This window comes from Solanum pennellii, chromosome 10 (assembly GCF_001406875.1).
Source record: "Solanum pennellii chromosome 10, SPENNV200".
Taxonomy (NCBI): domain Eukaryota; kingdom Viridiplantae; phylum Streptophyta; class Magnoliopsida; order Solanales; family Solanaceae; genus Solanum; species Solanum pennellii.
In genome coordinates this window covers 57,726,882-57,798,970 of record NC_028646.1, presented here as the reverse complement: position 1 = coordinate 57,798,970, position 72,089 = coordinate 57,726,882, and the positions used below count along the sequence as shown (strand labels likewise).

Here is a 72,089-nt window from a genome sequence, read left to right as displayed (position 1 = left end):
ATATTTGATTAGGAACTGACAAAGTTGGATTTGGTGGCCTGCAACTTCAGTTTTGCTGTCGTGAACAGTAGCTGCGAAATTGGTGATTTTGCTCCTTTAATTCTCTAGATTTGGTGCAATCTTATTTTGTTGTTGCTCGTTGTTTGGCACGTGTTTTGTCACCAATTTTGGATAACAATATTTTAATTCTTGGTGATTATAGTGGAGCTTTTGGTCCCGTGGTTTTTTACTCTTCACATAGAAGGGTTTTCCACGTAAATCTTGGTGTCTTGTGTGATTGGTTTATTATTGCCTTGTTATATTTGTTTGGTTGAATTACTTGCTGCCTTACTATCATATTGCTTGTGGTTGTTTGTCTTCTCTTGGTTCAAATCGAGAAGGGAAAGTATAGACTTGAGTATTCTTCCGCTGTTATCCTGTCAGGCATTCTTTGTTAGTGCCTTGTCTTTCCCAACAAAGTGGTATCAGAGCATTGGTTATTGTTGATTGTCGTTTTGAATGATGGAGGCAAATATGAGCAAAATGGTGTGTTTAAATGGTAGTAACTATCATATTTGGAAAGGCAAGATGAAAGATCTTCTATTTGTCAAGAAGATGCATTTACCTGTGTTTGCTTCTAATAAGCCTCAGTCTTTGAATGATGAAGAATGGGAATTTGAGCATCTGCAGGTTTGTGGCTATATTAGACAATGGGTTGAAGATAATGTTAGAAATCATATTGTGAATGAGACACATGCCAAAAGTTTGTGGGACAAGCTCGAGACACTTTATGCTTCGAAGACTGGCAACAACAAGTTGTTCCTATTGAAACAATTAATGAATATCAGGTATAAAGAGGGCACTCCTATTTCTGATCATATTAATGATTTTCAGGGTGTTCTTGACCAGCTGTCCGGAATGGGTGTAAAGTTTGATGATGAGATACAGGGACTTTGGCTTCTTAATACTCTGCCAGACTCTTGGGAAACTCTTCGAGTTTCTTTGACTAATTCTGCTCCCAGTGGTGTTGTAACCATGGAATATACTAAGAGTGGTGTCTTGAATGAAGAAATGAGAAGAAGATCTCAAGCCTCATCTTCTTCAGCTTCACACTCCGATGTTTTGGTTACTGAAGATAGGGGGAGAAACAAGTCCAGAGGTCAGAATGATAGAGGTAAAAGTAGAAGCAAGTCAAAGTCTAAATACAAGAATATTACATGTGACTATTGCCACAAGAATGGGCATATCATGAAATATTGTTACAAGCACAAGAGAGATATGAGACAACAAAAGAGAGAAGGCGATAATGAAAATCGTGTTGCTGTTGTTGCTAATGATGATCTTCTTGTTTCTTGTGATGCAAATGCCATTAATCTTGTTCGTGATGAGTCTAGCTGGTTTGTGGATTCTGGTGCTACTTCTCATGTCACGCCAAAGAAGGAATTATTTTCTTCTTATACTCCAGGTAATTTTGGAACGTTGAAAATGGGCAATAATCATGAAGTTGAAGTTATTGGCATTGGGACAGTTTGTTTGGAAAGTAACAATGGTTCCAAACTAGTTCTCAATAATGTCAAGCATGCTCCAGATGTTCGCTTGAATTTGATTTCTGTGGGATATCTTGATGATGAGGGTTATGTTAATACACTTGGTGTTGGCCAGTGGAAGCTTACTAGAGGTTTGATGGTTGTGGCCCGTGGTGACAAGTTGTCTAACTTGTATGTATTTCAGGGCTCCATGTCCAGAGACTCAGTAAATTTGGTGGAGAATGATACTTCATCAGAGTTATGGCATAGAAGGCTGAGTCATATGAGCGAGAAGGGGATTGATAGTTTGGCTAAGAAAAATTTGCTTTCTGGAGTGAAACAAGCAAAGTTGAAGAAATGTGTTCATTGCTTAGCCGGTAAACAGAAAAGAGTTTCTTTTCAGAGTCATCCGCCTTCAAGAAAGCTTGATTTGCTGGAGTTGGTACATTCTGATTTGTGTGGTCCTTTTAAGGTAAGATCTCATGGTGGTGCACTTTACTTTGTGACTTTTATTGATGATCATTCTCGCAAACTCTGGGTATTTCCTTTGAAGTCCAAGGATCAAGTACTTGATGTGTTCAAGAGTTTTCAGGCCTTGGTTGAAAGACAAACAGGGAAGACATTGAAATGCATCCGCTCAGATAATGGTGGTGAGTATATTGGTCCTTTTGATAGATATTGCAGAGAGCAGGGGATTAGGCATCAGAAAACTCCTCCAAAGACTCCTCAGTTAAATGGTTTAGCAGAGAGGATGAACAGAACTCTAGTTGAGAGGGTTAGATGTATGCTTTCAGATGCTAAGCTGTCAGATTCCTTTTGGGCAGAAGCACTTAATACTGCTGCTTATGTTATCAATTTATCTCCTGCTGTTGCTTTAGATGGTGATGTCCCTGACAGAGTTTGGACTGGTAAGAATGTTTCTTATGATCATCTTAGAGTCTTTGGGTGTAAAGCCTTTGTACATGTTCCTAAGGATGAAAGGTCAAAGTTGGATGTTAAAACTAGGCAGTGTATCTTCATTGGTTATGGTCAAGATGAATTTGGCTATCGTTTCTATGATCCTGTTGAGAAGAAACTTGTTAGAAGCCGTGATGTTGTGTTCTTTGAAGACCAAACAATTGAAGATTTTGACAAAGCTGACAAGGCTGATTTTCAGAGTAGTGAGAGCTTAGTTGATGTTGATCCAGTTCCTTTGACTATTGCACCGGAAGAAAATCTTCATAATGATGAAAATCAAGTTGATAATGAAGATGGTGATCATGTTCAGAATGACCGGCATGATGTTGTTGATGCTCCAGTGCAAGATGATGTGGTTGTCCAACAACCAATTATAGATGCTCCAGAGAGTTCTCTCAGACGATCTAGTAGAGAGAGAATTCCTTCATCTCGTTATTCTCCCAATGAGTATGTACTCTTGACTGACGGGGGAGAACCTGAGAGTCTTGATGAGGCCATGGAAAGTGAAGAAAAAGAAAGGTGGTTTGATGCTATGGAAGATGAGATTAAATCCTTGCATGATAATCATACCTTTGATTTGGTTAAGTTACCTAAAGACAGAAAAGCTTTGAAAAACAGGTGGGTTTTTCGGGTGAAACATGAAGATGGTAATCCAGTTCCACGGTACAAAGCTAGATTAGTTGTCAAGGGATTTAATCAGAAAAGGGGAGTTGATTTTGATGAGATATTCTCTCCAGTTGTGAAGATGTCATCCATTCGTGTGGTTCTAGGCTTGGCTGCAAGTCTAGATTTAGAGGTTGAGCAAATGGATGTTAAAACTGCTTTCCTCCATGGTGACTTAGATGAAGAAATTTATATGGAGCAACCGGAAGGTTTTGAAGTCAAGGGTAAAGAGAATTATGTTTGCAAATTGAAGAAGAGCTTGTATGGTTTGAAACAAGCTCCCAGGCAGTGGTACAGGAAGTTTGGTTCTTTTATGAGTCAGCAGGGCTTCAAGAAGACTTCTTCAGACCATTGTGTTTTTGTGCAAAAGTTCTCTGATGGTGACTTTATTATTGTGTTGCTTTATGTTGATGACATGCTTGTTGTTGGTCATAATACTTGCAGGATTCAGAAGTTGAAGCAAGAGTTGAGTAAGTCTTTTGCTATGAAAGACTTAGGACCAGCAAGGCAGATTCTTGGCATGCAGATTGTCCGTGATAGAAAGGCCAAGAAATTGGTATTATCACAAGAGAAGTACATTCAGAAAGTACTTCGCAGATTCAGCATGGACAAAGCTAAGGTTGTCAGTACACCTTTAGCTATGCACTTCAAATTGAGCACGAAACAGTGTCCTTCTAGTGATGATGAGAAGGAAGATATGAAGAAAGTTCCTTATGCTTCAGCTGTTGGTAGTTTGATGTATGCGATGGTTTGTACAAGACCGGATATTGCTCACGCTGTTGGAGTTGTTAGCCGTTTTCTTTCTAATCCGGGAAGAGAACATTGGAATGCTGTGAAGTGGGTTATGAGATATCTCTGTGGCACTTCTAGTCTGAGTTTGTGTTTTGGTACAGGGAAGCCTATTCTTTGTGGTTATACTGATTCAGACATGGCTGGTGATGTTGATACTCGCAAGTCTACTTCAGGGTACTTGGTTACTTTTGCAGGGGGAGCTGTGTCTTGGCAATCTAGGTTGCAAAAATGTGTTGCTCTATCTACTACAGAAGCTGAGCTTATTGCTGTCGTTGAAGCTTGTAAAGAATTGCTTTGGATGAAGAGATTCTTGGGGGAACTTGGTTGTGCTCAAGAGAGGTATGTGCTTTATTGTGACAGTCAAAGTGCTATACATCTTGGCAAGAATTCTACGTTCCATGGTCGGTCTAAACACATTGATGTGAGATACCATTGGATTCGAGATGTGTTGGATTCTAAGTTGCTTGAGCTTGAAAAGATTCATACAAATGACAATGGTTCCGATATGATGACTAAAGCTTTGCCAAGAGGGAAGTTTGAAGATTGTTGCATGGTCGCCGGGATGGCGGTCTCCTCCACATAGTCGTGAGGGGGAGAATTGTTGGGTTATGGGCCTTTTTCCCTTCCTATGTGGATAAATAAAAGCCCAATTTGGACCAACCCATTTTTTCCCATAGGCCCATTCTTATGAGGCAAATATAAGCCTATTTAGGTCTTATTTTCATATACACAGAGAGTTTTTTCAGCAGCCAAAAAGAGAGAAAGAGAGCAGTTTTCGCAGTCAAAATTCAGCCCTAACAGCCAACTTCAAATTGCGATTCCCGCTTCGTTTCTTGTCCGATTGAGCTGATTTTTGGACAGCATATTATATTCATCTCAATCTTTGATTAGGAACTGACAGAGTTGGATTTGGTGGCCTGCAGCTTCAGTTTTGCTGTCGTGAACAGTAGCTGCGAAATTGGTGATTTTGCTCCTTTAATTCTCTAGATTTGGTGCAATCTTATTTTGTTGTTGCTCGTTGTTTGGCACTTGTTTTGTGGCCAATTTTGGAGAACAATATTGTAACTCTTGGTGATTATAGTGGAGCTTTTGGTCCCGTGGTTTTTTACTCTTCACATCGAAGGGTTTTCCACGTAAATCTTGGTGTCTTGTGTGATTTGTTTATTGTTGCCTTGTTATATTTGTTTGGTTGAATTACTTGCTGCCTTACTATCATATTGCTTGTGGTTGTTTGTCTTCTCTTGGTTCAAATCGAAAAGGGAAAGTATAGACTTGGGTATTCTTCCGCTGTTATCCTGTCAGGCATTCTTTGTTAGTGCCTTGTCTTTCCCAACAAAGTGGTATCAGAGCATTGGTTATTGTTGATTGTCGTTTTGAATGATGGAGGCAAATATGAGCAAAATGGTGTGTTTAACTGGTAGTAACTATCATATTTGGAAAGGCAAGATGAAAGATCTTCTATTTGTCAAGAAGATGCATTTACCTGTGTTTGCTTCTAATAAGCCTCAGTCTTTGAATGATGAAGAATGGGAATTTGAGCATCTGCAGGTTTGTGGCTATATTAGACAATGGGTTGAAGATAATGTTAGAAATCATATTGTGAATGAGACACATGCCAAAAGTTTGTGGGACAAGCTCGAGACACTTTATGCTTCGAAGACTGGCAACAACAAGTTGTTCCTATTGAAACAATTAATGAATATCAGGTATAAAGAGGGCACTCCTATTTCTGATCATATTAATGATTTTCAGGGTGTTCTTGACCAGCTGTCCGGAATGGGTGTAAAGTTTGATGATGAGATACAGGGACTTTGGCTTCTTAATACTCTGTCAGACTCTTGGGAAACTCTTCGAGTTCCTTTGACTAATTCTGCTCCCAGTGGTGATGTAACCATGGAATATACTAAGAGTGGTGTCTTGAATGAAGAAATGAGAAGAAGATCTCAAGCCTCATCTTCTTTAGCTTCACACTCCGATATTTTGGTTACTGAAGATAGGGGAAGAAACAAGTCCAGAGGTCAGAATGATAGAGGTAAAAGTAGAAGCAAGTCAAAGTCTAAATACAAGAATATTGCATGTAACTTTTGCCACAAGAATGGGCATATCATGAAATATTGTTACAAGCACAAGAGAGATATGAGATAACAAATGAGAGAAGGCTATAATGAAAATCGTGTTGCTGTTGTTGCTAATGATGATCTTCTTGTTTCTTGTGATGCAAATGCCATTAATCTTGTTCGTGATGAGTCTAGCTGGTTTGTGGATTCTGGTGCTACTTCTCATGTCACGCCAAAGAAGGAATTATTTTCTTCTTATACTCCAGGTAATTTTGGAACGTTGAAAATGGCAATAATCATGAAGTTGAAGTTATTGGCATTGGGACAGTTTATTTGGAAAGTAACAATGGTTCCAAACTAGTTCTCAATAATGTCAAGTATGCTCCAGATGTTCGCTTGAATTTGATTTCTGTGGGATATCTTGATGATGAGGGTTATGTTAATACACTTGGTGTTGGCCAGTGGAAGCTTACTAGAGGTTTGATGGTTGTGGCCCGTGGTGACAAGTTGTCTAACTTGTATGTATTTCAGGGCTCCATGTCCAGAGACTCAGTAAATTTGGTGGAGAATGATACTTCATCAGAGTTATGGCATAGAAGGCTGAGTCATATGAGCGAGAAGGGGATTGATAGTTTGGCTAAGAAAAATTTGCTTTCTGGAGTGAAACAAGCAAAGTTGAAGAAATGTGTTCATTGCTTAGCCGGTAAACAGAAAAGAGTTTCTTTTCAGAGTCATCCGCCTTCAAGAAAGCTTGATTTGCTGGAGTTGGTACATTCTGATTTGTGTGGTCCTTTTAAGGTAAGATCTCATGGTGGTGCACTTTACTTTGTGACTTTTATTGATGATCATTCTCGCAAACTCTGGGTATTTCCTTTGAAGTCCAAGGATCAAGTACTTGATGTGTTCAAGAGTTTTCAGGCCTTGGTTGAAAGACAAACAGGGAAGACATTGAAATGCATCCGCTCAGATAATGGTGGTGAGTATATTGGTCCTTTTGATAGATATTGCAGAGAGCAGGGTATTAGGCATCAGAAAACTCCTCCAAAGACTCCTCAGTTAAATGGTTTAGCAGAGAGGATGAACAGAACTCTAGTTGAGAGGGTTAGATGTATGCTTTCAGATGCTAAGCTGTCAGATTCCTTTTGGGCAGAAGCACTTAATACTGCTGCTTATGTTATCAATTTATCTCCTGCTGTTGCTTTAGATGGTGATGTCCCTGACAGAGTTTGGACTGGTAAGAATGTTTCTTATGATCATCTTAGAGTCTTTGGGTGTAAAGCCTTTGTACATGTTCCTAAGGATGAAAAGTCAAAGTTGAATATTAAAACTAGGCAGTGTATCTTCATTGGTTATGGTCAAGATGAATTTGGCTATCGTTTCTATGATCCTGTTGAGAAGAAACTTGTTAGAAACCGTGATGTTGTGTTCTTTTAAGACAAAACAATTGAAGATTTTGACAAAGCTGACAAGGCTGATTTTCAGAGTAGTGAGAGCGTAGTTGATGTTGATCCAGTTCCTTTGACTATTGCACCGGAAGAAAATCTTCATAATGATGAAAATCAAGTTGATAATGAAGATGGTGATCATGTTCAGAATGACCGGCATGATGTTGTTGATGCTCCAGTGCAAGATGATGTGGTTGTCCAACAACCAATTATAGATGCTCCAGAGAGTTCTCTCAGACGATCTAGTAGAGAGAGAATTCCTTCATCTCGTTATTCTCCCAATGAGTATGTACTCTTGACTGACGGGGGAGAACCTGAGAGTCTTGATGAGGCCATGGAAAGTGAAGAAAAAGAAAGGTGGTTTGATGCTATGGAAGATGAGATTAAATCCTTGCATGATAATCATACCTTTGATTTGGTTAAGTTACCTAAAGACAGAAAAGCTTTGAAAAACAGGTGGGTTTTTCGGGTGAAACATGAAGATGGTAATCCAGTTCCACGGTACAAAGCTAGATTAGTTGTCAAGCGATTTAATCAGAAAAGGGGAGTTGATTTTGATGAGATATTCTCTCAAGTTGTGAAGAAGTCATCCATTCGTGTGGTTCTAGGCTTGGCTGCAAGTCTAGATTTAGAGGTTGAGCAAATGGGTGTTAAAACTTCTTTCCTCCATGGTGACTTAGATGAAGAAATTTACATGGAGCAACCGGAAGGTTTTGAAGTCAAGGGTAAAGAGAATTATGTTTGCAAATTGAAGAAGAGCTTGTATGGTTTGAAACAAGCTCCCAGGCAGTGGTACAGGAAGTTTGGTTCTTTTATGAGTCAGTAGGGCTTCAAGAAGACTTCTTCAGACCATTGTGTTTTTGTGCAAAAGTTGTCTAATGCTGACTTTATTATTGTGTTGCTTTATGTTGATGACATGCTTGTTGTTGGTCATAATACTTGCAGGATTCAGAAGTTGAAGCAAGAGTTGAGTAAGTCATTTGCTATGAAAGACTTAGGACCAACAAGGCAGATTCTTGGTATGCAGATTGTCCGTGATAGAAAGGCTAAGAAATTGGTATTATCATAAGAGAAGTACATTCAGAAAGTACTTCGCAGATTTAGCATGGACAAAGCTAAGGTTGTCAGTACACCTTTAGCTATGCACTTCAAATTGAGCACGAAACAGTGTCCTTCTAGTGATGATGAGAAGGAAGATATGAAGAAAGTTCCTTATGCTTCAGCTGTTGGTAGTTTGATGTATGCAATGGTTTGTACAAGACCGGATATTGCTCACGCTGTTGGAGTTGTTAGCCGTTTTCTTTCTAATCCGGGAAGAGAACATTGGAATGCTGTGAAGTGGGTTATGAGATATCTCTGTGGCACTTCTAGTCTTAGTTTGTGTTTTGGTACAGGGAAGCCTATTCTTTGTAGTTATACTGATTCAGACATGGCTGGTGATATTGATACTCGCAAGTCTACTTCATGGTACTTGGTTACTTTTGCAGGGGGAGCTTTGTCTTGGCAATCTAGGTTGCAAAAATGTGTTGCGCTATCTACTACAGAAGCTGAGCTTATTGCTGTCGTTGAAGCTTGTAAAGAATTTCTTTGGATGAAGAGATTCTTGGGGGATCTTGGTGTGCTCAAGAAAGGTATGTACTTTATTGTGACAGTCAAAGTGCTATACGTCTTGGCAAGAATTCTACGTTCCATGGTCGGTCTAAACACATTGATGTGAGATACCATTGGATTCGAGATGTGTTGGATTCTAAGTTGCTTGAGCTTCAAAAGATTCATACAAATGACAATGGTTCCGATATGATGACTAAAGCTTTGTCAAGAGGGAAGTTTGAAGATTGTTGCATGGTCGCCGGGATGGCGGTCTCCTCCACATAGTCGTGAGGGGGAGAATTGTTGGGTTATGGGCCTTTTTCCCTTCCTATGTGGATAAATAAAAACCCAATTTGGACCAACCCATTTTTTCCCATAGGCCCATTCTTATGAGGCAAATATAAGCCTATTTAGGTCTTATTTTCATATACATAGAGAGTTTTTTCAGCAGCCAAAAAGAGAGAAAGAGAGCAGTTTTCGCAGTCAAAATTCAGCCCTAACAGCCATCTTCAAATTGCGATTTCCGCTTCGTTTCTTGTCCAATTTAGATGATTTTTGGACAGCATATTATCTTCATCTCAATCTTTGATTAGGAACTGACAGAGTTGGATTTGGTGGCCTGCAGCTTTAGTTTTGCTGTCGTGAACAGTAGCTGCGAAATTAGTGATTTTGCTCCTTTAATTCTCTAGATTTGGTGCAATCTTATTTTGTTGTTGCTCGTTGTTTGGCACGTGTTTTGTGTCCAATTTTGGAGAACAATATTGTAAATCTTGGTGATTATAGTGGAGCTTTTGGTCCCGTGGTTTTTTACCTTTCACATAGAAGGGTTTTCCACGTAAATCATGGTGTCTTGTGTGATTGGTTTATTATTGCCTTGTTATATTTGTTTGGTTGAATTACTTGTTGCCTTACTATCATATTGCTTGTGGTTGTTTGTCTTCTCTTGGTTCAAATCGAGAAGGGAAAGTATAGACTTGGGTATTCTTCCGCTATTATCCTGACAGGCATTCTTTGTTAGTGCCTTGCCTTTCCCAACAAGATTAGACAATGCCCAAGTCTATGTCCAAACTGATGGGACTTGCATCTCACAATTGTTTTACCCCACATATTGCTCAGTGCGTTTTTACTATTTTCATGCTACGAGACTAATATTTTTATATCATAGCAACAACAAATTATATGACAAAAAATGCAAGAAAAACAATCACACTTGTGAGTAGAACTCCGTGTATCCCTTAATTCTTGTCTCTAATTTCTTTTCCTTGATTCTAGAAAAGTAAAAAAAAAAGTTCATAATGAAGAACTTCAAAAGGCAACTAAAAAAGGGAAATGAGGATACAAAAAATGAAAAATAGAATCAAACTTTTTCTTCTTCTTCAAACATTCCTTAGGTAACAAGGATTCATACATTGCAACTTCTCTTACTAGCAGATGAAACTCGCAACATCACATCATATAGAATACGATTGACAGACATTCAAATAAAATTGCATGTAATAACAAAAATTGAAGAACAATATAATAGGAAAGTGATAATAACAATAATTTTGATAAGAAAAGTTAGACGATGTATCCTAATATTTTAACCTAATCTTGGGCCATTATTTCTTCTATCCATGGCTATGTTCCCAGTTAACTAAATATATGTCATGTCTTGTCTAATCACACCTTCTTAATTCTTTTTTGGTCAACCTCTATCTCTCTTTAAAACCACCATGGCCAACCTCTTCTTAGGGGCATCTGTGTATCTTCCTCTTAACATGCAAGAATCATCTCAGTCACGCGTCCCTCATCTTGTCCACCTTGGAGGTTACTCCCATCTTGACCCTAATTTCTTTGTTCCTAATAATACCTTTTCTAATATTCTCACACATTCACTGTAACATCCTTATTTTCTCTCTTGACCAAACAACATATTGCCTTATACAATATAACTTATACAAGAATCACTTTATAAATTTTATATTTAAGTCTTGGTAGTGTATTTTTATCACACATGACATCAAATACAAGCCTCTTTTCATCTATCCCCGATCAATACAATGTATAACAGCACTATTAATCTCTCAATTTTCTTGCATTATTGATCTAAGATACTTTATTTTTTATCATAGTGATGACTTATGTATCGATCTTCACTTGCTTTGTTGCACGTCTTCTTCATAAGTCATATTACTAAAATTACACTATAAGTACTCTGTCAGACCTATCAACCTAAATCATTTAGACTCGAAGGTCTTATGTCCAAACTTGTAGACTAGTATTAAATTCATTGTGTCATCTGCAAATATCATTTATCATGACACCTTCTCCTAGATATTCTTCATCAATTCATCTATCACCAAGACAAATAAAATAAATTAAAAGATGATCCTTGGTGCAACTCCATGACAATTGGAAAGTGTTTAATCTCTCCTCATCGTTTCTATTTGATCTTGCTTTCATGGTGCATGCCGTTAATCACCCTATTGTTGCATGTACATCTTTAGTCCCCAAATATCTCCAAAGACCCCATGGACTTTATTATATATTTTTTAGGTCAATGAATACCATATATAAGTCCATCTTTCTCATATTGTACTTCTCTACCAATCTCCTTATATGAATGACTTCTAGTCACGATTCTAACCCGTGGTGAGTGGCATCTACACAACCCTCCGATGGGAGAACAAACTACCTACCCAAAACTTAAACCACCATTTAGGAAGCAATGTCATGATGAAACAATAAGAAACAATTTTTAAAAATTAAAATATTGAGTTCCATAAACTCAATCAGTCAATAAAACAAATGCGGAATAAACTTTGTACAACCTGAAAATCATAGTACTAAAACATTTGACAAATCTAGGATAAAGGGATGCAACCCCAACTAGAAAATATAAATTTGAAGTCTAAAGTGTGTATGTTCGATAAAGATGAACAAGGTAGGGAAGAATCTGTGTTAGCTCAGAAGAGGTAGCTCACCCTCTGATTCAAAGTCGCGCATCTCACAACTAAGTTCTCAAAGCAGCAGCCTGCATATGCCTTGTACTCAACAAAGAAAGAGCAAGCGTATCAGTACACAACCACAACGTATTTGTAGGATTACCAACTAGTTCTAGTATATAAAATATGCGTAGGCAACCACAACGTAATAATAAAATAATATACAGTCACAAACATAACTACAACATAGCCAGACTCATTTTCCTTACCTTGAACTAATTTACACAATCAGGGGTGTCAAATGGGCGGGTTGAGTTGAAATTGAGGATATTAAAATGGGTTAAATAGAAGTCGGTTTGGGTCTTGACCCGCCCAAGTTTACTTTGGGCTCAAATGGGTTAAAAAAAAGGGTTGGGTCTTGACCTGCCCATTTTGACTCAATTAATCTCAATAATTTAACATATTGATATTTAATTTTTATAATCACAATTTGAATTTCAGCTCAATTTTTTTTAAAAAAAGTAACAAATGGATATATAAACCCTAACAGATGTTAAATAGATAATAATTAATACCGTAAATATAGGAACATGTCTGAATAAAATGTTTTAAAATGGATTGCAATTGAAGATTGAATTGGGTTCAATTGAGGATTCTCTTCAAATGGATTATGCTTGAATGAGTTAAAATTGAACCCAATTCAAATTATCTTGAACCCAACCCTTAAAATTTTGGGCGAATTGAGCGGGTTACCTATGTTTGGGTTCATTTTGACACCCCCATACACAATAAACATGAACCACTACATCACAACAAGCTAGTTCTATTCTCTGATGGATCACTCACACATACAAACTGTTAGTGTACCAACATATTGATTTCATAGTTAGTGTACCAATTGGTACTCGTTCCCCTTGTAGTGACTTGACACCAGTTCTAGATGTTAATGTGATGATGTGGTATCAGTTCCAACAATAGTATGCGCCGACGTGGTATTCGATCCCAATCTTCAATGCATCTAATCAAAACGAAAATGAAGCACAATCACATATGTACATTCATGTAACTCATTCATTGCATGTGACTGACAACATCTATCAATTCACAACATATATTTCTAATTTCCCTAATCATATATCATGCATGTATTACTAATGACGCAGTTAACAAACACATGTAGCATAAACGGGAAAAACACACAACCACCATCTACCTCCAATCAAGTCTTGGAAACTCTAAAGAACTTGAGTTCTCCCCTTGTATGAATTACGGCTTGTTCGTGGTCTAAAACAATAAATAAACACAACAATCAATGAATAATGACCCAATAATACTTGAACTATAATCAAATCTTAAACCCCGTGCCATTGTCATGATCATCCCACCCAACAAGGGTCTTTTCCACCACGAATTCAAGCTATAACTCTTCCCCATGAATAACACCATAATTAGATTCTATGGCTTAAGAATCATACAAGTTGGAATAAACTACTTTTGAATAAACATAATTCATATTTACTTTACAACTTCTCTTGCTATGATTGATACATTTGGAATCAACTAGGCACTAATTTGGAGTTATACTTTTGCATGGGTGAAGATCATCTACATCTCCAAACTTTAGTATAAAAATCAAACTTCTTCTTCAACTTAGAGAAATAGTCACCTCCTCCCCCTCCCCCTCGCTCCCTCTTCTAACCTAATTGACTTTCTAAATATTTATTCTACCATTATATCATGAAACTTCTTGAATATCATCATATTATTGTCATTATGTCATTATAAGCTAATTAATGTCATTATGCAATGCAATAGATGAACAATTTTTTTTAAATTAGTTTTAACGGAATTTATAATGACGTGATAACCAAATATATATCTATGCAATTATACAAAACTAATTAATAAAAAATATATATTTTCATAATAATTTCTTAAAAGATTAGCTATTTATATTATACATAAAATTTCAATTATAGTTTTAAAGATATTTCATTAATGACATTCAAAATTCATTTATCTATGGAGATAATAGAGAATAGGGACATACATAATATATTAATGTGTTTTTTAACTTAAATTCAACTATCATTTGTGTCCTTCAGCTTTGAATGAGAACAAATAGACACTTAAATTTATATAAAATTAAATGAGTAGATACACATGTCCTACATGACAATTCTCCCCTTCAATTCCATCCACTCTTTCTCTATAAAAAAAAAACCCATGGAAAGACAGACGAAAAGCCAAGTCACTAATGTCATGGTGAAGATTAAACGCCATAGTGCTACGAAACTAATGTTTTGTATTTGTTAACTGCGGCCATATTTAAAAAACAAATAAAGAAAAATTTCAAAAAATATAGCAAATATAAATATACATTTAAAATAAATAACTACAGTTTACTCTTTTTTTATTTTATGGATATAATTAAATATTAAATAGCAAAGCTAATTATATACATGTAAAAATACAGTTTTTTAATACATATATAAATGAGTATTAAATGACAAAATTATCATCATATGACTAATCAATTATGGTTAGGCACATTTTACGATGATGTTTCCATGTTTACCATCTTAATACTTTTCATTACTTCCTCTTTCAAATATTACTATGTCAAAGATTATTTTTTCTTTTTTTCCAAAATCCTCCAATTTTACGACTCTTGTATGATTTTAGAAGTGATTTTTATGATTTTTTTATTAGGTAATTTGTAATACATCTTTTTCCTTTTTAAGACGATTATATTTATATATAAATATTTCTTTTTCTTTTCATAGAATTTTGTTTGAAAATTTTATTTTCTCCATTATAATGGTGGAAATTAGTACTTCAAGGAGAGTTATAAAAATATACATTTATTTGACGAATTTTTGGATGAACTACCTTCTTTCAATTTGTGTATCACTAAAAAGCAAGCCAAATTTTTAGGTTATATTGCTGCAATGGAGAATGAAAGAAAAACAAAGAATCGCAATGATTCTATATCTCCAATTGTATTGATATATTGATACAGAGAAATATTTATACACCTGAATACTTGTATTGTATTAAATTTCTTTGTTTTTTTTAAATATTTTTTGGATTGTTCATTTATATTGAAATATTATCACAAGTTGAAAGGATGATTGACTACACAAGTACATTTGGATACATAAATATATTAATTTTTTATTTTAAAAAAATAATACTTGAAGTAATATTGTATAACAACCTATTTGGTTGTTTTGAGTATTAGAGTTTTTATTTGATAAAATACTTTTCGATAGATTCTAAATGAGTGTTTTGAACTATTCATAATTATAATTATGAAATTAGTGGGATAGTTTTAATAATTTATTTAGTTAGTGGTTAGAGAAAATAACATTAGAATTAATAGTGGATCGCTTTTACTACTTTTATAATAAACCATATAATAATTAGGTTAGTAAATAATCTAAGGAAGAAAGGAAAAACAAAGAGGTTGCGCCCAACGCCATAGCTGCTCACAATTTTCAACTCTTAAAGCCTCATTGAGATAGTGCTTCAATCCTAAAAGCAGAGGATAATTTATGAATCAGAAGGAAGGCATAAAGTTGTGCATCTAAGTGAAGTTAGAAGCTTCGATTTCCTTGTCTTTCAGTCTTGTGCTTTTGTCCTTCACTTCTTTCCCTCCTCTGTGTGTATCATCCATTGCAATTCTTGGTGTTGTTACTTTCTGTTGCGCTGTATGATGGAAAACCAGTCACTTTACATGGAGGATGTATTGTTTGATTTTGATGACATTCCTTAGTTTACATCCCCCAAATGCACTATACGTTCTCTCAAGTCTTGACCATCGATGGTAAAATCAAGCTGATTGGACAGTATATATAATGGGACATGCCTTGTTTTTAAGGATAGTGATACACCTCTAGTGGTCCATGACAATCTGAAGCTAACATTTTCTAGGAAGGCTCACCTCAGATCCTAAGTAAACAAAGTCCAAACAAGTCAAGCCTGTAAAAGATACTTAAATTCAGGTTGTTGCAGAATAGTGAAGCTGAAGATGCGAGAGAGAAGACAAAAGAAGATTAGAAGAGAAAGTATTGAAGAAGTAGCTTGCTTGACTTCGATTATTCGCTGGAGGTAGGTTATGGTTTATGCTATTTGATAGTAAAATCTTAATAGTGATTTTGATATGCATTGAATGTTATTGTGAAGTTTTCTATGTACTTGATTGTGTGGTTGTCTGTTTTGTGATCGGTCTGAAATTCTGAGTCCATGGAATTTATATTTTTGAACTCTCTTTATCAAAGTGATGCTTTGAATAAAGAAGGTTGGATGAAATATCATCAATGAACTGAAAGTGTTGATAATAAATATAAATTAATGGTATAATTGGATCGTAGTGTCACGTTCCGACATTGTATAATTGAATCGGAGTGTCACATTCCAACACAGTATTCTTGGATCGGAGTTTCACGTTCCAACACGATATAATTGGATCGGAGTGTCACGTTCAGACACAGTAACATTAAAGGAAAAAGATATGGAATTAATGGAATGTAATCAATCTCAAAGAACTCAATGCCCCAAATGGTTTAGTTTGAGGCATGAGTCATCATGGATGATCTTGATATTGTTGGCTTTTTACATACTTACTTTAGTGCTGTTGACACTTGTTCATCTTGTTTGTTGCTTATCACCTGTTAAGTGCTATAGTTGAGTTCATACTATTATTCATTGTATATTAGTTTCTATTTTGGGTTGACATATGATATCTAGCCAGTCTCCAGCATATCAAGTTCCAAGGTGAGTTATTCATTCAAGAGCTTGTTGGATTCTCTTGGTCAAAGCATGATGTCCTTAGTTTTCGGACATAAACTATTTTATTCATTTGCTTAGGTGTCTTTGATACTCTTAGACTTAGTAATTGGAGATTAGATGCCCTTGTTGTGATGACTTTCAGGTTTTAGGAAATGATATTAATCAGATTTTGAGCTTCCGCATTATTCTTGTATAATATAATTTAAGGTTGAATTCGTTAGTTCACCCACCTAGATAGTTAAGTGTGGGTGTCACTCTCGACTCGAATTGGATCGTGACATATTGTTTGTCCTCTGTATCTAATTCATGTTTAAAAATAAGGTATTTATATGTATGTTATATAGTTGTATTGATAATTAAGGTAAATTGTATTTGAATTGTTTTGTTCATATGCTAAATTGCTTTAATTTGTTTTGTTTGATATATTGATACATTAGGTTTTATAAATACTTGTATATAATTGAAAACAAAGTATTCATATGCTAACTAGACACATAATATATTAACCGAGGATAGGAAATTAGATTCTTTAATTGAAGCCCCAGATATGTAGATATATATAAATTATAACACAGTTCATGATTTGAAGAGAGGAATACATCGTTGCAATTTAATAAATTTAAGAGTGCATGTTTTGGTGTATATACTTGTAAGATATGTAGAAGTCAAACCTTTGTAGATATGAAGACATCAAACCTTCAGATGCTTAACTGTATGTGAATTGAAGGATAGTTCATTAATAAATACAAGAAAGTGATAAATCAATTTAAGTGAATACTTTATGCTTGACTATCTTAATGGAGACAAGGGAAGAATTGAATATGACGTATCTCAATCTTTTTGTTGAACGATTAGAATCCAAGTGTATATGCATTGACTAGGTATTATTAGTCATTAATTTAAAATTCGAAAAGTTGAGAATTTTAGGGACGTAATTAAAGGGATTCAGTTATGGTTTATATCTTATTTAGTGCACTCTAATTATAATTGTATCATTGTATAATTTTAAAAAATTACATAAATACAGCTAGATATACATATAAACTATAATCATTTTTGATAAATAACATATTTATAGCTATTAAATTTCAATAATTCTATAAATGTAGTCATTTATGTAAGTTGCTCGAAAAATAATTAATGTATTACGTCTAAAAGATAAAGTGAACTTTAAACATGCATGCACATAATATATACATTCGTATATATGTACTTAATGCATGCAATACTAAAATAATAATCATAAAAAAAATATTAGATTTCACAACAAAATTTTTAAAGGACTATTCTACATATACTAATGTTTATGAACTTAAATAAGAATCAATAAATACATAATTTAAAAAATAAAAATATAATATATAATATAAAAAGATGTGACACATATTAATGGAGGATTAAATATTGACAAAGGTAAAATAAGCTTTGCATAATATTATTTTCTTTTAGTTTTGCATTAGGGTTACAAAATCGAATCAAACTGCAAATCGAAAAAATTTCGACTAGTGATTTGGTTTAGTTTGGTTGTAAAAAAAATTCAATTACATTTGGGTTGGTTTGGTTCAACAAAAAAACCAACCCGACATTACATATGTAATTTTAAAATTTTATTTTATACATAAAAATATTTGTTTTGATATCATTTTAAAATATTTATTATATTATTTCATAGTTTTTATCTTTTAATATATTATTGCAAGTTTAAAACTTAGAATTCGGAATGGTCTAATAAAGATTATAGTTCATATATAGATGTTGAACTTAAATCAATATCAAACTAATACTAGTGCAAAAAGAAATCAATTTAACACTAAGAATGACAATAATATTGAATATTTGTTCTTTAGTTTTACATTGATTTAGACAATTAAAATATATAATCTAATTTTAATTTTCCTTAAATATTTAGTAATGTAACTAATACTTGTTAAACATATTTTAGCACAATTTAGTACTTTTGAATTTTGATTATTTTCATTATGACTTTACAATTTTTATTTTATATTATGATTTCATTATTATTTTTTATTGAATATTTTTGTGTCATCAATACTTATCTCTTATTTTGTGTTATTTTTTAAGAACAACTTAGATAATTGTATTTTGATTGGACTAAAAAATATTTGGACCACAAGTTAATTATATGTTTGTATGCAAACTTTAACGAAAAAATTCAAAAAGCAGGAAAAATCTGAAGTTTATTAGTTTTGTTTGATTTATAAATTTAAAAATTCGACACAATAGTTTGGTTTGATATTTGAAAAACCCGAACCAAGAGAGATTGAGAAATCCAAAAAAATCCAAATTTTGTTAGTTTAATCTGATTTATAAATTTAAAAATTTTATACAAATAATTTGATTTGATATTTGAAATATCCAAACTAACCCAGTCATATATATCCCTACTTAGCATAATATAAAAGGAGGAGAATAATTATTTTTTAATGTTAAAGAGAAGAAATAACTTTTACACAAGAGTTGGAAGTGACGAAGTGTAAATGATTTTCGACCATATTTGTAAAGGTGTTTGACTTGTATGGTCAATAGAATTAAAGAACCTGGTAAACAAAAAAATCTCTTTGCTAAAAAATTAGAATGCACGAATTACAATCATATTATCATCCTTATATTTACAAAAAAAAAAAAAGGCAGTTCAAGGATGAATGTTGCAATCAATATTGTACTAATAGCACTGTCAGTTGTACTATAAACCTGGACCAATCTGATTGGTCATTCAATCACTTTTGCTTTTGTATAATCACGTGTATTGTGGTTTATTTCTTAGCAAACCACGTGCACATGCAAATTTTGTGTTTTTCTACTTCTAACTCGGTGATGTAGTAATTAATGAAGCGGATTAAGAATTATGAGGTCTTAAGTTTAAATTTTAATAAAGGATCAAAAAGTACTAGATTGTTACAAATCCCTTGAACCAATTAAGTGGATTGTCCATTGAATATTCATGAATTAATTGTATTCATGTATGTATATTTCCAAGGTGATATGATCCATTATGGATAAACATGTATCTACTAATTTGGTGACCTTTGGGAGTGATATCTCAACACTATAAATAGAGACATCACTCACCATTTGAAGTACACACTTGAATAAGATGAAAATGACTCTTCTTTTATCTACTTCTCTTGTCTTCTTCTCTTTATGATTATATTCTTATGAGCTTGATTTTATAACACGTTATCAGCACGAGTCTCTATCTAATTGAGAGTGAGTTCTTGTTTTTCTTTAGCTCATATTTTGATTGATCTCGTTATGAAGATCAAAGTATTATATGCATAAAATCAGGAACCGAAGACATATACTACTATTGGTTGAATATGACATGCTATACAAAACTTCTTAAATAGAAGAAGGTATAAAATTTTAATAGCATGAATTTGAATGTTATTTTGATTGTTTTGAAAGACTCAAAGGGTGAGTCATGTTGTACTTCGGTTTATTATACCGTTGGTTAAGGGTAAGACGATGGATTCAAGTTTCATCGCACCAAAAGGGTAAGACATCAGGTTAAAGTCCGGATGCACCATAATGAAAAATATTTGAGGATAAGACGATAGATTCAAGTTCTATCGCACCAAAAGGGTAAGACATCAATTTGAGTTTTGATGCACCGTGATTGGGTTCAAGTCCCATAGAATTATGGCGTAACACGCCTTATATGGGTAAGACATTGAGTTTGAGCCAATGCACCATAGCGATGATAAAATGATGACTAAGAAAAATAATATATTTTTGATGAAATGTCTTGAAATTCATCATATTGAATTTGCTCCATTCCTTGAAAAGAATGTGGTAGCAACATGTGGTAACTCTGAAATCCGCCTGTTGACTTGCTCCATTCAATCATATGAATGTGGTAGCAGTGAATGATTAGTCTGAAAGATGACAAATAATTAATGATATGAATAAGGGCGTGGAGGGACAGAATTATAATAGTCATCATTGTGGTAATGATAAAAGGAAGAACACTATGAGTTCTTCAAATAGTCCTTCAAAATGTGAAGGCAATTTTTATTATCAAAATGGTATGAAAGGTCATTAGACTTGTGAATGTTGTCAACCCAATAATTTGACAAGTTTATAAATCCTCTATCATGATACAAGAAGATAAAGTGATGGTACACTTGATCTTTCAAAGTGATGTTGAGGTGTGTCATGGAAATATGATGAATTTTAAAGCCATGACAATGTGCTTATAATGCAAATTTATGAAGTACATATAAATAATTAGTCCATTCCTTGAAGAGAATGTGACTTGTGATGAGTATCGTGAATGCTCGACCATTCTATAAGAGAATGGGTCCAGATGTGATAAAATCATTATGGGTTGGATATATGCCACAACTCACCTCTATGGAAGGTTTGAGAAAAAATGATATATGTCACTTCTCATCTCTACGGGAGATTTGAGAGGAAATAAATTTTATTTGGCAGAAATGGCTAATTGTATTGTACGTTTTATACGTCACTATGGTATGTTTATTGTGAACTACCGAAAGGGCAAAAGAAAGAAATAGTTCTTGCCTATAAGGGTTGTGGTCATTATTGTGTGGCAATACAAATTTGTCATTGGTTGTGTACCTATGGTACAACAAAAGTAAAGCAAGAAAGACGTCTTGCTCGTAATGATTTTGACCATGACAATAATAATATAATTTCCTCCTTGAAGGAGATGCTCACCATAGGGATGGTGTCATGCAATATGTGATAGTACACAAAATTAATTGCAAGCTCTAACGAGTTGTGCTATTATCAGAGGAATAATATTGGGGTTGTAGTAAGTCTCAAAAGAAACTTTTTAAGTTTCGGATGAATTGAAAATAAATATTGAGACTATAAATCACTACAACCGAAGAGGGTTATAAATGTTTATGTAAAAGATTACCCCACTTTTCCTCATGTTTGTTCCATACAAACATGTACATGCTGATGAAATCACATATAAAAGTAAATTATAAGTGTACTAAAATAAAGATCAGTTGGCATGACTGGTTGACCATTCCGATTAAATGTGATGCAAACGTGATTGAGAATTCAGGTGATTTATATGATGAAGAAATAAAGATTCTTCAAGAATTCTCTTGTGTTGCTTGTTCTCTTGATAAAATGATCATTGTACCAGCTAAGGTTGGGATTGTAATCCCCTAAAATTTTTGGAACATATAAAAGGGTGAATATGGGCCCGTTCACCTGTCATGTGGATCATTTGCAACTATATGATTGATGCATCTATGCGATGGTCACATGTATTTTGTTGTCAACTTACAAATTGGTTTTTGTAAGGTTGTTTGCTCGAATTGTTAAAATTAAGAGCACAGTTCCAAACTATGAAATTATATTGATAATGCTGGTTGATTTAGCAGAAATTGTATGCCTCCAATTATAGCTAAATCATGGTTATGAGAACAAAACTCCCAAATAAGATTTGGTATGAGATAATTTTATTTAACATGTAGCAACACATGTATGCATCAAACCAACAAGGTTTCCCCATTAAAATTGGTTCAGGGTCAGGAACCATATAATTTTCATCTAAAATGTTGAATGTGCGGTTATGATTTTAATTGCTCCACCACGCACAAAGATGAACTTCCAAATAAGGTTGGAATGAATGTTAGATTTTCTAACATTAGGGGGAGAGATGATTGACAGCTGAAAATTATGTGTGAGGTTAATTATGAATTATCTAGATCCTCGTTAAATAAATATGTGAACTTAAAGTTCAAGGGATAATTCAGTTGCATAATGTTGCAAATCAGTTGCCAGATGAATGCACTGACCCTATGATATAATTCAGCTGCAAATGCTCCAATGTGAAGTCCTTGAAGGACAGAGTCTATGATACGCCGGAAGCGTAATAGACCAATCGATTCCAAATATAAAATTCCTTGAAGAAGGAAGGAGCAAATGATCAATATGGTCATGATAATGAGGCAAGTGCTATAAAAGAGCACATTGACATAACACTTCATAAAATCTTGAAAAAGGTTCAGGTACCTGAAATAATGAAAAATGAAGAGATCTCGATAAGTTATGTCTTGTTGGAATCGATATCAAATAACCGTCGACGGTATCTTTGATATGAGGTAGCGCTCAATGATATAAATTGTGACGAGGATCTTGAATTCAAATCTGTCATATAGTGTGGACAGATAAATGGTTGGCCAAGTAAAATGCACAATTCAAGTATATTTTGTTTCACTTAGAAAAGTGACATTTTGGACTAGTAGTCCATAAATCAAGGTATAATGTCAGTGGGGTACAAATAAATTATTATGCGATAGTATAACCGTAAGATATCAAATACGGTTTGTGCCTTGGGGCATAAAGGTTTATCGCAAAAATCCTGACATTATTGGAGATGTTTTCTCCTTTGGTGGATGCAATAAGGTTTGTTTTGATCTGGCAACATATGAAAAACTTGAATGCATGTAATGAATAATTGTAATGTCTAGCTAGACAATGAAGGTTATATGAAAATCCTTGAAACAATCGAGGTGTCTGAAGCATATAAGAGTTTGAAAGAAACTTTTTCAATAAAGCTTCAAGAATCCTTATATGGATTGAAATAGTCAAGGAAGAAAAAGGGTACAAAAGAATGACCCTAATTGTCCTTGTATTTTTATGAAAAGGTCTTGGTAAGACAAAATTTTGTCTTGACCTACAGATTGATAATTTGACAAATGAAATATTTGTCTAACAGTGCACATACACTGAAAAGTTTTGATGCAATTTTATATGGATAAATCGCATTCATTGAGTACCCCAATGATTATGAGATCACTTGACATAAATGATGATTCAGTTTGATCTCAAAAGAAGGATGAAGAGTTTCTTGGTGATGAAACTCTATCTTGGTGCAATCAGGGCACTAGTGCATCTTACTAACAATATTTGACCAGATATTTGTTTTGCAGTAAATTTACTGGCAAGAGTCAGTTTCTCCCCGATAAAAGGACATTGAAATGGTGTTGAGCACATGATTGAATATCCTCGAAGGACCATAGTTATGGGTTTATTCTATTTCGAGGAATCCAAGACAAAATTGTTTGGTTACGCAGATGCAGAATATTTATCTGATCATCAAAAAGCTCTATCTCAAGCACGCTACGTGTTTGCATGTGGAGGCACAATAATATCCTGGCGATCAATGAAGCAAATGTTGCTATGCAGAAATAAAAGTCCTCCATGAAGCAAGTTGAAAGTGCGTCAGGTTGAGGTAAATAACACACCATATTCAGGAAATGTGTGGTTTTTCTTTGAAAAAGAATATGTCAACCACAATGTACGAAGATTGAAGACATCATCACAAGAAATTAAGTGATGTTTTGATCAGGGGGAGTATAATACGCGTTGCACTCTTTTTCCCTTGACCGAGGTTTTTTCCCACTGGGTTTTCCTGGCAAGGTTTTTAATGAGGCTACAAATAGTGCGTTCAAAAGATATGTGTACTCTTTTTCCTTCACTAGTATTTTTTCCCACAGGGTTTTTCCTAGTAAGGTTTTAACGAGGCACATTATCTATGGACATCCAAGGGGTAGTGTTACAAATCCCTTGAACCAATTAAGTGGATTGTCCATTGGATATTCATGAATTAATTGTATTCATGTATGTATATTTCCAAGGTGATATGATCCATTATGGATAAACATGTATCTACTAATTTGGTGACCTTTGGGAGTGATATCTCAACACTATAAATAGAGACATCACTCACCATTTGAAGTACACACTTGAATAAGATGAAAATGACTCTTCTTTTATCTACTTCTCTTGTCTTCTTCTCTTTATGATTATATTCTTATGAGCTTGATTTTATAACATAGATAATTTATTCTCATCGGTATTAAAAAAATGTCCACACAATTAAATACGGTGTTTGATTGCTTCTCTTTATTTATAAAAAAAAAGGCAATTACAAATTATAAAAGTTCAATAATAAAGAAAATGATTTAAAACCTCAAAAATATAAGTATCTCACATTTTGTATTGGAAAAACACGGATAGACACAAAAATATATATGGTAAAAGTAATAGAAATGAAATGGGAAAATAACAACATCAAGAATTTTACGTGGAAATCCTTCTGAATAAGGGAAAAAACCACGGGCCAAGAGGAGCAACTGATATTACTATAGTAAGGAATTTTACATTGTGTAGTCACGAATACAATACTCAAAGTGACTACTAAACACTCAAAAGGAACAATACTCTTTTGGTTTCCACCTTACTAAAATATCGCTCACACTCTATTTTTCTTCATGGACTATTTATCTTGTATAGTCTATGGAATACCTCACTTTGTTTTCAAAATGAATTTGTCTCTAACTTGGTGTGTTCTATAAATGAGCAAGAATACTCTATTTATAGAAGAAATTTACAACTAATGATGTCATCAATGACATTATGAAAATACTTAAGTTTCAAACTTTGCAACTTAAGTAGTTATCTTGGTAGATTCAGTTGGTATGTTGTTGTACCAAATTAAGACTTTGACAATTAATATGGGGCTGGAACCTCACAAATCTCCCCTTCTTTAAAGAGAGCTCATAACCACAAGTTCTTTGCATAACTCGAACTTGTCGTTCGGTATTGTCTTGGTTAGCATATCTGCAGGATTTTTACTTGTGTGGATCTTTTTGATGTGAAATGATTCACTCTCCACTTCCTTACGAATTCAATGATATCTGACGTCAATGTGTTTTGTTCTTACATAGTACATGGAGTTCTTACTCAAGTCTATTGCACTCTGTCTGTCACAATAGATAATATACTCCATCTGATTCAAATCAAGCTTTTGAAGAAATCACTTTAGCCATATCATCTCATTGCCGGCTTCAGTAGCCGCAATATACTCAACTTCAGTTGTAGATAGTGCAACACACTTTTGCAACTTCGACTGCTATGATATAGCCCCCCTGAAAAAGTTAAACAAATATCCAGTGGTGGATTTTCTGTTATCAAGGTCACCTGCCATATCAGCATCTGTATAGCCTTTCAAGATTGGACTTGATGCTCCAAAACACAAGCATTCATCTGAGCTTCCTCTAAGATACCTGAGTATCCACTTCACAGCTTCTCAATGCTCATTTTCCAAATTGTCGAGAAATATGCTGACAACACCAACTGTGTGAGAAATATCAGGTCTAATGCATACCATTGCATACATTAGACTTTCGATGACGGAGGAATATGGAACTTTGGCCATGTTCTCTTTTTCCTCCCTAGCTGTAGGACACATCTTCTTGCTCAACTTCATATGACCAGTAAGAAATGTACTAACAGGCTTAGCATTCTTCATATTGAAGCGCACTAGTACATGTTCAATGTACTTCTTCTGGGACATATAAATCTTCCTTTTATCTCTGAGACGAGTAATTCTCATGCCCGAAATTTGCTTGGCATGGCCCAAGTCTTTAATAGAAAAAACTTACACAACTCTTTCTTGAGCTCGTCAATCTTGGAAGTATTCTTGTCCACAATCAACATATCATCCACATACAGCAAAAGGATGATAAAATCATTGTCAGAAAATTTTTGTACAAATAGACAATGATCTGAAGAAGTCTTCTTATAGCCTTGCTCCTCCATAACAAATTCAAACTTCTTGTACCACTGTCTAGAAGCTTGCTTTAGGCCATATTGACTCTTTCTGAGTTTGCACACAAAATTTTCTTTACCATCTACTTTGAATCCCTCAGGTTGTTCCATATAAATCTCTTCTTCTAGATCACCGTGAAGGAAAGTTGTCTTCACATCCATCTGCTCAATCTCTAAATTAAGACTAGCAGCCAAACCTAGAACTGTGCAAATCGAGGACATTTTCACAACAAGAGAAAATATTTTGTCAAAGTCAATCCCCTTCCTTTGACCAAATCCCTTAACAATCAATCTAGATTTGTACCTAGGCTTCAAGTTGTGTTCTTCAACTTTAACTTTGAACACCCACTTGTTCTTCAAAGATCTCATGCCCTTAGGCAATTTTACCAACTCATCAGTGTGGTTTTCATGCAGAGACTTCATCTCATCTTGGATGGCTTCAATCCATTAATCCTTGTTCTCATCTTCCATGGTCTCCTCATAACATTCAGGTCCTCCCCCGTCAGTGAGTAACACATACTCATTGGGTGAATAACGGGAGGAAGGAAATTGTTGTGTTGTGGACCTCCAAAGCGAAATATTTGATTTGTCCACAATTTCATGAGCAATAGGATCATCAATAACAATATCATTGTTATTAGGGATAATGCCCAAGTACCCCCTCAACCTATGCTCAAAATCCCAGAGACACACTTATACTATACTAAGGTCCTATTAACCCCCTGAACTTATTTTATAAGTAGTTTTCTGCCCCTTTCCAGCCTACGTGGCACTAGTTTGAAAAAAAAGTCAACCATCATTGGACCCACAAGATAGTGCCACGTAGGCCGAAAAGGGGCAGAAAATTATTTTAAAAAAAAGTTCAGGGGGGTAATAGGACATTAGTATAGTATAAGTGTGTCTCTGAGATTTCGAGCATAGGTTGAGGGGGTACTTGTGCATTATCCCTTGTTATTATCAACATCAACATGTTGATTTGATACATGATTCTGGGCGTCAATATGATTATCAAGCCCAAAAACATCATACACACTTGTGTGAGGAACGCCATCATGATGAACTATACCATCAAAACTTGAAAATTTTATCTTCTCCGCTCTGTCAATATCTTCAATTGTTTGATTCTCGATGAAAATAATATCATGGCTTCTCACAAGTTTATTTTCAATTGGATCATATAGCATGTAACCAAATTCATCAAGGTCATATCCAATGAAGATGCACTTTCTTGTCTTGGCATCTAACTTTGACCTCTCATCTTTTGGCACGTGTACAAAAGCTTTGCAATCAAATACTCTCAAATGGTCATAGGAAACATCCTTTCCGTACCAACCACTATTTGGTACATCACTTTGCAAAGCAACAACCGGAGATAGTTAATAACATGTGCAGCGGTCAATAAATCCTCACCCGAAAATGAGTTCGGCAACTTTGCTTCAGAAAGCAAACATCTAACTCTTTCCATCAAGGTCCTGCTCATTCTCTCAGTCAAACCAGTAAGCTGAGGAGTCTTGGGAGGAGTCTTCTGGTGTCTAATACCTTGATGCTTGCAGTATTCCTCAAATGGTCCACAATATTCACCACCATTATCAGTACGAATACATTTCAGTTTCTTTCCAGTTTCACTTTCAACTGAAGCTTGAAATTGCTTGAAGACACCTAACACTTGGTCTTTAGTCTTCAAGACATAGACCCAAAGTTTTCTCGAGCAATTATCAATGAAAGTGACAAAGTAGAGTGCACCACCCAATATTTTTGTCTTCATTGGACCACATTAATCAGAGTGCACCAACTCAAGCAATTCTGTCTTTCTCGAAGGGGGGTAGGACTTAAAGAAAAATCTATTTTGTTTACCATCCAAGCAGTGCTCACACTTTTCTAATTTAGCACTTTTGAAATTTGACAAAAATTTCTTCTTGGCTAGAACATTAAGTCCTTTCTCGCTGATGTGGCTAAGTCTCTTGTGTTATAACGTTGAAGAGCTATCACTCTCAACCACATTCATTATAACGTTGAAGAGCTATCACTCTCAACCGCATTCACCATATCAACACAAGCAGAGGTCGTAGTCCAGTATAGACCACGACGTTTGTTACCACGAGCCACAACCAAGGAACCCTTAATGAGCTTTCATTTTCCATCATCGTTGGTACTAACATATCCTTCATCATCTAAAACACCAACAGAAATCAGGTGCAGACGAACATCAGGAGCATGTTTCACATTATTTAAAACTAGTTTAGTTCCAACACTAGTTTTCAAACAAATTGTACCAATACCAACCACCCTAGAAACAGTCTCATTACCCATACTCAAGGTTCCAAAATCTCCAGGAGTATAGGAAGAGAAAAAATTCTTCCTTGATGTCACATGAGATGCGGCACCAGTGTCCACAACCCAACCTGACTCATCAAGCAATATTTATTATGTCTGCATCAAGAACGATAACAAGATCTTTGATGATGACGGTGGCTAGGCAATTTTCATTGCCATCTTCTTTAGTTTCCTCTTTGTTTTTGTTCTCCCTCTTCAACTTCATGCAAAACTTCTTCGTGTGTCCTTTCATACCACAATGATAACACTCAATATCCTTAACTCTGCCTCTGGATTTGCTCATATTTTGTTCTCTATTTTGAGAATCATGAGTTTTGTTTCTCCCCTTGGGGCCAGTTATCAGGACACTCGACAAAGAAGAACCTAGAAATTTTCTTCTCATCTTTTCATTCAAGACACTACTCTTGGCGGAATCTATAGAGATCACATCATCCGTAGCAGAATTGGACAATGACGTTCTAAATGTTTTCCAAGAGTCTGGTAGGGAACCAAGTAGAAGCAAGCCTTGAATTTCTTCATCAAATTTGATGCCCATAGCAGATAATTGGTTCATAATCCCCTGAAAATTGTTCAGATGGTCTGTCATCGGAGAACCATCATGATACTTTAAACTCAACATCTGCTTTATTAAGAATATTTTGTTGTTGCCAGTCTTTCGAGCATAGAAACTTTCAAGATGCCCCCATAGGGTTCGAGCATGTGTCTCCCCAAAAATATGGTTCAACACATTATCGTCGACCCATTGCCTAATGAATCCACAAACCTGTCTGTACAAAAGATTCCACTCTTCATCTGTTTATTATCAGGCTTTACAGTGGTAAATACTGGTTTATAAAAATTGTTAGCATAAATCAGATCTTCCATTTTTCCCTTCCAAATGACATAATTAACACCATTCAAAATAACCATTCTACTTGTGTTGACTTCCATCATTTTTCTCCAAAAAATATTGTTATCGCAAATCAAAGTAAATCTTTTCTGATGTGGAAGTTCAGACTGTGCTGCAACCACAGAGCATACTCAGATAAAACCTTGGCTCTGATACCAGTTTGTTGGGAAAACACGGATAAACACAAAAATATATATGGTAAAAGTAATGAAAATAAAATGGAAAAACAACGACACCAAGAATTTTACGTGGAAACCCTTCTGAATAAGGGGAAAAACCACGGGCCAAGAGGAGCAACTGATATTACTATAGTAAGGAATTTTACATTGTGTAGTCACGAATACAGTACTTAAAGTGACTACTACACACTCAAAAAGAACAAGACTCTTTTGGTTTCCACCTTATTAAATATAAGACTCTTTTGGTTTCCACCTTATTAAATATCGCTCACACTCTATTTTTCTTCACGGACTATTTATCTTGTATAGTCTATGAAATACCTCACTTTGTTCTCAAAATGAATTTTCTTTCTAACTTCGTATGTTATACAAATGAGCAAGAATGCTCTATTTATAGAAGAAATTTACAACTAATGTTGTCACCAATGACATCATGAAAATATTTAAGTTTCAAACTTTACAACTTAAATAGTTATTTGATAGATTTAGTTGATATATTGTACCAAATTAAGACTTTGACAATTAATATAGGGCTGGAACCCCACAGTTTGAATGATAAAGTTCCTTGGTATAAAAAGAAACGGATAAGATTCAAGAACCATTAAGAAGAAAACTGTATAATTTTAGAGAGAAATTATGTAAAAGGCTAAAAATTAATGGAAGAAATCAATGGTAGGAAGAGGAAGAATACAAAATTTGTGTGTACAAGTAGTTTGCTAAGAAATATTAATATTATTTGGACAATTAACAATTGTAAAAGAGTACCAGTTCTACCATAGAAAAAATATAAACAAATAACTCTTGCATTATTATATTGTACTCCTTTCATTTTAATTTGTTTAGGTAATTTAAACTTGGAATAGAGTTTAAATAAGGTTTATCGAATTTTATAGTTATAAACTAAGATGTAAAATATGTAAATATTTTAATCTTGTAATATTAAATATTGTTATTAGTGATTAATTATAATACTTAGAAATATGTATAACGTAAATCTGGAAATGTACAGAGTCCGGTCTCACAGAAATTTAGGAGGATCATAAGTGATTAATAAAAGACCTATTCTAACTCAAAATAATGGACATCCATTTAGCTATATATCTTTATATATATATATATATATGTAAAAAAAAATGAAGAGGAGAATCCGTTTGGAAAAAAATGTGTTTGGTCAGCTCCTAAACTGAAAGCTTGTTGCTGGCAATGCATTCAACCAGCCACCCAAAACTGTGATTTTATGTACAATACAATCAGCATTCTTTCCACGCATCATATCATTTTTCACTACCATAATCCTACTGTACCCATTAATAAATTGCCTGTTTTAAGAGACTCTAACCACTTGGTTCATCTGCAACACCATCTGAATGATACGACGATATGTCCACAGGCGGAGAGATACAGCCAACGCTGCCTTTGGATTGGAAAGACTTCTTCTGCTGATCAAGATAGATCACTACCACTGATATATCATCGTGGAAATGACGCCTAATTCCCTTCTCTATTTTCTTTATGTCCTTGTACCTCATTTCCCTCTTCTTACCAGCTTCCTTAAGGGCTGCTCCCACCAGTCTCTTAGCTATTCCCTGCAAGTACACCAACCCAAAACTCAGTCCATCATACTACTAAGATCAAACAAACGAAATAGCAACAACAGCGAGAAACAGGTATCTAGTTTTGCTAAGATGACTTCAAAATGAATGTCATCAAAGCCATTATCAGTCCCCTTAAGATTAAGCAGACTTGCGTTCGGATGAAATAGTATACTTGGTTGTATACAGTCCGCACGCAAGCTGTTTAGCAGCTCAACAAAATGTACATATTTTTCCGTAACTTGTCAACAGAAAATAAGAACAAAAGAAAGGTCAACTTACAGCTCTTGGGTTTTTAAAGACTATTTCCACAGCAGCTTCATCACTTAGTTGTTCCCAGAGGCCATCAGAAGCAAATATCACAAATAAGTCATGCGTTCTAATTCTTCTCGTAACTATGGAAGGTTCTGCAGTCATTACAGCCCGCTTCAAAGGAACAGGATTTCCATATTTTTGAAAGATAGGATCTCTGTTTAACTCCGGTCTCTTAAGATAGGCATCTCCAATAGATCTTGAGACCTGCAAAGTGCGATGTATAAGTATCTATCTCCCAAAATCACATGAAAAAGTCTAGACTAAAGACCAAAGACAGAAAATAGGCTATAAATAAAAGGTAGCATGCATAAGTATCTTTCTCGCACATTCAGATGACAAAGTCTAGAGTAAAGAGCAGAGACGCATAAAGGCTACAAACAAAGTGCAGATATTCTCTCTTTACTTTCCCAGGATAATGTTCATACATTTACAAACACATAAAGAATAAAATCAAGATTATCAGAAGATATAGCAAAAAAAAGTTAAAAGGGAGAGGATATTAATATTCCCTGAAATCACAAATCTCCGCCTTATGAAATCCTCCTATCTCAAAAAACGAAGGTATAGTCAGCAAAATTAAAGGGAAAATCGGAAGCACCAACTCAACAATTTCTGTGATTCAACCGGGATTAAGCTGAGCTAGAAATTGAGAGGATCAAATAAGAAAAGATCGAACACAGAAATTGAGTTCATGGGCCAGATAAGGAAGCAGAAAGAACAAAATGTCAGTTCAATTCTACACACTAAAGAACTCTGTAGCTACTCTCAGGAAGATGAATGAAAATATTTTCAAGAAAATCCAACTAAACATGTTACGCCATAACAATGGCGAATCATTGACCATAAGGTAGACAACCATTAACGACAACAAACACAACATTTTGAGATTACAGCTATGACTTGCCAAGTGGGAATCTCATAAGCAAGCTCCCGTGAGTCGTGCTTTTTACTTTTCAAAAAGGAAACCAGGAAAACAGGAAAAGCTAGAGAACTCTAATGTGCAGTTCACTTACAATGAATGGATTATTCACAATCAACATTATTTAGAGCTATCACAACAACAGCGTTGAACCAAAAAATGCTTACGTCAACCATAAATAAAGGCGACAAATTTGGTTTAAAGTAAGCACCAAATAAGCAAGCTCACCTGAATTATGCCTTTTACTCTCCAAACTCCTCGACAGTGTACCACTATAGATGGATCATCAGGATGAAGTGATTCCACCTCTTTCCGCACCTCCTCACATGAAACATTATGATCAGTGGACAACCTTTCTGCAACCACTTTACTTTTCTCCCCGTCAAAACCTCTGCGTCCTAGCACTGCCCTAGAGTCTCCTGCATTAGCTACATACAATTCACTTCCCGAGATAGCACCAAACAAACAACATGATCCAACTGAAGCAATCTTCGGCATAGAAGGCAATGATTGCTTCACCAATCGAATAAAATCCTCTTCTGTTGCATTAAATGCTCTCTTTATCACCTCCGATGATAAACACCCTTGCTCTTTCTGAAACTCTACACCAAATTGAAAGCAAATAAAATTAGATAAACTGCACAATACTGATCTAGTGATTGATCAAAAGGCAAGCAGCCTAATTAATAGAACACGCTACTCATGTTAACCTAAAACACCAATGTTTGAACTCTCCAACCAGAAAACTAAAAAGTCAAACGGAAAAATAAATCCTAGGTACACAAAATCAGGCATCACTGATGAACAAAACATTTCCAGAATTAAACTAAAATCAGAATTCTGTCTCCCTAACCTCTTTTAAAGTAAGATCGTACACATAGATAATGGGAATAAGGAAGAGAAAGATATCGTACTGTTTAAATAAGGAAAGAGATGTCTATTAAGAAAACGCGCAGCTTCAGGACCTCCATGACCATCATAAACACCAACATAGGTAGCAGAAGGAGAAGTAAGTACTTGACTTTGATCTTCAAGAGATGAATTAGCCTGAACAACAGCCATAGAAAAATCACCAGATGCATGAGGCTTCAAATCTGTATGCCACAAAAGTCCATCACCACTCCGCCTTCCAAAACACCTCTCCAACGGCCGATAACACAATCTCATCATAACTTTTCCGTCCAATTACAATTTCTGAATCCCAAATTTTTGTGAGAGAGAAGAAGAAGAATAGGGAAGAAAAGAGAAATGGAACAAGAGAGGGATTTTAGTTGAGGAGAGAGTCAAGGGGGAAAAACCGCGTATTGAAAAAGACAAACACGGAATAATCACAGCCTACCCTTTACGCGTCTATCTCTTATTACAAAACCAGTCGCGCAATATAATACCAAAAGCCAAATAATGCTTTATCCGTTTTGTGCGATGTCATATCCTTCTAATTTTGACTACCCTCTCCTCTTTCTTAGATTATCTACTATAAATAATTTCAATTCAATTTTATTCCACGTATTTGATCCGAATATAAATTTTTTAAAATTATATGTAATTGTATCAAAAAGATAAGATATTCGCAAATCTTACATTTATCTTGATAGGAGGTAGATAAGTTGGTTTAATAAACCCTTAATTAAAAGGAAAATTTCTCCAACAAGGATCGTGATAAAGAAAATGACATTAAAATAGCATGATACAAAGTAAATGAAGTAATAGATAGTAATATAAGAATTATTATTATTATTAAGTACTTCTTACTTATGACCCAAGTTTACTTGTAACCCAAGTAATATCATAAATAGTATTTAATAAGGAATAGATTTCGTCCGTACATTGATTACTTGATGGACGTACCAGATTAAATCATAACCTCTATAAATTGGTCCTCCCTCCACCCATTAGAGTTAATCACATATTCTCTACAATAATTTCATTGCTGACGGTTGTGATACCATAAAGTTAGGGCAAGGAGGTAGAAACCAATTTATGACTAACGCTTCCGCTTTTCTCTGTGATGATGTCTTCCTCATCAGGTATGTGCTCCTAACATTTTCCATGTAATATTATCGTGTTTAAAATCTTGATATTATGTATTCAAGTATTTAATCTTACAAGTAATAATACTGAAAAATGAAATTACGCCACTATTAAATAATATTACTAATTAGGAGATCGAGGAGAGGACAAGGCTAGATATCCCCTACCTTTCCTAGTTGATGTGCATTAGCACTTCGCTATTTGTTAACTTTTTATCCTAATCTGCAACCTCTCCAAATATTCATATCTAATGATCATGTTCTCGGTAAATTGAAGTTGTATTATGTATTGTCTAGTCACTAAGTGTGTGCTACAGAGTTCACTTTAATATTGTCTCATATAACTTCATTCATAATAATATCTTCTCATATATACCCACACATCCATCTAAGCATCTCCGTTTGGTATCTTCATCTTTCCAGCATGGACGTTATGACTAAGTAGAATGCCTCGTACAATAATGTTGTTAGTATAACCATCACTTTTGTAGAACTATTTTTAAGCCTTAGCGACACATTTGTATCACATATTACCTCGGAGATAGGCCTCTATTTTATTCACTTAGTTCTAATACAATGTGTGATATCATCATCAATATTTCCATCTCTTTGAATTATTGACCCAAATTAAAGTACTTGAGATTTTCTCTTTTATGTATGAATTGTGCATCAATCTTCACTTTCCCCTTTGGCTCATGTGATATGTTACTGAACTTGCACTCTAGAGCTTGTATCCAAACTTTCAGCCTATTGTTGACTCCATCTTTGTCTCATCAATCAATGTTATGCCACCTGAGAGTAACGTAACATACATCACAATACCCCCTTGAATATTTCGTGTTAATTTGTCCATTACTATATATGGCGAATATAAATGTGTTAAGCATTGATTCCTTAAGCAATCCTGTCATGATTGGGAAGTGTTTTGAGTCACCTCTCACTATTTTAACCAAGTCTTGAATCTATTGTATGTATCCTTAATTGCTCAGGCCACAAGTACACCTCTACACTTCAAACATATTCAAAGGACCTCGATAAGGGTTTTATGGTGAACTTTTCTAGGTCAATGAACATTGTATGTAAATCTCTTTATGTCCTTATATTGTTGTAGCAATATTGTTAGGATCAAACGCTTACCATCATGCCAAAATTTATAGCTTATAACAAAGACGCAACTTTATTTTTTAACCAAGTGCACCAAGTAAGTGTCATGTTCAATCATGATTTCAATCCAAGACACCTAACCCCTCGTGGGCCTTGCCATTGGCAGGATGTTGAAATTACACAACATATGCCTCATGCAAAATGTGTTTTACAAACTGTGTTATCAAAACCAGAAAATAACTGATTGTAATAAATTGTTCAGAAATACGAAGTAACTGAAATTTATAGAACCAGTAAGCGAGATGAACAGAAATTTATTTCACAAAATACTTAAATATGTAAAAACGTACCAGAATCTGAAATAACCTTTTAATTGGAAGAAGATTAAGTCCACTGAACTCACAGTGTCCCCTTGAGGAAATTATTCCCCTCTAGTTCCGAGGTTTGATTTGGAATATAACCTCCCAGTGTAAAATGATCTTAATCAGCAGAGTAAAGATACCAAAAACTCTACTGTCAGCGAATCAATCCACAGCAAGAAAGTACACGAAGAAAAATGTGTTTAGAAGAAGAAGAGGAAGATTAGAAAATTCGCTAAGAAATATTCTGAAGAATGAGTGGTATTTATAGGCAAGAAGAATATGTTCTGAAAGGTTGCAACCCTTTTAGAATTGACACGACCATTAATGAAAGTTTGCAACCTTTCAAATGGTATTGACTGTTCCTGAAAGTTGCAACCTTCCAGAACAGTCTTGGCGGGAAATTTAAATAAAACGGAAAATAAAATGGGTCACGCGCGGATCCAAGTCGGGTCGAGTCAACTAAAAAGTTCTGTTATCAACTAATTAATTGAAAATATTTTTGGCCATTTAATTAATTAAAAAAATAATTAAAACAAAATTTGTCCAAAAAGAATCTCTCGATTGATCATTTGCCAAAGCCAAAGTAGAAGCCGAAGCGAGCGAGCGACAACGACCGGCGCGATGGGGTCCCTCTTTCCAACCTTTTTAACAATTAATAGGAGTTTTTATGTATTTAAAATCTCCTATTTTTATTTCCATCACCGATGGGGGACAAATGGCTTTTCATTAAAGCATAAGAGGACTTTTCAAGTTCCCAACTCTTCAAGTTCTCAACTTTTCAAATTCCTCTCCTTCCCTCTATTTTCCATCAATTCTTGCTACATACCCAACAATCCCCCACATTGATGTGGAATGGTTATAACATAGGAATGCACGGACAATTGTGTACTTACAAGTAAGGATTAATTGCATCTGGATAAGTAGGTTTCCCCTTGGACTTTCTGTAGTGAACATATGTCGGATATACTCGGTCAATCGGTAGATGTGATATCTTTGAACCGTCGATCTTTGGTGTATCACTAGACAACCATATGTCACACAATTAAGCCTTTACTGTTTATGATTCTTACGGCTGTGTTCGTTTCACCCATGAACACCTCCTGGCTTCATGAGTGTACAGAGAATAGGCTTTTGACATAAAATTCTCTTTGAAGCGGCTTCCACTTCACACTCACATAGGTGATTTCTAACCGTGTCCTCTCGTAGATACACTATTTGATCAAATCTACCAAACTTAGCAAATCATTAAAAACTTTAAGCTTTATTACCTCATTAACAAACCTTAAAGTCTTAACCTTGTTGCTGAACATTGTCTTCATCATGAGAATCGATTGAGTTAATTGACAATGTCGAACCGTCAGCCACAACTTTGTTTTTCTCCTTGAATCTAGCTCTTGGGATCTCCAGTCTTCCAGATAGAGTTACCGTCATGCTGACTTGTCCTAAGCCGTAAGCACATTCCCTTAGATGATCTTTTAACTGCCTCTCTCACTAGGCCTTTCGTTAGTGGATCTGACACATTATCTCTTGAATTTACATAGTCAATTGTGATAATTCCACTGGAGAGCAGTTGTCTTCCGGTGTTATGTCTCCGTCGTATATGACGAGACTTTCCTTTGTGCATAACGCTCCCTGCTCTACCTATTGTTGCTTGACTATCGCAATGTATGCAAATTGGTCCAACTGGTTTGGGCCAAAATAGAATATCCTCTTGGAAATTCCGGAGTCATTCCGCTTCTTTACCAGCCTTATCCAAAGCAATGAATTAAGATTCCATTGTGCGAGTAATACATGTCTGTTTGGACGATTTCCAATAGACTGCTCCTCCACCAAGTATGAACACATAACAACTCGTGGATTTTACATCATTTGACCCGGTGATCCAATTTGCATCACTATATCCTTCAATCACTGCAGGATATTTATTATAATGCAAAGCATAATGTTGTGTATATTTTAGATAACCCAACACACGTTTCATTTCCATCCAGTGAGTTTGATTCGGATTACTAGTGTACCAACTCAGTTTACTAATAGCACATGCTATATCTGGTAGCGTGCAATTCATAATATACATCAAACTTCCCAATACTCTGGCATATTCCAATTGAGAGTCACTTTGACCTTCATTCTTTTTAAATATACAATTTAAATCAATTGGAGTTTTGACAACATTGAAATTCAAGTATTTGAACTTATCTAATACTTTTTCAATATAATGAGATTGAGATAATGCTATTCCCTGGGGATTTTTGATAATCCTGACCCCTAAGATCAAATCAACAACTCCTAAGTCTTTCATATCGAACTTGCTGGACAACATGCGCTTAGTAGCATTTATATCGTCAATTTCTTTACTCATTATTAACATGTCATCAACATACAAACAAACAATGACTTCATGATTCATAACACTTATAATGTAAACACATTTCTCACATTTGTTAATCTTGAATTCATTTGCCAACATTGTTTGGTCAATTTAGCATGTCATTGTTTGGGTGCTTGCTTGAGTCCGTAAAGTGACTTCACAAGTCTGCACACTTTCTTTTCTTTACCAGGAACTATAAACCCTTCAGGTTGTTCCATGTAAATTTCTTCCTCCAACTCTCCATTTAAGAAGGTTATCTTTACATCCATTTGGTGGATTTTAAGATCATGCACTGCTGCTAGTGATATTAACATCCTAATTGATGTTATCCTTGTTACTGAAGAGTATGTGCCTAAGTAGTCCGGACCTTCCTTTTGTCTGTACCCTTTGACTACCAGTCTAGCCTTATATTTGTCAATAGTCCCATCAGGTTTCATTTTCCTTTTAAAGATCCACTTTGATCCTAAAGGTTTATTTTCTGGAGGAAGATCAACCAATTCCCAAGTGTGATTGCTTAAAATTGATTCAATCTCACTGTTGACTGTTTATTTCCAATATGTTGACTCTGACGAAGATATAGCTGCTTTAAATGTTTGAGGTTCATTTTCAAGCAATAGTGCTACAAAATCTGGTCCGAAAGAAGCAGATTTTCGTTGCCGAGTACTAGCCTAGGTTCCTCACTAGTTAGAATATTTTCCACTGATTCTTCTCGTGGTCGTTTAGGTCTTTCACTTGTTGACTCACTTTCAGTTTTATACGGATAAATATTTTCAAAAAACTCTGCATTATCTGATTCAGTTATCGTATTAACATTAATCTCAGGATTATCAGATTTGTGAATAAAAAATCGATAGGCTTTACTGTTCACAGCATACCCAATAAAGACACAATCTATTATTTTGGGTCCAATTTTAACCCTCTTCGGTAAAGAAACCTCTACTTTGGCTAAACACCCCCACACTTTGAAATATTTCAAGTTGGGTTTTCTTCCTTTCCACAACTCATATGGAATTGATTGTGTTTATAGATGGGGTACTCTATTGAGTATTTTATTAGCTGTAAGGATGGCTTCCCCCCAAAGGTTTCGCGTGAACCAGAATTGATCATTAAGGCATTCATCATTTCATTTAATGTTCTGTTCCTCCATCTGCCAAACTATTTGACTGTGGTGTATAAGGTGCAGTAGTTTGATGAATAATACCATATTTCAAACATATCTCTGCAAAAGAAGATTCATATTCTCCACCCCTATCACTCCGAATCATTTTTATTCAATTGGTTCTTCACTTCATTTTTGTATTGCTTAAATGCATCAATTGTTTCATCCTTACAATTAAGCAAATATACATAACAAAATCGAGTGTTGTCATTAATAAAAGTTATAAAATACTTTTTCCCACCACGAGATGGTGTTGACTTCGTATCGCATATATCTGTGTGAATTTAGTCTAAAGTTTTAGAATTTCTTTCAACAGACTTGTAAGGATGTTTAACAAACTTACTTTCCACACAAATTTCGCATTTCGACTTATCGCATTTAAAATCAAACAATACTTCTAGATTAAACAATTTTCGCGAGGCTTTGTAATTTACATGTCCCAAACGGGCATGCCATAAATCACTTAACTCCAATAAGTAAACAGAAGCAGAATTTTTATTAATACTGTCAACAACCATTACATTTTGTTTGAAAAGACCCTCATTGAGATAGCCCTTTCCTATGAACATTTCATTCTTACTTATTACAGCTTTATCACTAATTAGGACACACTTAAACCCGTTCTTAACGAGTAGTGCAGCAGAAACTAAATTCTTCCTAATAGTAGGGACATGCAGAACATTGTTCAAAGTCAACATCTTGCCGGATGTCATTTTCAACATTACTTTCCCAGTTTCTGCAATCCTTGTTGTTGCTGTGTTTCCCATGAATAAATCTTCATTGTACTCAGCAGGAGTGTACGTTGTAAAGGCTTCTGTTGCAGAGCAAATATGTCTAGTGGCACCTGAGTCGAGAAACCACTCCTTGGGATTTCCTACTAAGTTACACTCTGATATCATTGCACATAAGTCATCTGTATCTTCCATCATCTCCACGATGTTTGCTTGACTTTTGCCTTTGCCTTTGTTTTTGTCCTTTCTTGGAGCATGACAATCAGAAGACATATGACCAGCCTTGCCACAATTGTAACAGTTGCCTTTGAATTTCTTCTTGGCCTGTTCTGACTTCTACCCGTTGGACTTCTTTCTCTTTTTGTCTTTGGTAGGAGCTTCTTCAACAATATTAACTCCAATGATTGTTGAATTCTTACGCGACTTCTTTTCGGCGTTTTTGTTATCTTCCTCAATCTTGAGCCGTATCACAAAATCTTCAAGCTTCATTTCTTTACTCTTGTGCTTTAGATAATTCTTGAAATCGTTCCACGAAGGAGGCAACTTCTCGATCATTGCATCCACTTGAAAAGCTTCATTTACTACCATATCTCCAGCAATCAGATCATGGAGAATAAGTTGAAGTTCTTGCACTTGTGATCCAACAGTTTTACTATCTACCATTTTATTGTCTAAAAACTTTGCGACCACAAACTTTTTCAAGCATGCATCTTCTGTTTTATATTTCTTCTCAAGTGCATCCCACAACTCTTTTGAAGTTGTTATTGCACTATAGACATTATATAAGTCATCCTCTAAAGCACTCAAAATGTAGACTTTACATAGGAAGTATGACTGTTTTCATGCTTCAATAATCATGAATTTTTCCCTGTCTGGCATATCATCAGCAGGAACTGGAGTATCTTCACTTGTAAATCTCTGTAGACCAAGAGTGGTAAGCCAGAAAAATACTCGTTGCTGCCATCCTTTGAAATTCACACCTGTGAATTTACCCGGTTTCTCTGCTTGTGGTACAAGAGTTCGGGTTGGTGCAGCAACAGTCACTGTAACACCAGTGTTTGCCATTTCTGATAAACAAAATTGATACAATATAAGTAAGCAATAAACTATAATTGCAGACTTAAATGAGTATAACACCAGTGTTCAGAAAGGTTGCAACCCTTTCAGAATTGACACGACCATTAATGAAAGTTTGCAACCTTTTAGAACAGTCATGGCGAAAAATTTAAATAAAACGAAAAATAAAACGAGTCACTCGTGGATCCGAGTTGGGTCGGGTCAACTAAAAAGTTCTGTTATCAACTAATTAATTGAAAATATTTTTGGCCATTTAATTAATTAAAAAAATAATTAAAACAAACTTTGTCCAAAAAATAATCTCTCGATTGATCATTTGCCAAAGCCGAAGCCGAAGCGAGCGACGACGACGACGGCGCGAGGGGGTTCCCTCTTTCCAACCCTTTTAACAATTAATAGGAATGTTTATGTATTTAAACTCTCCTATTTCTATTTCCATCACCGATGAGGGACAAATGCATTTTCATTAAAGCATAAGAGGACTTTTCAAGTTCCCAACTCTTCAAGTTCTCAACTTTTCAAATTTCTCTCCTTCCCTCTATTTCCCATCAATTCTTGCTACATACCCAACAAAATGTTGCTCTTGGGAATCAAACTCACGATCTTGGCACTGATACCACTTATTAGGATCAAACTTTTACTATATATCATGCCAAAAGTTATAACTTATAGCAAAGGAACAACATTATTTCTTAACTAAGTCCACCAAATAAGCACCATGTCGATCATGGCTCTGACCCGAGCCACCTAGCTCCTCTTGGATCTTGTCATAGGAAGGATGTTGACGTTACTCAACAAATATCGTTATAAGATGAATGATGACGAAATAAGGTGGCCAGAAGTGATGAGCAATCACGTCGAAGCTTGGTCTCTGTGATATAGGATAGCAGTAAGCTTGGCTACAACGAAATACTTAATAAGTGTGCAGGAAATGGAGTTCGTCACTTAAGTCATAAGTGGGGGAGCTCGCACATGTAGTTCGGGAAGGGGGGAGCTAGTATAAGCTATCACAATAACGTATGTTTGAAGCTCAATATGAAATTCTATTTTCTTGCAAAATTCTTTCGGATAATTTGTATCTAATCACCCCAATATGAATTTTATTTAGTTCTCGTAGATAATTATAAACTATTGTAGTATGACTTAGTATCTTAATATCGCTATAGTTGTTGCAGTTCTGAATATTACTCATGTTCTTATACAATAGAACCATTGTATTAAAACTTATCTATACCGGGTATTTACCCCCAATTAACGCAATTTTAGTTATTATGTGATTTAATAGTAAAACACATGTTAATTAAAGTTAAGTAAAATGAATTATAAATTTAAACACATGACATGCATATATTTGATTGATATAAATACCCGGTGCGAATAAGTTTTACCCTTCATTATGATATTAAACAACTCAATATTTACTTCACCTATGTTCAAAAAATCTACCTCAATAGTTTGGCTCGGTTGGTTTTTCCCTTTTCCATTTTCCCTTTTCATCATAGCTTAGTTAGAGGGTTCAACTAAATTGAGAGCATATTCGAAGTATTTTTCATAAATACTTTTTTTAAAAAAATAAAAATAGAATACTTCTTTTTTTTAAAAAAAATTAAAATAAAATTTTAAAATTTGGAATATATTTCAAAAATAAATTGAAAATTTTATTTGAAGTTCTTTTTTAAAAAAAAATAAATTTTAACTTTTTAAATTTTTTGATTTGATGGGGGATGGGGGATTGGGCTGATCTAGAAAATGTTTTCCTTGCTTTTTAAGCAAATTGAGTTGATTTGGAAGAAAATATTTTTCTTCATATCAAATACCGCCTTAGTACTTAGTTACGGAAAAAGAAGATATCATATTTATTTTGTTTCTCAATTAAAAGTTGGAAATATACTAATATTTCTCAAATTTCAAATCCAAATTTTCCATATCGGTATTGTCTACTGAAACCCTCTAGGATTATCCTTTTAGGTTTCAGACTCGAAACTACAATCATAGAATCTATACCCTGTTCATTTCTATTTTTAGGTTCCAAAGTTATAATCATGAATTGTATAAGGCAAAGGGTGTATTTGATAGGAAGGAAAATGTTTTCACCAACTATTAAAGTTTTCTTAGAAAATATTTTTCGCTATAAAATTTTTCTTAGAAAATATTTTCTAATTTTTTTTCTTATATTTGACTGGTGAGACCAAAATAATTTCCGGAAAATATTTTTCTAGTGTATGATTAGTGAATAAAAAAAATACTTTTTAGAAAGTATTTTTTATTTTTGGCTAGATTAGAAAATAATTTCTGACTTATTTCCTTGAAAATAAGTTGGTTTTCAACCTATTTCTCTCATGTTTGGTTGATGATTGCAAAATAATATTCGGTAACTTTTTTTCTAGTGTATGATTAGTGAATGAAAAATACTTTTTAGAAAGTATCTTTTATTTTGGATAGAGAGTAGAAAATACTTTTAGGAAAATCGTTTTTGATATGAAAATCAACCCCTATAATCGACTTGACACTTGACCCCAACACTCGATTCAGAACCTAATCCCAATTACCAACACGAAACCTGACATTTGCACTGAAACCTAACCCTGAACATTACCCGAATCAGTACACTATCCCAAGACCTAACCCTCCTGAAGATTCGGCCTTGACCCGAAGACCTGACCTGGACACAAAACCCTACCCTGACCCCGACCCTAACTCGAGATCCGACCCCGACCTCGACCTTTACACATGATCTGAGACCCGACGCAGACCTCGACCCAAGATCTAAGACCCGTCCCTGACCCTTACACTTGACTCGGGACCCCTACCTAAGACCTGACTCCAACTCGAGACCCAAGCCTGGTCCCGACCATGAGACTTAACCCCGACCCCAGCACCTAATTCCGACCCCAACACCTGACCTTGACACCCAACTAGACTCGACCCATTCCTTGCGCCGAGACCTGACGTCGACCCAAGACTCGACCTTGACTCGAAACTCAAGCTCTAATTCTAACTTGAGTTTGGACCTCCACTCACTTTAAAATTCTGGAGATGGATCTCGAATCGAGGTTGAGAGTTGGATGTCGAATCAAGAATTCAGAGTCAGATCTAGGATTAGTATTGGGAATCAATATCTGAGACTTAAGTTAGGATGGAAAGTTGAGGAGTGAGGTTCAAAATGATTTTGAAAAATGTTTTCGTTACTTTGTAAAAGGGAGGTATTTTCCTTAAATTTGAGGAAAAGAAGTTGATTTGGAAAATATTTTTCAAAACATTTAAGCCAACCAAACATGAGAAAACTGGAAAAAAAAAAACAATTTCCTTCATATCAAACACACTTAACAAGTAAAAACTAACTCGCAAGTCGCATGTATACATCAAGACAATAACTAAATAAAACTATTAGGGGTCGTTTGATAGCGTGTAACAATTTATAAAATAGTGTTGAATACAATATATTCATTATATTGTTACTCCCTCTGTTTTATTATTAAAAATTGATGTTTTAATTTAATTGTCCATTTTCGCAAAATTAAGACTTCTTTTTCATGTTATCCTTAGTATTGAATGACCAAAAATAATAATTCCTCCGTCAATAATTGTTTGTCAGGGTAAGATCATGCATTCCCCTCAAGGAAAATTTAATATAAGGTGTAATTTGATTAATATAATCCTACTGTACCAAGAATATCAAAAGTCTACATAATTTTTCAATTAAACAAAATGGAGTAATTATTAAGGCCAGAATTGGGGAAAATGACTAATTATTTCTTGATTGTTTAAATTGAGGATTAATCTTGAAAATCTATTTTTAGTAAACCTGTTAAACAATTGTGGACGGTGAGAGTAGTAGTTCAATATAAAGTTTCAAAACATTATTAATGAAGTTAATTTAGTAAAATATATATGTTTGATTAAATTTTTTTTAAAAGGAGGGTGTCAAGTGAACTAGCTCTAATTAAAGTTTTTCTTTAAGGGGTATGTTAAAATTTTCTTTAGCTTGACCATGAAGGGACGAGGTTATAAACAAAGCAATATTGAAAACACACCGTATTCTAGAATTAGTATGGTGACAACCTTAATTATCCATGTTGATGATATGACAAAGAAGAGATTAAAGAAGTTGCAAAGATATTTAGCTACATATATAGTTCAAAATGAAGAACCTTGGAGGACTTGAGTATTGTTTAGGACAGACACTACAGTAAAAATAACTTTTAGTGATGATAAAAATACACATTAACAAAGCATGTTGAAGTCTTTATCGACACTAGTTAATTGTCATTGAATTCCATATCGTTATAGGCTTTAAGAACATTTACAAAGAGTGCTAACTACCGCTAAATTAAGTTATTACCATTAATTAAAGATCATTTCTGCGAGTGAGAGGTGATCCAATGTAGCAAAAGTATTTTCCTTTCCCATAGAAAAATGTTGTTGACTTATTGACAGAAACATGAATGGTCAATTGCAGAGTAAATGACACTACTATAGTCTAAAATCATGGACTAAAAGAGCATCTGCCAACAAACAAAGGGAGGTTTCAGTATAACAAGTTGTTGACAGAGTTTGTATTGATAAGTTATGTAGTGTTTCACATCAGATATAAGGTATTCAAAGACTTCACATAAATCTAATTGATCTCTTACTCCCATAGTGTCTGTCTCATTCTGTAAAAGCATATCTTTCCTAGCCTGAACTATGTAAATATAAATTCGTTCTGGTTAAAAAAAAAAGGCAGCCTGGTGCATAAAGGTCCCTAAGTGAAGGGTTAGATCTATTTTACGCAATCTTACCTTGCATTTCTACTGTCTCCACGATTGAGAGGTCCCATTACCTTTAGATCACAATGTTGCACCAAAGCTCCCCCGTCTGGTTTAAATGTACACAAAATAGGGAAGTATTCTTCTAATCCACTGTTGAAATTTCCTGTGAAGAAGTTTTGGAATCTTGTAGTGTCTTAGAGTGTCCGAGTAGGCTAAGAGATGCATCATCAGCAACAATCTGATCAAGTTCAGTAGGTGATGATCGGTCCTCAAGATCATTAGAAAGTCCCAATTGTTCACTTGTATTAAAATGACACCATTGTTTCTCCTTTGCATACATCACAGCAGGATACAAGAACAGTCCTACAATAATGATTGAGCCACTTACTATAAACGTCTTTAAAGAAGCCAGATACATGACAAAGAGAAGCAACAGAGAAGGTGGCAGGCAAAGCAGCATTGCTCCAACTGTTTGCAACGGGACCTTATAAGGTCTATGAAGATCTGGCTTCTTTATCCTTAAATTTATGAAGGCTGCAAACTCAAGAAGCATTCCTATTGAATAGAGGAAGTTAAGAAATTCCAAGATTTCTTGAAACGTCATCCATGACAGGAGGATTGTTCCGGTTGCAGAGCATAAGATGCTGATAGTTGGTGTCCCATATTTTGATCTGCAAGATTTGAAGTTATAACTTGTCTTGTGATAATAGACTAAGAAAGCCACCACGCTAAATTGTAAATTTGTTATTTCCCTTTAGTAACATTCATGATATTTAAATCCAGATATAAATCTATGAATGTGGAAACCTTAAATAACAAGTCTTTCATTTTTATTACTTTGTTTGCAACTTTCCTAAGATACTCCTAAGACTGGATTATTCTTCTTTAAATAATCCCTCCGACTCAATTTGTGTGGAAGAATTTAAAAGTTAAGTTGTTTCTAGTTATAAAATGATGACATTCTATTTGCGACAGACTAAAAGGAAAAGGGTGCTACGTCAATTGGGACAACGGGAGTTCATTGTTTGATGATCGTGATCTACCTTAATTAAACTAAGTCATACAAGGAAAAAATCACTAGTTTGCAATGTTCAAAGAATCAATTGAAAATGTGTCAAACCTTGAAGAAAATACAGAAGGAAGCATTCCGATTTCGCTCATCCCAAGAAGTTGGTAGGCATCACTACTCATTTCAGCTTCAAACAACCCCATATTAGACATTGCAGCAGCAGCCTGAATCCACCATTTTAACCATAAACCCCCAATAAGCATTCCAACTTCTGCAAAATAACCATCACTCCACTCACTAGAATCAGAATCCAACGCTCCTGTACCGGCAAGAAGTGGAATTATGTAAGACAAAACCACTAAAACCACAGCCCCGAGCAACGCCTTTGGAAACGTTCTACTAGGATCATCAACCTCCCCTGCTACAGTACTAGCCTTATCCCAGTAATTCAAATTCCAAAACAAGTTGTTAAAGTATCCCCTCCATTCAACTTTTTTAAAATCGACAACAAACCACTTTCTTGTCTTAATCCTAGGAATCGATAGAATCCCCATTACTAAAAAGGGTAAAAGCGAAAAGCTTGCAAGTAAAACAGAGGAAAAACCAACAATATGCAGTCCTCTATAATTCAAATAGGTTAATGAAACTGCAATTGCTAACAAAGCAGGGATTCTAGCAATTAAATGAGTAAATATGGGTAAAGAATGCTTCAAGTAATCAAGGAAGAGTAATGGATATAGAGCAGTATCCATAACACCACTAAACCATTTCCAAAACCCTTGTTGAAAACCCCAAAAAGGGCCAAAAGCTGATGATATCCATATGACATAACCACCATTTTGAGGGAAACTTGTGGATAATTCAGCTGTGATTAGAGCTTCAGGTATGCTCCAAAATAAAGGGAAAATCAAGAAACCAAGTAAAGATAATAAAGGGCCACCACCAGCTTTAACTGAATCTTCAATACCAAAAGGTCCACCTGAAACATCATAGAAAATGAGAGCAATAAGAGGTAATAAAGTTAATTTTGGGTTTTTCTTAATATCATTCACCATTCCCTATTCAAGGAGAGAAATACAAAGTCAAACCATCAACAACAAAATTGTAAATCTGGAGATCCGCATTTTATGGTAAGGATTTGGGTGCTCCTATATAAAATAATTTTTTCTTCAATTTTTTTCTTGGATTGAGAAATGAGAATTGGAAATAGTCAAACTCAGAATATGCTTACTGCACGTGTTTTATATCTTGTTTCTGGACTTGACTTGTACGCAGACGCATTAAACTTTTGTACTTAATTATATTTAAAGCCAAAATTTCCTTCCTGATTTTCAAATTTTTAGATATACTGTGACGCCCAAAACAGGAGCGGATTTAGCAAGGGCATGGGTGTCATGTGACACTGTTTTGTCACAAAGGGAAAAATAAATACGCCCTTCGTTTGAAAAAAATGATCATATTTCCTTTTTAGTCTTGTTTCAAATAGAATGATTCATTTCCTTTTTTGGCAATATTTTAACATTAACTTTCCATGTGACATGTTTAAGACCACAAAATTAAAAGGTATTTTAGTACATTTGACATAATTTTAGATTAGAACCACAAGATTAAAGAGTTTTTTTTCTTTTCTTAAAATTCGTTCCAACCAAACTAGGCTAATTTTTTTGAAACGGAGGGAGGGAGGAACTTATATACTATAAATGTGACACTCCTTTAATCAAAGTTGTGGTAGCAGAACCTTTTTTTGGCGTGAAATTTGCAAAGTGAAGTCGCGGGTTCAAACTTGTTTGGCCTCATTTTTTTATGTTCTTTTCATTTGCCTTCTTTCTCACATGGTATTATTTTGATTACATTTTATTAAAAAAGAAATTCATCGAATGTTTTTTTATATACAATATATTATGTTATATTGTTTATATATTTTTTTATTTTAAAAAGGTGATAATGCTTACTAAAATTTTTGTGTACGCCACTGACCTCAAAAGTTTTTAAGAAGGTTTCACGGGTCGGACTGTGGAATCATCTATCAACCAAACCCCCAAGACTCAAATAATTGTGTCTTTCACGTACACTTGTATGGTTCATGGATGGGTATACAACTCATAGAGGCATCTGTAGAAGAAGACCCTCAAGACTCAGATCTCCTCTACTTTCACGGACGCTGAAATTGTGTATTGTTTGTGGAAGGCGTTCGTAGACAACTCTGTCGATTTTAAGTCAGGACTAAGTGAGTATTTTTTTCACTCTTTTAAATTTCTATATTATGTCATTTTGACCTATTTTAAGTGGAATTAGGGAGATTTTATCAGTCTAAGACTCCCCATTCTCTCATAATTTCCTCTAATTCAATTTCTTCTCTCTCCAATCTCCTCTCAAGCAAGAACTAGGGTTCCAATCTTCAAGTCTTCATTTAAGAATCAAGCCAAAGATTTTACTCTAGGAATGTGCAATTTTCATCAAAGGCTATCCCTTTGCCCCTCTTAAGTCCCAAAGAAACCTTAGAATCTCAAGTTTATGATCATGCATTTCAAAACTAGAACAACATACGTAACACTACATAAATTGGAGAGCTGAAAATTTATGAAATACTTCTACAACTAATAATAACCGCTTCGATCGATCTAAGATTTAAAAATTTATAGTTTCAACTATGTTTCCTAGCCTCCTATGATGTTTTGCTTCCTCCAGTTCATGTTAGCAGATAAACCAACTGCAAAATAGTCTAGAAAAACAAAGCAATCGTAAATAAGCCACCAAATATAGATAAATATTGTTGCATTGGAAAAAAGTGGGGAGGAAATTGAATACCTCATCATCTTTTTTCTGCAAAGACGGACAACATTCTCCTGGTGTGGTCCTTTATATGCATGGATTTGAAAAGTTTCAATGGTTGTACGCAAAGTCAGGTTACTAACTTCCACAGTTCATGCAAAAATTCACCACATTCAGCCAAAATAAAATTGATTGTTTCAACATAGTTAACCTTGTACTTGTGAACCTGCAAGGCATAGAGAAAATATTGTATATACGTTTTGAGGGATATATATTATTCACAGAAAAAGCAAAGAGGAAGAGAGTCATACATTGGTTTCATTATTGTTGTAATCCTGAATAGCATGGTTAGCCAGTTCCATCAACAAGTCATTTTCTTTCTCAAAATCTAGATATGGTACATATGTTGCTGCCTTAGCATCACCAGGATAGATGTCAATGTCGAAACCCTGTCAAATAAGTCATATCCAAGTTGTAACAAACAAAAAGAGAGGTCTGATAGAGATTTTATATGATAGAAAGTAAGTTAAAGCAAGTGAAATTATAAGAAGAAGCTGATATTCAATATTCCGGTAAAGATTGTTCTATTAGAAGCTAATCAAGGAAGAATTGTTAGTGGCCTAGACAGACATGAGTTGGCTATTCAAATTGGTGTAGTTTGTACTGAATTAGCTGAAACAACCAAGGCACATCTATAACATCACATCGCGGAAGAGAAAGAGTATTATGAGCATTCGTTTCCGTAAAATTAGGTCTTGGACCTAATTCACACCTTTAACAGTTTAACAACAACTACAAATTCAGTGAAATCACACTATAGGAAGGATAGAATAAACGCAGGCTTTACCACTACCTCTGCAAGGTAGAGGAGCTATTTCCCACAATTTCATATGTTACAAATAACAATAATCAAGAGATAAAGATAAGAGAGCAAAACACAATAAAGGTATAGATTTAGATTATTATTATAAAGAAAACTCAGAATATTATAATAATAAGAAGAAGACAAGAAGTATAAGATAGAGGAGAGAAATTTTCTTATTCAAGTGTGTCTTCCAAATGGTGAGTGATTCTCTATTTATAGTGTTGAGATATCACTTCAAAAGTCATCTAATTAATAGATACATAGTTATCTTGGAAGTTCTTATCACCTTGGAAGCACCTATACATGAATCCATTTAATAGTGGATAAATCTAATGGATAATCCACATATACTATACAATGGATTTATAACACTCCCCCGTGGATATCCATAGATTATGTGCCTCATCAAAACCTTATTAGGAAAAACCCAGTGGGAAAAAAAGCCTAGTGGAGGAAAAAGAGTACACATATCTCATAATACGCTTTGAATGTTGCCTCGTTAAAAATCTTACCAGGAAAAGCCAACTTGGGATAAAACCATAGTTAAGAAAAAGATTACAACGCGTATTTCACTCCCCTTGATGAAAACTTTACTTGATATCTCGGAGACGGCGCATTTTAATCTTGTATCTCAACTTCTCAAACGTTGATGTTGGCAATGCCTTAGTGAATAAATCAACAAGATTATCACTTGAACGAATTTGTTGAACTTCTATCTCACCATTTTGTTGAAGATCATGCGTGAAAAATAACTTTGGTGAAATATGCTTTGTCCGGTCTCCTTTAATGTATCCTCCTTTCAATTGAGCTATACATGCAGCATTATCTTCGTACATTGTGGTTGGTATATTCTTTTTCAAAAAAAGACCACACATTTCCTGAATATGATGGGTCATTGATCTCAACTAGACGCACTCTCGACTTGCTTCTTGGATGGCTATTATTTCTGCATGATTTGAAGAAGTGGCTACCAACGTTTTCTTCATTGATCGCCAAGATATTGTCGTGTCTCCACATGTAAACAAATAGCCTGTTTGTGATCGAGCTTTATGCGGATTAGATAAATACCCTGCATCTGCGTAACCAATCAGTTCTGACTTGGATTCATTGGAATAGAATAAACCCATGTGCATGGTCCCCCGAAGATATCTAAGTACGTGTTTAACACCATTCCAAATGTCTTCTTGTTCGGGAGGAACTGAATCTTGCCAGTAGACTTACTGCAAAACTGATATCTGGTCAAGTATTGTTAGCAAGGTACATTAGTGCCCCGACTGCACTAAGGTAAGGAGTTTCATCACCAAGAAACTCTTCATCCTTCTCTTGAGGTCGAAATGGATCTGTATTGATGTCAAGCAATCTTACCACCATTGGAGTACTCAATAGATGTGAGTTATCCATGTAAAAACGCTTTAATATATTTTCTGTGTACGTTGATTGATGAACAAGTATTCCATTTGACAAATTCTCAATCTGTAGGCCAAGACAAAATTTTGTCTTGCCGAAATCTTTCATTTCAAATTCTCTTTTTAGACACTCAACAGATTCTAAAAGCTCTTTACGAGTGTTAATGATGTTCAAATCATCAATATACACAGCTATTATAACACATTCAGATTCCGAGCGTTTAGTAAAATTGCAGGGACAAATTTGGTCATTTTTTTACCCTTTCGTTAACAAACATTCACTCAGACGATTCTACCACATCCTCCTGACTATTTCAATCCATACAATGATTTCTGAAGCTTTATTGAACAAGTTTCTCTTGAATCTTTGTATGCTTCAGGTATTTTGAATGCTTCAGGAATTTTCATGAAAATAATGTGGTCCAATGAGCCATATAGATAGGCTGTGACAACGTCCATTAGACGTATTTCAAGTTTCTCATGAACTGCCAGATTTATGAGATATCTGAAGTTGATTGCATCTACCAAAGGAGAATATGTCTCCATATAATCAATGTCAGGTCTTTGAGAAAAATCTTGAGCAACTAGTCGGGCTTTATATCTCACGATTTCACCTTTCTCATTTTTTTTGTACAAAAACCCATTTGTACCCCACTGGCTTGATACCTTCAGGTGTTCGGATTATCGATCCGAAAATTTCACGTTTTTCTAGTGAAGCCGATTCTGCTTGAATTGCATCCTTCTATTTTGGCCAATTATTTTTGTCTACATTCGTGAACAGATTTTGGCTCAAAAATCTTCATTTTGTTGCATTATGTCAATAACAACATTATAGGCAAATACGTTGTCAATCAAAATATTATTTTGATTCCACAACTTTCTCGTCGAGACATAATTCATTGAAATTTCATTGTTTTCACAAGTTTGAACCTCCTCAGATATTTCATCATTTATTATGACTTGGTATCATCTTGAGAAATTTCTTTCAACCCATGATCATCTTAATCATTTGTTCCTTTTCTCTTACGGGGATTTTTATCCTTGGAACCAATTGGTCTACCACATTTCAAATGTGGTCTAGACTCATTTCCTTAACTATTTGTCCCGCCGGGACATCAACTCGAACTGGAGCATTAGCAGCTGGAATATGCAATTTAGTAATCCTTGGAAGATTAGTAAAAGATTCTAGCAGCTGATTCGCAATATTCTGTAAATAAATTATTCTTTGAACTTCTTGCTCACATTGATTTGTTCGATGATCTAGATGAGATAGATATGATAAATTCCAATCTATCTCTTTTTCCAACTGCTTATGTTCTCCCCATAATGTTGGGTATACTGATTCATCAAAATGACAATCAGCAAATCTTGCCTTAAATAAATCTCCAGTCATAGGCTCCAAATATTTTATGATTGAAAGAGATTCATACCCAACATATATCCCCAACCTTCTTTGAGGCCCTATCTTTGTGCGTTGTGGTGGAGCAATTGGAAAATACAGCTCACATCCAAAAATTTTAAGATGGGAAATGTTTGGCTCTTGACCAAAAGCCAAATGTAATGGGGAGAATTCATAATAATTAGTCAGCCTTATGCGCACAAGTGCTGCTGCATGCAAACTAGCATGCCCCCACATAGACACATATAACTTTGCTCTCATTAGTAATGGTCTAGCTATTGATTGCAGACGTTTCATCAATGATTTAATTATGCTAGACTGTTTTGAGTGTGAACATGCGCAACTGGATGTTCAACTGTTATACCCGTAGACACACAATAATCATTAAATGTCTAAGATGTAAACTCACCAGCATTATTTAGACGGATTGTCTTTATTGTACAGTTTGAAAATTATGCTTTCGATCTTATTATTTGAGCCAATAATCTCGCAAAATCCATGTTGTGAGTTGATAATAAACACACACCTGATCATCTTGTAAAAGCATCTATCAAGACCATATAATATTTAAAGGGTCCACATGCAGGTTTAATTGATCCACATATATCACCCTGTATACGTTCCAGAAACGCAGGGGATTCAATTCCAACCTTAACTGTTGATGGTTTAATGATCAACTTTTCTTGAGAACAAGCAGCACAAGAGAATTCCTTTGATTGAAGGATATTTGGGCTTTTTAAGGTGTGCACATGTGAATTATCAATGATTTTGCACATCATATTAAATCCGGGATGGCCCAACTAGTCATGCCAAATGATAAAATCATTAAAATTAGTAAACATTTTGTTTACTACGGCATGTGATTCAACTGTACTTATACTTGTATAGTACAACCCAAAAGAAAATGCAGGTAATTTTTCATGCACAATTTTCTTCTCTACATTAATTGTAGTAATGTAAAGGTATTCAACCTTTCCTTCATTAGTCGTCTCAACGTGATAGCCATTTTGGCGATTAACTTTGAAACTTAATAAGTTTTTTTGAGACTTACTACAATAAAATGCATTATCAATGTCCAATATTGTCCCTCCAGGTAGTAATAAGGTCTCTCTTCAAGAGCCCTCAATTAATTTTGTACTACCTGATATTGTGTTGACATATGTCATTTTCATAACGAAATTAGAAAAGTATTTCTTTTCTTTTAATATTGTATGTGTTGTAGCACTATCAAGAAGGCATACATCTCCATTACTCATCTTGAATCCAACTGACAACTAGGAATTTCTATTAATTTTCATTAAAATAAAAAATACATTAAAAGAAGTACAAAACAAAACTAACAACGGAAATTTAAACACTTCAACATGAAGAACATGATAACTAAAAGCAAATAAGTAAAATATTAACAGACTTCATTGCCCAGCTAAAAGATCAAACATCAGTTTCGATCTCCAAAGAAGTCATCAACTTCCATATGAGTAATGTCACCAGGCCATCAAAAACATCATCCTTTAAAGCCAAATTTGCTCCAATATCCTTATCATATTTATGAGATGTTCCTGGCTTATAATCATCTTTAAGATTCATATGTGACTTAGCTCGAGCATTGAAAGAGGAAGCACCACTTTTTTTTCCCTTCCTTTTAAAGAAATTTTTGTAGATCTTAACAAAATGCTCATGTGTGCGACATTCATTCTTTCAATGGCCTTTCATGCCACAACGATGATAATTACTTTTTGAGGGGTTATTTTGAGAGCTCATGTTGTTCTCCCTTTTATTATGACCACCACCTCGACGATTGGTGTATCGCCTCTTATCTTTGCCACGTTCCCGTGCATTATTGTAGCCCCGATGATCATCTCTTTTTACTTCAGATTGATCACGTGCTTTCACCACATTTGCCTCCGGTAATGGAGCAGCTCCAGTAGGACGAGCTTCATGATTTTTCATTAAAAGAGCATTATGGTTTTCAGCTACCAAAGACATGAGATTAATTCTGAATATTTCTGAAAACCCTTTTCACGATATTGCTGCTGCAATATCACATTTGAAGAATGGAAAGTAGTAAGTGTCTTTTTCAACATGTCCTCATCTTTTATAGTCTCCTCACACAATTTCAATTGGGAGGTTATCCTGAATACAACAAAGTTGTATTCAGTTACGGTCTTAAAATCTTGAAACCTTAAATGCATCCACTCATAACGAGCTCTTGGCAACACTATTGCCTTTAGGTGGTCATATCTCCCCTTTAAATCAGTCCACAATTCAAGTGGATCTTTTACCGTCAGATATTCAATCTTCAGGCCCTCATCAAGATGATGACGAATGAAAATCATAGCCTTCGCCTTATCTTGGCTCGATGCTTCATTTCCCTGAGTAATGGTGGCATCAAGACCTTTAGCAGCTAAGTGAATCTCAGCATCGAGTACCAATGAAAGATAATTTAATTCTTTTCGGAAATATCTAATGCTACAAACTCAAGTTTGGATAAATTCGACATAATGAGATTATATGAGAATATGTGAATTAAATAAAAATATTTATATAATACCTTTGCAAGTAGCAACTTCGTGCTGATAACATATTATAAAGAAAACTCAGAATATTATAATAATAAGAAGAAGACAAGAAGTATAAGATAGAGGGGAGAAAATTTCTTATTCAAGTGTGTCTTCCAAATGGTGAGTGATTCTCTATTTATAGTGTTGAGATATTACTCCAAAAGTCATCTAATTAATAGATAAATAGTTATCTTGGAAGTTTTTATCACCTTGGAAGCACCTATACATGAACCCATTTAATAGTGGATAAATCTAATGAATAATCCACATATACTATACAATGGATTTACAACAATTATGAAATATAATCCAAAGTGTAATCAGTCAATTTTATTTCCTATCGTATCATAATCACATATGTGAAAGTAAACATGAAATTCGAGAATTATATCCCATCTCAATTAGGACACCTTTTTTAAAAATAAATATATTTATTTTTATATTGATTTTAGTACACTATACATAATTTGCACATATACGAATATTGATGCTAATCATTAAAATTTATTTATTTGTTGTTTATATATGCCACGGTTTGTAGAAACTAGACCACATCTAACAAGATAGAGAAGAAGATGTTGGATCTCACCATCCGAATAAATTAATTAATTTATGTAATGATTATTTTAATTTTTAACCTAATATTAATTTATTTAACTTTTACAAGATGACATTATTTTTTCACGACATAACCTTTAAACAAAAAAAAGAGTGTACACATATCATTAGGAATCAGTCTTAAGTATATTTTTTTTATAAAATTGTTTATACGTATTCAATTTCTTATATGTATTCAACTGTGTATATGAAGTGTTTGTATTTGATGCGTTATATGTATTCAACTCATTTATATATGAACTGTTTGTATTTGAAGTGTTATATATATTCAATTGATTTTATATATGAATTTTTTGTATATGAAATGTTTGTCTCTGAAGTGTTATAACTTCTTATACACATACAATTTATGTATTATATAACTCTGTGTAAGATGTATTTTCCCTAAAAATTATTCGCTCTATAACGTAGCCAATGTAACAGTTTGCGTAATCCCATTTTCCAGAATGAATTACCAAAATATCAATGGAAGACATTCATATACATACAGAATTTAATTATGTATACATATACAAACAAGAATTCAAAAATATACAAACACACATTCAACACACAACTTTTCCTGTATACATATACAAAATATACAAGTCAACAAACAAATTATACAAATCCACAGATCAAATTTGTCAATTATACAACTACAAACGTAATTAATTAACTAATACAAACAACTTTTTCAAATAATTTACACTTAACAATCAATTATAGACATACAAACACTAATCTCATCAAGTCTAATTATGCACATTATACAAACAAAAACTTATATAATTCTACAAATAATGTAAAATTTTAGATATACAAAACATACAAATCTATAAACAATCATCGATGAATATATTTATACAATTACAAACGTATACAACATAAACTACATAATAGATTATACAATTGATTTAAGCTTTTATACATTTATGTACTCAAATTGTTGACATCAACTCATCTCTCTAAATCAATCCAAGTGCAATTGAAAACATATTCTTTTAACCAAAACTCCAATAATCAATAGAGTAATTTACAATCACGGATAAAAAATAGTTGATTTTTGATCTATTAGAATATAATTGCAAATAACTGTTCGAATGAAACTCCAATTATTAAAGGAGAATTTATACAATTACAAATATAAATCAATTCAACTGCTTTGTTTTTTCAAGTTCTTCATCTTAATGATTGCAAATCAAAAACAAGAATCAATACAAATCAAATCTATGTTTTCGCACGAAAATTCGACATACATACAAATGAGTGAAATCCAATACATGTATTACTTGCTTGCTTGTATAATGATGAAATTATTTGAATTTTTGTTTGAATTGCTTAGGGGTAATTATAACATGAAATCCGAGTGTTGTTCGTATGAATAAGTCCTATTCGGATCGGTAAAGAGATATAATCGTGTCAGTTAAGTGATTGTTTTCCTTTCCACAATCAAAATTACCACCCTTCCATTTAAAATATAGCTAATAGCTAGTAATTATCAAATTATAGCAATATAGCATGACTATTTTATTTTGAATGGCTATATAGTGAAAACCCTATTTTTATTGACATAAGAACAATACAAGTATAAATTGAATGCTGTGAATTGAGCTCTCTTCAATTTCCGTTTCTTTATCCCTTTGCAATTTTGAAAAGTATAATCATATCCACTTTACACAAGTACTTAATAACCTCTTCTTGAGTCAATTTTGCAATCCTTTAACAAAGATGTCCAGAATTGGGCAACCCAATTTTTACCAGCAGCCAGATAGTTCTAAACTCTAATTATATTTCCTTAGAGTTCAGACAGATATTACATTGTTCCTGTTCTCGCGAAATGGTGCATCCCTGAAGAAACTATTTTGCTTACGAAGCACAGAAATAAGAAGTTAATGTGCCAACATCTAGATAAAAACACCACGATCCAAATTAGTTTTCGCTAAACATCACAGGCATCAAAGAGAAGAACAAAGGATTAGTTCCCAAAAGTAGAAGAACCGTCTGCTTTGTTATCTGTAATATGTACACACTCCACTGCTCGTAAAGGTGGAGGCTCATTAAACTTCAGTACGTAGGCAGTGAAATGAACAGACCGCAACGGCATTATAACTTGAGCATCTAAATACGCATTGCAGGAGAAACACCATACTGATAGATCACTGCTCCAGAATTAAAAAAAAAAGGAAAACCATAAACACGTGTATCTTCAGCTCAAAGATGCGACAAATAAAATGATGAAAGATATTGACGTCTTGTATCACAAATGTTACCTAAAGCTGAGGGCTAAAGAGTGATCAGTCAGCTTGTGATGCTCGAGCATGTGCTTATTAACAAATCGACTGCAAAGAACCTCCTTGCAGCACAAACATAGCCAGTTCTCTGCTGGATGTTGGCACCTTCAAAAAGTTTTTTGCACAACGTCACCAAATTCTTTTCCTTCCAATAAGAAATATCATAACAATTTACAGCTAATTCTCACAGGTATGGTAGGTTTAATAACGAAGTCAAGGAAGTAAATTAAAACCAGTCCTTCCTAGTCTTGAATAACTAGAAACATCTATACATATGGGTGGAAGTGTATCAGATCGCTAAATGCCTATGTGATATCTGAAAACCAATCAATGAATGGACTATTAATTCCAACATACAGACTTAGAAACTGCGGAACTGAGAGTGGACATACAGTAATGCGTATGAAATAACGGGATGCGAAAAATACCATTAAGAACCAAAAGGATATTGCTGTACAAAGTTTACATTTTCTTCTTAAAAGATAATGAGAAAGAAGTACTTTAAATATGTTTATTCAACCTTGAAAATGAGTCCATTCTTCTACTCTTTTCATGTCTTTGAACTTCTCAAATTGAAACTTGCTAACTAAGTTGCTCGGGCTCACCAAAAATGTTGTTGCACCTGTGTCGGATCCTTCAAAAATGCATTACTTTTGAAGGATCCAACACACGCCCGATGACATTTTTGATGAGTCCGGGCAACATAGCTTCCTAAAACTTCTTACATTCTCTATTCCTTATATTTGGTGTAAATTAATAACATCACCACAAAAAGAGAACTGGGGTAAGGTCCTAGATGCAAAGGAGTGCTCAGTGCCTACTATGGGGTGCTTGATAGGGGAAAAAAACACCATAATTGTTAAACATGATTGTTAATCCGTGATACTTTAATCTAGAAACAAGTTTTGAATAGCTAAACATTGGAAGTCTAATAGAAATAAAAATGCTTATCAGACTACTTATTGCATAAAACAAGTAACACAAATTAATATCATTACAAGCACAAAAAAGAAGGAAATAAAATGAAACAAAGACAAATGTATCACTTAACAACTTAGTGCGATAAGAAGTGCAGTAATACCATACAATATAATATGATACGGGTCTTTAGGAGTTTGCGGAGGAGAAGAAAATATAGGGCCATAATGAGACGAACCTGTTGCAAGGAGTATCAGGAGTTGGAATATGGGTGAGATCAGAGGACAAAGAAGCCAGGTGATCACAGTGACTTTTGGCCTCAACCCAACCTGATTCGGACCCGTATAGCATCAGTATCTCATCTTCTTCTTCATCAGCAGGAAGTGAAGACGATGAAGAAGTTCCAGTTGCCATGGATCTGGATTGACGAATTACAATTATGTTAGCCACATTTGACAAATTTAAGTAAGGGATCTTACAAAGTCACAGCTTAGCTTTTCATAAGCTATAGTACACTTTGAAATGCTTTTTCGATGAAATCTGAACATGGAATACATGAGTTGGAAAAGAAGACACAGAAATTATCAATCAGTTGTTTGAATCTTTTTAGGGAAACATAGAATAAAGCATTGTAACACAGCAGCAGACCTCAGCAAAGTAAAGTTAAGCACTCTAAAACAAGTAAAGTGGAACAAGCAAGAAAAATATATGACACCAAAAGATATAAGAAAGATATGATATCGGTTCTGGTAAAATAGAAAGAGTAAATGCAACAAAAGTTGAACACAAGATAAAGAAACAAAAAGGTAAAGAAGAGATCAAGAATTTGAAAGGTATTTATAGATTTCAAACTCAAATACAAAAGCATTATGGCTCATTCAAGGTGTCTGAAACCCATTAAAGGGGCTACAACAACCTATTAGGTCAAGGATGTCCAAAAAAGTTATTTAATCACTTGATGTGTCATTTTTTTACAACGAAAACACCCTGACTTGCATGTGCCTCCGCGCCTGCAAGTAGACTTTTTCCGAAGGACCCTCAGCTTGAGAGTATTAACATATCAAAATAATGAAAAAACAAAGCAAGCAACTAACACGGAAACAGTAACAACTACAAAATAATGCAATAACCTAAAATAGTGTAATCAAAAGCAAGACACAATAAGGAAAAACATTACTTGCCATGATGCCAACAAACATGATAAGTAACGATACCAACTAGATATATGAAACAGGATCATCCATTTAAATTCTTCAATAGAAAGGTGAATTTCTCCAAATCAACAATTGGTTTGGGTTCTATCAGCTACAATCCACTATATACATACAGAATTTCAAGCTCAATTCACTCTGACACAAAACTACTACTTAACAAACAAATTAGCGAGGATACTTAAAAAGAATTTCGCAAAAACGATTTTGTTGAAAAGTAATTAGGGATTTCAATACCTGAAGGAATTACAGGGACGAAGTTGAAATGGGGATCCACTAATTACCGACTTCCACTCCCTTTAGTACTTCTTAACATCAATCAATGGAGTCATAGGGTAAATAATAGTAACTTTTAAACTCCCCCTATTTTTTTCCAAATAATAATTTTTTGATTAGTAAATCTTTATTTTACTTCCATTCTAATAACTTTATTTTTGATTTTTTTTTATTCATTATTTTAATGAAAATTTATGATATTTGTTACTATTATTTTATATGTATGACCTATGTTATTAATTAAAACGGTACACATAGTTGATTTATTTTAAATGTTAAATTGAGATTAAGAAGAGACAAAAGATTATTTCCTACTTATTTGTTAGTTGAAGTGGTTTTTAAAAGAAAAAAAGCAAAAATAGAGCTCTTTAAAAGTAATATTTTTAGTAGGAAAAAAATATATTAATATACTATTATGCAAAAGACATTTTTGACATATTAAGTAACAACAAGGGTATTTCCAGCTAAACAATTATCAATAGGGACAATTTTATTGATCAAATTATTAACGATAAAGATATTTTTGAATCAAATATTAATTAAGGATATTTTTATTCAATTTACGTAGTTTAATATTTTCTTTATTCTTTTCTTATTAAAGAAATAACAGAAAATCAAAATGATATATATCATTAATAAATATATGTGCGGAAACAATATGTTTGTCTTGTAATCTAAGAATAGTCTTAGCAGACAGCTCTAGATGTATGTCAGGATTCATATCGTAATAACCCTCATAGTCTTTTTTTACTTCATATTTTTATGGTTTCGCTCTTTTTTCACAACTTTATTATGACATATTTGGCTTGTATGGTACGATTCCTCATGTTATTAAACATAATTCAGATGAGTTTTTATTTTGGGAAGTTGGAATAATGACCAAAGTCATCATTTGTGGAAGATGAGCTCGAAATTGAATTCTAACAACTTAGCTAATTTTGAAATGCGATATTTTAGCAAGTTAGACCTTTAGTTTGGGTCCCAATGCATTTGGATGAGTTTTAAATCATTACACGAAAGTTTGAGGATTTCTATTTCTTTTCTAACTTGAATGTTGACCTCTATCAACATTTGGTCAAGATAACCTCATATAGGTTTTTTGATTATTTTAGTAGGTCCGGGATGCTGTTTATACTCTAATGGTATATTTAATTTGTGTTCAGAGGGATTTTAAACAAATCTTTAGCGTCCAATCAAAAGAATTTGAGAAGTTGGTTAAACTACAAGATTTTCTAATCTAGTGCAAGTTGATTCCTTCTTTACATTCGTGAATAAAGAGGGGATGGGGTGGTTCTTGGGTGATGGGTCATCGTGATTACGAAGGTAAGCTCATAATTTGAAGGGTTGAATGTTCAAGTTAGGTCCAGTTGAGTTTTGTTTCGCTTTTTTAAAGGGTTTTTGACATTCTGAATGACAGGCTGGGTTGGTAGGTCGCAACCATGAGGAGTCACAATTGTGAAGAACAATTATGAACTTAAATTCTATTTTGAACGATAACTCCATAACTCGATTTTGGGAGCTTGAAAACATATTTTCGGACATTTCAAAAGCAAAGTTCTGAGATTTCTTCATTGAATATGTTTTTAAATCATTATTTACACATTACTCAATACTTTATTGATGTTTCATCTTTAAATTCTTGATTTAAATCAGAAAAATTGAAAAATTAAGCGAAAGTTATGAAATCATATTTAAATAATTTGAAGGTCAATTTGAACTGTCAAAATATTATTTAAGTTTCTTACGTGATGGAAATTGAAAGCATGATTCTAAAATAAAATTCTCGTTTGTTTTGTCGAACTGATAAAAAACTTTCATTATCAAAATGTCTCAAACAAGTATGTCAAATTGACACTATTTTCGTTCTTGCTAATTCGAAAAGCCAAGCAATAATTGCAATGATATCACAAGATCTATCATCTTTTGTGACATTTTGTCAAACAGGTTTCTCAACAAATTCTTATTATTCAGGAGGACGAAAAAGTTTAGAGGCATGATATATGTCATCAATCAGAAGGTTAGTGAATCGTTGCCTCATGAATGAGAACGATATAATCTATTTGACGGATTGTATCAATCATATAAAGCCCAAAGAGCTTATTAAGCACAACTTTGTTTAAGGTTTGTGTCACGCCCCAAACTCGAGGGTAGCAACTGGTCCTGATGTCAAAACGTAGGCATGAGTTGACCTTGCTGAACTACTTACTAATAGCGCATGACAAGCACATGCAATACAAAAAATAAACAACTATACCTCTACTTAAAAATAAACTTTTGTATTAGGATTTTGCCCTGATTTTTCTACCTTTTTGAAGTTTATTTTTTCCTAAAAGAAAAGACAAAACATTAGCATAAATATTTTTTTGAATGAAAAATATTTTTTTTCTTCTATATTAAGTTTATTCTTTATTTTGAAGAAAAATTTAAAGATCTATAAATTGAAGATCATTATTCTCATAGCATAACATGATATCCACAATGTAGATATTTAGAGAGTTTTGTTTATGGGGGGTTTACCCCTCTACAATTTTTATGTTTTTTTATTAGCTTTAATTATGTAGTCAATTGGTCATTTTAATAATAATATTATGGCTTTTAGTATAGTTGTACGTGTCGTCTAATTTATCTGCATATGATTTGCAATTGTAAACTTGCTCATGATGCTCTAATCACTTTCGAACCCAATACCTTGACCGGTGAAACCCTAGTCAACAACTTTATAAAAGAAAATAGCTACTCCCAACCATTTATAAAAAATCACAAACAACTAGCACAAACTTATGTTTGGGCCTTAGAGGACATCATGGTAACTAAGAAAATATAAAGTATAGCTTACATAACTCCATTTTATAAAAAGTAAATTACATTTTATCTCTATTTTTTTAAAATTACAATAATCCCTTAAAATTTGTACCTTTTGAATACATTAAAGAGTATCTCATATACATTATAACAGAAATCGGATACATAATATGTAACTCGGATACATTAAAAACTAGTTCTGATACATCATAAAATAAATCGAATACATAATATGTAGCTCGAATATATTAAATACTAGCTCAAATACATTAAATACATTAGGAGAGAAATAAGGAATTTTAGAGTTTTTTAAAAATAGAAGGGGATATTGGAAATAAGAAAAAACATAAGACGTGTATTTTAGTAATTTTTTCTTATTTTTAAACAAATACAAAATTTTATACTGCCAAATATTTAGAAAAGAAATAATAGTAAATTCAAATGTATTAACCTTAATGAAATTAAATGAGTTGTAAGTTTGTTTATTTTTAGGTTTGAATTTTATCATTCAAATCTTAACTATCATGTAGTTTTCTCACGTTACAACCACTTAATGTCAATGAGTTTGATAAAATTCAAATGATTAAAATTTATAATAAAGTATTTATATCATCAAGATGTCTACTTAAAAATAATTAAATTCTATAAAGATGTAAGTCCTCCAATTTTATTTATTCATTGCTACTGTCATTGCCCACCATAATCAATTACTATCACTACCCACATCCACATTCACAATCATCATTGATATAAATCACTATAATCAACTATTTTCATCGCTAGCCACTATTTCAATCATGAACAATCACTACTATAACAATCAACAATCACTGCTGAAAATCCCCACAATAGATCTACTATGTACCGTCAACCATTGATATAATTCATCATAACTATTATCTATCACTACCAGTCCACCATAACTATCATCCTACACCATCAACCGCTATAATCAACCACCACCATCAAGTGGTCACTAGTCATAACATCACCATTCCTGACACTCAGAAACACAACAACCACCACCATATATTTTTTTAAAATATAACTTTAAATTAATTAAGTATTTTAATTGAGTTCTATATTTAATCTTTAAGTAACCCCATTTGTGAGATTAGACAGGATTTGCTATCTTTGTTGTTGTTGTATTTAATCTCAAGTAAAAACAAATTTTATATATTCAGATATTGAAAAGAACAATACTAATTATTTAATATTCAGATCATAATACAACATTTTTATAATTCAGATGTGTATTCAAATTTAAACACCTAAATCTTAATACACATTTAAATTTAGATATAGAATGACTTGTCTTTTTGACATGGTAAAGTCATTTAAGGAAAACTAAGTCTAGGAGGAAAAAGGAAAAGAAAATACCCACCATTACTAGTGACACTACATTTTCTGGTACTAATTTAGGATTAAGAAACTGAATATCTTCCTTTTCTTGAAGGTGTGTACTTAGCTTCTTCTAAGCTGTCAGGTGAATCTAAGCCACTATTTTCCCCTTGTTTCCTCCTGCCTTTGCTTGACCAAATTTTTGTAAATATCTTCTTTGATGAAAGTATACTTTTCATTCTACCATTGGTAGCCTTGTCAACGTGACGTTTGGTATCACCATTTAGTCCTCCATTTGCCAATCTTAAGGCTGCCAACTCCTCTTTCAAAGCCCTCAGTTCTTCTGCAGAGGCTGTAACCTCCGAATTCTCTGTATTTGTTATCGCGGACCTTGAGCTCCCATATGAAGCACTAGTGAGGTCTCTAATAGCTTTGGGAAGATCCGGAGTGCTACTCCCCGATGATGCATTGGCCCTGACTTGCTCAAAGAAGAGAACTTGTACGACAACACGTGATGGAAGTCTGTCATTTTGCACAGCATGTGTACATGCATCAACTGAGAGCTTCTTGCAATCCATCAAACAGCAAATTCTCTTTCTGTCATTCTTGCTGATCCCAGGGTGCTCCTACAACATCACAACAAGATCAATAAGTAAATTTACTAACATTCATTAGTTGCGAGTAGGAACTTTCTGCACTAGTTTCCACTACAACTAATGTATGTGACACTGACTATTTTACGAGGTCATACCTTAAAAGTATGTATTACTTGAATGACGTTACAGTAATGCCATTTCTTTTGTAATCGAAAAAGTTCCATAGATAGTTCAAAAGATTCTCACCTTGAGGTATATATCAATTGCTCGATAAAGGCTGTCATGACTAGGGCGAGGGAAGTCTGTTACCATCTCTGCTAGACCAACAAATATTGCCAAAGGGAGATTACGATCCTTGGCAATTTCTGTAAGGTATCCATCTACTAGCTTCGCCACCATAAGCTTTGAAGCTTCTGATAAAACCCCTGGAATTTCATTACCATCTTCAGACTGAGTTTTCAAATCCTCGTTATGCATCACAAAGTTCTCTAGTATCTTGTGGAAGACATGGACATCATACATAGTCGCTTCCCCATCTGTAGCTCGAATCAAAAGAGCATTAACAGAAGCCTCCTCCAGTTGCTGTCCTATTCTTTTTACAAGCTCTGCCTTTACCTTTTCTCCAGAATCTACGGAAATGGATGCTTTTAGCAATTTCAACAAGAAACTACAAGAGACACTACCTTTTTCAGCAGGTAATAGACATACAACCGTATCCAATATTGAGCGCGATCTGGACACATCACTGAACTGGCAAACACCCTTCCTAAAGCCCGGGAACCTTCTCAAAGTATAAGCTTTAATAGATTCTCCAATCACTTCGGAGGAAACAATCCCTTTGTTCTTTATGTTGACCATAACCCGTTTATAAAGATCTATTTCAAGCTCACATAAGTCATCAACCCACCAATCATTTGGCACGACACGGCTTCTAAGTCCATTCGAGTTAGGACCATTTCCATTTTCCTCTGGTATCTTGGTCCGGTTATAGGTATAAGACCAATCAACCTTGTGAACATCAATAGACGTCTTGGATGCTATAGCATCAGTACAGTGGCTGATCAACTTCACTTCCTCACACAGAGGTAACCTAGATTTAGTGGTCTGAAGAAATATTATCGAATCTTTCCAGCTTCGGAAAATGGTCGAGTGTAAGAAAACATCAATCTTGTAAATAAGATTTCCTTTCTCAACAGTCTCATCCATTCCAAGATACTCTGCAGCGCACCTTGCTGCTATGACATTATAAGCATTCAGTGTAACTGTCATACCGTAACAAAACTTGACACACATTTCAAAGGCAGTAGGTCCTCCCGGAACGTCATGAATGTGAACTTCATCACCATCTCCTTCACTTGAGTTTGTAACCATCTTTTGCAAACGAGCACTCTTCGACAGAAGAGGGAACTGCAATTTTCACCGATTACAAGTATCAGGAAATACTAAACAAACACATCCTTTTCATTCATTTCTTAAGACAGCAAGCAGAACATCGAACATAAAATCTCGAACAGAAGAAGGTAACATATATTAATTGCATATAGTTGTACCTTATGCAGATGAAACTTCACGTCTCCTACACTAACAACGATATCAGAATCCAATTCTGAAGCAGCATATCTGCATGAACGAAAATTTTATTGATGAAGACTTGTTTAAACAGAGAAAAAACACAAACATTCACCAGGTCTATTGTGAGTGATGAAAAGACATAGATAGATGCACTTCACAGATATGGATGGCCTAACCAAAATCTTAACAGATATTGTCCGTTCTGAGCCTAGACCCCCACGACTCCAAAACACAACATTAGTTTGTAAGGCCTACTTACTTGTATACTCAACATCCCTCCTATGTTTTGTTATCGATAAGAGACTACTTATCCTAAATTGGGGCGTTACACAGGCTCTAAGAAGGTAATTCATATGGAAAAATGAAACCATTAAAATACAACTAAGCAATTGGAATGAGAGATTTTTAATGACGGAATAAAAGTACATTAACCCTACTAAAGAGTTAATCTATTGGGGAAAAAACCCATCCATATACTCAGATACACAACAACATACCACAAGTGGAGTTGGTATGTACACAACCTTACCTCTCCCTCGTGAAAGTTGTTTCAGATAGACCTCAGCTCAAGTAAAGCATATCAAAAACAGTATGAAAAAAGAAAATAGAAAACCTAGCTTCAATTGCACAAACATAGCATGATTGACACAAGATAAATTTAAAAGGGGATATAAGCAAGTAAATTAAATGTGTGTTAGTACAACACCAAAAACGGTTTTTTTTCACAATAAAATAACTACTCTGAATAATCATAACAAGAAAAAAGTGGTGAATAAAACTTTGAAGAATTAACCACATGATCTGACCTGATATTTTTCCCATCTGACTGAAATGTATCAGGTTTGGATCCAAGTTTCATGAACTTCATTTTTGGCAATTTAATCTTTTCCTAAACACTAGCTTATGTTCATAACCTTATATCCCCAATGACCAAAATTACTCAGATATGGAGAATGAAGGAAAATTAACAGGATCTCAAATATGAGTAGGATATATGTATATAGGCATAAATAATGCCTTTTAAACTTTGAACAAGTAAATACATGCGTCCTACGTAGCATAACACACGATCGAACGTCAATATGTGATATAGGATGCCATGTAAGACGTAAAGGAACATGTGTACATATTTATTAAATTCTATATAGACAAGTTTAATGTCTACTTATAAACATTCAAAATTATTGAATATAAATAGAAACCAAATTAAAGAGCACACATATGTATTATATATTCCTTTTGTCTCAGTTTATATGATTTATTTTCCTTTTCAGTTAGTTTAAAACAACGACACATTATTATATGAAATAACAATTTAATTTTAAATATTTATTATATTATAAATAAAATAACTTATATTCATACAAATATCTATCACTTATTTTATTTCAAACCACAAATTTTATTTAACTTTTTATTTTAAAATTCCGTATCAAGGAGCATAGGAATACTTCATAACCCCAAATCTTGTCAGAAAGAAACTATGTGAGAGAGGAAATGGTTAAGTGAAGAAATTGTTCCCTTGGTTGGCTGCAAAGCCCATAGACCCCGGGGGCAACCACTTACCATAGGAGACATGACCAACTCATTAAATTATTCTCCATGAATGTAGTAAGTCACGATACGTAAATATGTCTTTTAATTTAATTTTATATAATATTTATATTTTTAATTTTAAAAGTATACAAGTAGATATTTAAATTTAGAAATAAGACACAAGTATTCTCTAGTTAAAACTGAAATTTCAGAGATGCAATATAACTAAATTAAGAACTTATTACCACCCCAAAATTATTTAAACATTTCTCACGCGTGTCAACTATGTGGAGTCACCGTGTGCGCCACGTAAGTCAAAAGAGGAATAAAATAAAAAAAAGAGTTCAGGAGACTATAGAACATTAATTTAGTTTAATCTGTTTCTAAAATTACAGTTATAGTCTAGAGGATAGTTGTATCTTATTGCTTAAACTTATATAAAGTTAAATAAATAAACACATGCGTCATATGTGAGATCCTATATGGTAATTTGCATCTTACGTGGTGTGCTATATATATTATGTCATGTAAAACTCATGTATTTGCTTATTCAAATTTGTATAACTTAAATTGCCTAATTATGCATGTTGTTCATCTTGTATTCCAAACATATTTAGAACAAAACTTTGTACATCTTTGTAAAAAACAAAGTTTAAGAACATTTTCACAACTAGAAAATTAAAACTAGTAGCGAAACTAGAATAAAAAACAGATTTAAAAAAAAAATACGAAATATTTTTCTTAAAGAAGAATTGTTGTTAATATGTGTCTAAAGAATCTTACTGATTCCAAAAAACTTTGCAGAAGCACGAAGTTACCAAGTTTAATGAACCAATGAAGAACAAAAGAATAGAAGAACTGAAATTAATTCACAAATCTAATATTTGTAAAACACGTACCAGAATCTGAAAAATTTTTAATAGGAAAAAGATCAAGTCTACTGAACTCACAGTGTCCCCTTAAGGAAATTATTCCCTCTAGTATCCGAGGTTTGATTTGGAATATGACCTCCCAGGGTAAAATGATCTCAATCACCAGAGTATAGATACCAAAAACTCCGGTGTCAGCGAACCACTCAACGGCAGTAAAGTACACTTAGAATACTAGATTTAGTAGTTGAAGAAGAAGTCCATGAATTCTAAATTAAAATGAGAGGAACTCCCTCAATTTATATAAAACAAAGGATAGTGCGAAAATATTCTTGTTGTGCCTTATCGAAACACAAACCTTTGGAAAAGTCACAATCTTTCAGAAAGGTCGTCACCTTTCATAAAAGTCACAACTTTCCATAAAAGTCACAACTTTTCATAAAGGTAGCGACTTTTCATAAAAGTCACAACTTTCATAAAAGTCGCAACACTTCATAAAAGTCGCAACTCTTCATAAAAGTAGCAACTCTTCATTTTCCATTCATACCTTTTTAAAATCCAACAATGCACACCCAAATTAAAATACATAAATATGAAATCAAATCAAATTAAACGACAAATTTATATATTATGTCTAAATATAATCTAATAACGTCAAAAAAAAAGTAAATATATTGTTCATCTAAAGTTGGGAGCTTGCCAATATAAAACACCATCTTGGTATGAGTTCAAAGGAGGCACCAAAAAGGTAGACAAAAAGGATCTATAAAAATAAAAGAAATTTATATAATGGACATTATTCAAAGGAACTAGTAAAAGAGGATCTAGCAGACAAAAGAATCATCTCAAAAAACAGAAATCAAGATAGTTAATTAAATATCAACAACTAAAAACCTCATCATGCCAGGGTATCCAAGAAAACTCAAAACGCAGCCTCTCTGATCTCTTTACATATAATTATATTTTACATAAAAGTAAATTAACATGATATATATTCATGGGTAATAATATAGTGACAATACTCTCTCCCTTCCAAAATTGGGATACGTCATTAATTTATTTTTACTTTATATTTATATCTTTTAGTTTTGGATATACACAAATAAATATTTAAATTTGTATAAAGTTAAACAAGTAGACAAATGAGTATACACGTAAAACACATATTGGCATGTAGGATGTCACGCAGTATGTGTGTGTCGATTTATTCAATTTTATAATAATAAAGTGTTTTACTTATGCACACTCAAAGCTAAAGAATATAAATATGATCTGAGACCAAATTAAAAAGACATATTTTTACCTTGAAAATAAATTAATAATCTCTGAAGAAATTTTGTTGATGACATGAATAAAAGAATAATTGATCAATATAATCCTTTTGTTCTTCCCAAACTATTTTTAAATGTAAAACTAAAGATAGGTGAAAGCTTTATTAAAGAGAAAAATAATTTTGGAGAAAAACAATTGATACATCATCAAATTTTGAAAAATTCTCTCACATTGAGTCATAGCAACAAATCATAAATTTATTTGTTCAGGCTGAAGTGAGTATTAACAAATTAAAAAACTTATGATACAGTGAAAAGCAATGCATATAATTAAAATCTACTGATTGGCCTAGGAGCTATCACATTATATATTATTAATGGTCTATTTGACCTTAGCTTGTATCAATAGAGAAAAACAAGTTTAAAAAGGCAGTATCATTTGAGATATTAATTAATCATTCAACTTAATGTATAAAATGCAAAGTTTAGAGGAATAACATCAAATTAAAGACCCACGTGCATAAAGTCTGTAAAAAAAAAACATGCAAAGTTGCAAACCAAAAAAGCTACATTAATAATGTATTATGTGAGCATCAAGAATGAGTTGTATCCCATTTTCTGCAATATGAG

The 72,089-nt window shown here is 34.0% G+C and overlaps 4 protein-coding genes across 5 annotated transcripts; all 4 read right to left on the bottom strand.

The window, feature by feature from the left end:
* Nucleotides 1-30,800: 30,800 nt before the first annotated feature.
* On the bottom strand, nt 30,801-33,944 carry LOC107032015 (probable protein phosphatase 2C 63). The gene is made up of 4 exons (XM_015233567.2): nt 33,494-33,944; nt 32,808-33,181; nt 31,628-31,864; nt 30,801-31,339 (listed from the first exon to the last, which is right to left on the bottom strand). The coding sequence occupies exons 1-4, from the start codon at nt 33,747-33,749 to the stop codon at nt 31,088-31,090; spliced, it is 1,119 nt and encodes a 372-aa protein (XP_015089053.1). The 5' UTR covers nt 33,750-33,944; the 3' UTR covers nt 30,801-31,087.
* Nucleotides 33,945-45,899: 11,955 nt separating this feature from the next.
* On the bottom strand, nt 45,900-48,439 carry LOC107032375 (probable polyamine transporter At3g19553). Its single transcript, XM_015233968.2, has 2 exons — nt 47,285-48,439; nt 45,900-46,835 (listed from the first exon to the last, which is right to left on the bottom strand). The coding sequence occupies exons 1-2, from the start codon at nt 48,226-48,228 to the stop codon at nt 46,307-46,309; spliced, it is 1,473 nt and encodes a 490-aa protein (XP_015089454.1). The 5' UTR covers nt 48,229-48,439; the 3' UTR covers nt 45,900-46,306.
* A 9,949-nt stretch (nt 48,440-58,388) lies between these two features.
* On the bottom strand, nt 58,389-61,589 carry LOC107032407 (histone deacetylase 6). Of its 2 annotated transcripts, none has more exons than XM_015234005.2 (4): nt 61,434-61,589; nt 60,224-60,403; nt 59,047-59,172; nt 58,389-58,935 (listed from the first exon to the last, which is right to left on the bottom strand). In XM_015234005.2, exons 2-4 carry the CDS (start codon nt 60,397-60,399, stop codon nt 58,752-58,754), a joined length of 486 nt encoding a protein of 161 aa, XP_015089491.1. In that variant the 5' UTR covers nt 60,400-60,403; nt 61,434-61,589; the 3' UTR covers nt 58,389-58,751. The 2 variants fall into 2 exon arrangements, with proteins under 2 accessions (XP_015089491.1, XP_027767995.1); XM_027912194.1 differs by lacking the exon at nt 61,434-61,589 and adding an exon at nt 61,167-61,306.
* A 3,891-nt stretch (nt 61,590-65,480) lies between these two features.
* On the bottom strand, nt 65,481-68,746 carry LOC107032591 (BTB/POZ domain-containing protein NPY2-like). Its single transcript, XM_015234190.2, has 4 exons — nt 68,590-68,746; nt 67,762-67,831; nt 66,458-67,618; nt 65,481-66,241 (listed from the first exon to the last, which is right to left on the bottom strand). The coding sequence occupies exons 1-4, from the start codon at nt 68,649-68,651 to the stop codon at nt 65,699-65,701; spliced, it is 1,836 nt and encodes a 611-aa protein (XP_015089676.1). The 5' UTR covers nt 68,652-68,746; the 3' UTR covers nt 65,481-65,698.
* Nucleotides 68,747-72,089: the final 3,343 nt, after the last annotated feature.

Coding starts and splice junctions, on each gene's coding strand:
- LOC107032591 (XM_015234190.2), bottom strand. CDS start 68,651: ATGAAGTTCATGAAACTTGGATCCAAACCTGATACATTTCAGTCAGAT. Junction 67,832..68,589: donor TCAGATGGGAAAAATATCAG/GTCAGATCATGT, acceptor TCGTTCATGCAG/ATATGCTGCTTCAGAATTGG. Junction 67,619..67,761: donor TGAAGTTTCATCTGCATAAG/GTACAACTATAT, acceptor TGAAAATTGCAG/TTCCCTCTTCTGTCGAAGAG.
- LOC107032407 (XM_015234005.2), bottom strand. CDS start 60,399: ATGGCAACTGGAACTTCTTCATCGTCTTCACTTCCTGCTGATGAAGAA. Junction 59,173..60,223: donor CCTGATACTCCTTGCAACAG/GTTCGTCTCATT, acceptor AACTTTTTGAAG/GTGCCAACATCCAGCAGAGA. Junction 58,936..59,046: donor TCTTTAGCCCTCAGCTTTAG/GTAACATTTGTG, acceptor ATTCTGGAGCAG/TGATCTATCAGTATGGTGTT.
- LOC107032015 (XM_015233567.2), bottom strand. CDS start 33,749: ATGATGAGATTGTGTTATCGGCCGTTGGAGAGGTGTTTTGGAAGGCGG. Junction 33,182..33,493: donor TCTCTTTCCTTATTTAAACA/GTACGATATCTT, acceptor AATTTGGTGTAG/AGTTTCAGAAAGAGCAAGGG. Junction 31,865..32,807: donor GAGTAAAAGGCATAATTCAG/GTGAGCTTGCTT, acceptor CGCACTTTGCAG/GTCTCAAGATCTATTGGAGA.
- LOC107032375 (XM_015233968.2), bottom strand. CDS start 48,228: ATGGTGAATGATATTAAGAAAAACCCAAAATTAACTTTATTACCTCTT. Junction 46,836..47,284: donor CCTTCTGTATTTTCTTCAAG/GTTTGACACATT, acceptor CAAATCTTGCAG/ATCAAAATATGGGACACCAA.